The following is a 70,900-nucleotide window of genomic DNA, read 5'->3' on the forward strand; positions in this document are numbered from 1 at the left end:
ATAGCAACTCTGTAAAAATTGGAGCTAAGGACAACTTCCATATCATTGTTTTAGTTCTGGGTTTTGGGTCGGGTTTTAGTTGGGAACCCGACTACTTGGGGATCCGTAGGGTTTTGTGTTCTAGGGTTTCAGTTTCAAGCTCCTCCACAGCAGATGACCAGAATAACAACTGTAAAATTAGGGTTTGAATGATTTATTCTCCAGTTCATCCAAAGCGAATTTATGATTTTGAAACAATTTTCGTTTCAAATCTAAAGCCTCCGATTATCCTAAAACCTAGCCATGGAGATTGCAAATCAGACAAACCAATTGAAGAAAAAGAAGAAAAAACAAACCCCAGAAGTCCAATTCATGTTCGATCTCGGTACCTGTTCGAAGAACAATGATCTCTCTGGTGCTCTCTCCCTCTACGAAACCGCAGTTTCGCAGAATCTCCATTTAAATCACCACCATTTCAATACTCTTATCTACCTTTGCTCGAATTCTCTTACCAATTCTTCCTCAGAAACCTTAGATTCATCTAAAGAATCTGCTATTGAGAAGGGTTTTTTGATTTTCGATCGAATGTTAGCTAGCAAAATCAACCCAACTGAAGCAACTATTACAGCTGTGGCGAGACTTGCTTCGGCTAAAGGTGACGGTGATTTTGCTTTCGAATTGGTGAAAAACATGGAAAAATATAAAATTTTTCCGAGATTGAGATCGTATGACCCGCCATTATTTGCTTTTTGTCGAAAATTAGAAGCTGAGAAGGCTTATTCTGTTGAAGAACACATGATTTCGATGGGTGTTCATCTCGAGGAACCCGAATTGGCTGCGTTATTGAAGGTGAGTGCTGAAGCTGGTATAGAAGAGAAGGTTTATTCATACTTGCAGAAACTTAGAAACTGTGTGAGATGTGTGAGTAACTCAACTGCAGAAATAGTGGAGGGTTGGTTTGGTAGTAGATTTGCTTCAAAGGTCGGTAATTCGAAATGGGATGAAAGTCGAGTTAAAGATGCAATTTTGAAGAATGGGGGAGGTTGGCATGGGGAGGGATGGTTGGGGAGTGGGAAATGGGTTGTTTGCAAGTCGAATATTAGTTCAGAAGGGTGTTGTTGCTCGTGTGGTGAGCATTTGGTTTGCGTCGATATTGATCGGGTGGAGACTGAAAAATTTGCTGAATCGATAGCTTCGTTGGCAATGGAAAGGGAAGTCAAATCAAACTTCAGGGTTTTTCAGGTGAGGATTTCTTATTGTCTTTGTTTAATTTAAGATACCTAATATTTACATTTTAATTATTAGGGCAGCTTTCAAATGTAAATATTCAAACTTTAAAACAATTGAGACTCAGAAAAAAAAAGGTTTGACATTGGCCAATCTCATTTTCTTTTTATTATCTTTTTAATTTTGGTTTAATTCTCTTTTTTGTTTTTTGATCACTAATTCCTGACTGTACAACTCCAAGATTTTCATGAAGTCTTGACCCCACATATAAGGATGAGTAACTAAAATTTGTGATTTTCAGCCCACAGAGTCATTTACTCCCCTTAATACATGGATATAAGGATATCATCCTGTTCTACTTGGTACTATTTTCACTTTTCTTTTTCTAATTCCAATAATTTAAGTTAGGGTTGGGATCCATTGACCCATGAAGAATGACTCGTGGACAAAAGCACATGATCCCAACCATGTCAAAATAAAATGCAATAGTTGAGATTTATCCTCAAAATAAGTATCCTTGAGATTTGTGTTATCTTGCACTCTCACCCACGTGTCATTCTTCACGAGTCACCGGAGCCTGACCCTTTAAGTTAACTCAATAACAGAATTATATATCCGTACAAGGACTCATGGATATAATTTTTCCTCCCGTTAATAGCTTTGGAGTTTTTCTTTCGAGAATCCATTAAGCATTTGGTGCCTTTTCTGACAAGTAACTTCAGACATAAACTTTTACATACTTTTCCCCCCCTTCATTGCTTACTGCAAGGAAATATACGTTCAAGTTTGGGAAACTGTCGATTTGAGTCAGGTTAATACATTTTTCTTTTTTTCCACTTTGACTGAGTGTAGTGAATTGGTACTTGAGCCTACCAACTTTTCTAAAGCTTAGATTTATATTGAGGCAGTTTTTGTAAAGTCTTACCGTGATCTTCTTGGAGCTATAGTTCTCAACTTTGTTATTAGATTCACTGATAGAATTCTCTGAATTTTGCTGATTCAAGTCAAAACTTACGGTGTACATTTTTTATGGGTAATCTGGACTAGAACCCACGACCTCAAAGTTGTTTTGCAATGAGTCAAACCAACTGAACTATGGGTTGAAGCCCAGAAAACTTACTGTGTAGTTGGTATTTGTATTCTTTAATATAACCTAGGACTGGGATACCATGATAAAAAAGTGCCATATAGTGTTTGTTCTCATTCATTCCAGAAAAGGGATTTCCAACAAACACAATGATGTTTCTCTTGACCTTAGGGCATATATGATATTTATCAAAAGAGAGAAAAGAAAAAAAAAAGGGGAGGCATATATGATGTTATGAATGTTGTAAATACTCCTTTTCTAGGAATGGCTTGATAACCATGCCGAATATGAAGCAATGGTGGATGGAGCAAATATTGGACTTTACCAACAGAACTTTGCAGATGGTGGATTTAGCATTTCTCAGGTTGTACATCTGTAGTTGATGGTTTGTTTTCTCTTTTTTCCCATTTAGTCTTTTGATGCTAAAACAGCTGTTTTGTAAAATTTATGGGTTTGTCTCAAAATTGCAATAGAGCAGCTGGATTCTGTTGTGAAAGAACTGTATGAGAGAAGCCAAAAGAAATGGCCACTCGTTATCCTGCACAATAAACGTGTTCGATCACTTATGGATAATCCTTCCAATCGAAAGCTACTTGAGGAGTGGAGAACTCGTGGTGCATTGTACACAACACCAAATGGATCAAATGATGACTGGTATGTATCTCCTTTTCTCATGAGATTCTTTTTTAAGTATTGGGAAATCTTAATTTGTGGTCTCTCTCCTTTTATAGTTCTTTGTTTTATTCTTAGCAATATTTTGATGAATTCCTCTTGTTAAATTTTGGAATCTAATAGTATTTATCTATAATTCAGGTATTGGCTCTATGCTGCTGTCAAACTTAAGTGTTTGCTTGTGACAAATGATGAAATGCGAGATCACATTTTTGAACTCTTAGGCAACAAATTCTTTCTCAAGTGGAAAGAGCGGCATCAAGTATGTACTATTTAAAACCTTACTTCGGTATGTTTATGGTTTAGTAGGAGTTGCACATCCATTCATTTGAATTGTTGCAGTTTTCAGTTCTCTCTCTTAATGTCAGTATGTTGTAATGCTTTAGCCTATGGTTACTATGGTTAATAGGCATGTTGAGTTATGACTTTTTTGCATATCGTGATGAAATCTTTTGGAACTATTCTTGTCATTGAGGAATCGTGGACCATCAATTTTTACCGTTAATTTGTAAACCACTTTTGATGGAGGCGATCAACCTCACAAAAAATCAGCCCCATTCAGAAACTTCTAACCCATATTGGACAAAATGTTGGTATTATTATCTTCTTTATTTTTCTGGTTCTGTAGGAATCCAATTATTTTATCTATTTTATTTTGTCTAATTATGCTCTTGTACAACCTATATTTTATGAATTAATATTGATGTAAAGTGGCAATTATCTTTTCCCAAAAGAAGAGGTGAAAACATAATTTTGATGGGAAGGCTCATTCCCATCAGGATGTCATCAATAACATTCTTGATCTCATTTTCTTTTGGAGCAAATTGTTCAAGGAATTCAAGGGTGTCTTCTTTGAAGATTTTTTGTTTTGATGGGATATGATTTTAAAGAGAGAGCAAGGGCATTTTTTTTTAGTTTCTTGTTCTTGGTAGGTCTGCTCAACTTCTTTTCTCTTCTTTCTTTTTGATAAAATTTGTATGCTTATAATAAAAGCATGACTAGAATGAAAATGCACTAAGTTTTGGACCTGATTTCCTCTCAAGGCTGACAGAAGTTTGGTCTACCATGACTATCGGTTTGAAAATTATTATTATTATAGTTTCAGTTCTTTGCACACAGGCTACTTCTATTTCATTTCAGTTCATGTGATTATGTTTTCACACAACTTAGGATTTTACAGATTAGTATTTATCGAAAGTAATTATCTAATTTCTGTTATCTTGTGATGATATGAACACATTCATTGTGGATTGCCTGCAAACATCGCTTCAAATGATTTCTATTTGTTTCTGACATTGGTTCTGATTTCTTATCTATGTTGCATGGCTTTTCATTTCTCAATGAACTTTTGTTGCCATCTGTTTTACAGGTTCGATTTACTTTCCTGAAATGTAATTTGAGACTTCAGATGCCACCATCATATTCTTTAGTCATTCAGGTAAAATTCTAATTTCGCTCTTTGGATAACATACCTGGTATGATGCTGTTCCCTAAAATGACATTTCTATTTCATTTGGTTAATAAAGCATCTATGCTCTGTGCCTTGTAACAAAGATATGTTACCGTTCCTCGGAAGCACACCTACACTTCATCCATCCATATCTACTCTTATGGACAGCATTTTCCTCTATTTCTCCATCCTATGTATAATACACCCAAGATAATGAAAGTGATCGTTTTGGGGTATTTCTCGATCATCAATTTTTATTGGACATGCCTCTTCCTGGTGTCAATGTTAAATTTACACTCCAAGTATTGGTCTTGGTTCTACTTATTCTAAGCCCTAGTACTCGACACATCTCTCTATAATTCTAGTTTTATGTTGACTTCCCTCTCTATTTTCTTCAACTAATATTACATCGTTTACAAACAACATGCACCAAGGTGCACACTATTGAATATGAAGAGTTACTTCATCTATAACCCGAGCAAATAAATATGGACTCAAAGCAGATCCTTGATTTAAACCAGTCATAACTACGAATTTATTGTCACATGTCTATTTGCTCTCAAATTAGTCACAATCCTTCTCATACATGCCGCTAATTTATGTCAATATCTTCATTCGAAACCCCTTCGTTACAAATACCCACCAAATTAACTCTTTAGGTACCGTCTAAGTAAAAAAATCTCCGTATCTGTCATCAATATTTTTTTTATTTTTTTTTCTTCGTATTTCTTTAGCATAGGTTATCTCCTAATAGTAGGTTGGCTTTATATGGGTATTATCAGATGAGTTCTTGTGGATTGTTTGAAAATACTCTTCAAATCTACTGTGTTTTCAGGAATCAGAAAAAGGATCATGGCATGTACCTATAGAAGGTGAATGCAGTGACGAGGCATCAAGAACTTGGCTTTGCATTTCCAGGTTAAATTCTTCAGAACATTCTGATGCAGTTTCAATGAACTTCAACACTCCCGAGCTTGATCAGCCCCTCAAATCCTGTCAGGTTTCCTCTAATTTGTGTAAAACAGATAATGTTGCGAGAGAGAATGGTTTGCACGACGTCCCAAACTCATCCCATTATACCAATAATAATAAAACCACAGCTGTGACAGGTAAAAGAAAAGACAGATCTCAATCTTCGTCCAAGTGACACCCTTAATGTTGGTCTCATTGGATTTTTTACCTGGTCATGTATGACTTAAGTAATTTGTGTTTTTCATTGTTTGAACAAATATGACTGGTTTTCGATCAAACATTGGTCGATCCCTATATCTATTGAAATTTTAAAGTTAAAATATTTTTGGGTACATATCAATTGGATCATTAACTTATCAATTACTCTCTTTTGATAATGTATGGGTACTATGAGACATTAATGTCTATTTTGATGAATAAAAAAGCAGAATCTGAAGTTTCTCGATGAAACTCAAAATAAATATTTTACATGGAAGAGAAGGAAGTAGATTATTAGTTAGCTTTGCTAGAAAGCTAGTAACAAGGATACTCTTGTTCAAAAGAGCCTCTACAATTTCACTTGAATCTTGGGAAAAAAAAAAAGAAATTGACATTTTTTGGTTGATCAATGGTTGGGTCAGACAAAGCTTGTCGGTTCTGATTGGAGTTAAAAAAAAAAAAAATTATTTTAGATAAGTAATTGGGTTAGTGATTAGGAATTAGTAGGTGAAGGCGGGGTTTATAATCTGGTCGTGGTGCTAACACTCATGGACTTTAACCAACTTAGCAAGATTGAATCTTGGAAGAGCAACAATTTTAAAATAATCTCCACCTATTACTTAACATTTAGATTTAACCTATATCACACTAAAATATTTTATTTTAATTTTTTTTTAATAGTGGGGTGTCTAGACTTACATCCGACTAAGAGGATAGGAAGAGCCAAGGCATATGGGACCCTCCCATGGGTACATGCAACACCCAGATATTACACACAAGGTAAGTGAGAGGATGCCCTCACGGGGGTGGCCTCGAGGAAATATTGCTCATAGTGGGTATCGAATACAACCGACGAACCTTCATCTCTTATTGGATTCGAAATTGCCATTGAGCCACCCCCTCGGGGTTGGTTAAAATTTTACATTTTATATGAATATGAATTACATAGCCTAGAAAAATTGAACCCCATCTTCAATCTTGTGACAAAAACTTTTGATTGAAATGAAACCTCAAAGGAATTAAAAAAAAAAAATTAACTCTAAGAAAACACGTACTAATGGCCATCCTCTGTTTTTTCCTTCCTCATCTAGAAAAGTCCCTAAAATTATCAAAGATAGTTTTAAAAAAAATTAATATATTTGTCTGACTCACTCAAGTCAGATCGTGAGTAGTTAACTGAGTTGACTCAATGGAATTTTTTCAAAAAGAAAACTATTATTGGCACCCCAACTTTTATTTATTACATCACAATTTTTTAAATTATTGGTACCCCAATCAAAGATTAAAACACATTACTCAAACATTCCAAAGGTTTGACTCAAATCATAATCTCAACATTACGATACTCGTTCAAACAATTTCAATACCTGTTTACAATTATGATGAGGCTCATATAAAATCCAAAAATGTAAACGAGAGAACTTATATTGGCACCCCAACTTTTACTCATTCTCCATCATTCACTTATTTACTTTAAAGACTTTTTTGATAGTGTGCGCAATTTATGTTTAAATTCTAGTTTCGATACATTATTTATTTTAATTCTTAAAATATGCTTTTTTAGTGAATTTGTTACATTAATAATCAATAAATTCATTGATAAGGCAAAATCATTGGTATTTTATAAATAAATTCATAGATTATTAAAGTTTCGAAATCACTGTATAAACATATTTTGGGAATTAAAATGAACAGTGTACTATAAGGCATGAGATGGAGATACACCCTTTTCTTTATTTTTAGTTGCAATGTAATAAGTAAAAGTTAGGGTGCCAAGAGCAACTCTTAAAAAGTTACTTAATTTAAAATTTTGGACACGTGTTATTGTTTGAGAGGGTTACTTCGTCCTTTAGAACACAACATCTACATCAAAGTTGTGCTCAATTAAAATATGCCTCATCTCAGTTGAAAAACTTACGGCCTCCTTCACTTGTTTTAGCTTTTTTGAAGTTTTGATTCGATTCTCTCTCTCTACTTTAATCTTCCTCTGTGCGGTCTTTTTGCTTCTACACACAAATCTATCGAAAGATACTCTTCAATGTTTGACCGTTTCATTTGTTTCTAGGGTTTCTTATCTTGAATCCAGAGATGGGGTTTTGCTCGTAAACCGTCCAAATCAAGGGATTTGGTTATGATTTTGGTCTAAATTCATGGATTTACAGACCCTTTCATTGTTTCTTGTTGAAGAACGAGACACATAAGTAGTTTAACATATAGGAACAGTAGCAGAGATGATTGCCGAGAAGCCCAATTGGATTAGGCATGAAGGATTGCAAATTTTCTCTGTTGATATTCAACCAGGCGGGCTTAGGTTTGCAACTGGTGGAGGAGATCACAAGGTTGGATTTTTCTCATCTGGGTGTTCTTCATTTTACTTTAATTTGGTTGGGTTGTCTTGGTTTCTATCTCATCTAAACCTTTTCTTTTTGTGCTCAAATAGGTTTTATATTTTCTTCCATTTTGTCATTTTTATGTGGAATTCACAAGGTTGGATTTTCTCATCTGGCTATTCTTGATTTTACTTTAATTGAGTTGGGTTGTCGTTGTTTCTTGCTCATCAAAAGCTTTTCTTTTCGTGCTCAAATGGGTTTTATATTTTCTTCCCTTTTGTCATTTTTATGATGCTTAGCTTCTTGTAGTTTTCAAATTTGTAGCTTTACTACCCAAAGTTGAAAATGGATAGAAAGTATTTGTTTATGAGATGCTGTTTCATGGTGTTGCATTTTCTAAGTTTGAATTTTTCATCTTGTTTTGTTATTTAGCATTATGAGATGTCATTTAATGGCTATAGTGCTTGAACACTTAAGAAGAATCATTTTAACAAGACTAGCATTTGATGAAGGTGTACTATACTACAGTACCCCAGTAACATGAGATCAAGTCAAGGAGCCAGAATCAAGTGGACCCCATCAGTTTTGCTTAGAATTTATGTTAAAATTAGTATTTATCTTTGTTGTTAAGGTAATGCGGGATGCAATTCAAGCCAACAGTCACGGGTTGCAACAGAAATTTTGTCCTTATTTAGGTTTTCACTTTTTTGAGTCTAGATTTATTTATTTATTTATTTTATTATTGTTCGGATTATTTTAGATTAGTTAATTTTTAGTTTTGAGTTATGTTAGGAGTTTATTTCTAGTTTAGGTACTATTCACGTCAGTTTATTTAGGTCTTGTTTTGAGGGGACAAAACTTGTCATATTGGGTCGATTTTTGTGACATTTGAAAGGTTATTCAGTTACCTATCCAATGAGCCCAGGATAGTAGGTCTATTTTGATAGAGATAAGTTTTGAAGTAACTAGATTGTAACATGAAATTTTCTATGCTTGATTGAAATTAGTATATATAGAGTTAGTGAGTACTATAGAATTGATATAATTCTCTTATATTATTGTAGTTTCGATGAATGGAATATCAATTATTTTATTGAGGGTGATTACTTCATTTGAGTGGTGGATACCATTCACAAATGGGCATATCCTAGTTCTCTCATTTCATCGAAGCCCTACTGTGTTAGAACTAATCTTTTATATTATTATGTTCGTCTACAGATTCGGATATGGAACATGAAATGTGTGGGCAGAGACTCAGAAGAAGACCAGTCAACCCAGAGAGTGCTAGCAACCCTTCGTGATCACTTTGGTTCCGTCAACTGTGTTAGGTGGGCTAAACACGGTCGGTACATTGCATCCGGATCTGATGATATGGTAATTCTTATTCATGAACGGAAACCCGGGTCAGGCACTACTGAGTTTGGTAGCGGAGAGCCTCCAGACGTTGAGAATTGGAAAGTCGCAATAACTTTAAGGGGACACACAGCTGATGTGGTAATCAAACTGCTTTCTCTCACTTTCTTACCCACCTTTTGGTATCCATCCAACTGAGGAGTTGTTTTTTCCATGTTTGAAGTAGGTGGATCTTAATTGGTCTCCGGATGATTCAATATTGGCCAGCGGAAGTTTGGACAACACAGTTCATATTTGGAATATAAGTACTGGCATCTGCACTGCTGTATTGAGGGGTCATTCTAGCCTTGTTAAAGGGGTTGCTTGGGATCCCATTGGGTCCTTTATAGCAAGCCAATCTGACGACAAGACTGTCATTATTTGGCGAACAAGTGATTGGAGTCTTGCCCATAGAACTGAGGGGCATTGGGCAAAATCTGTATGTGTAACTCCTTGTTAAATATTTTTCTCGTTTTTTTTTTTTTGGTATATTACACTTTCACCCCTTGGTTTGGCATAATTCTATACCAACCCCCTAACATTTTGACAATTGCACTTACCTCGCCAATAGTTTTCTAATGGGCTCACTTACTCCATTCCGTCTACTTGCCATCGGTCAAATAGTTAAAAAATGGTTTTTTTACTTTTTATGCAGACCATTTTACCCTTTCCAAAATGTTGTTCTTTTTGATAAACAAAAATATCCCTGTGAAAAAATGGATTCATGCCTAAGAGAGTGAATGCTTAGACAAGAATGTTTTGATAGTTTTAAAAAAACATTTTTTATATAAAATAAAATGGAAGGGTAAAATAGTTAAATAATATCTGAACTTTAACACCATGTGTGAAAGGGGAGGGAAATGCAATTGTCAAAACGTTAGGGGATCAACATGGAATTATGCCAAACCACAGAGGGTCGAAGTGTAATTTACCCTTTTCTTCCCCCTTATTTTCTAATATGAAACTGTTCTTTTCAGCTTGGATCCACCTTTTTTAGGCGGCTTGGATGGTCACCGTGTGGCCATTTTATCACCACCACTCATGGTTTTCAGAAGCCTAGGCATTCTGCTCCTGTGTTGGAAAGAGGGGAGTGGTCTGCCACTTTTGACTTCTTAGGACACAATGCTCCTGTTATTGTTGTGAAGTTCAACCATTCGATGTTTCGAAGGAATTTCTCTAGTGGCCAGGAAGTAAAAGCTGCACCTGTTGGATGGGCTAATGGGGCCTCCAAGACTGCTGCAAAAGAATCTCAGCCATACAATGTCATTGCGATTGGAAGTCAGGATCGTACCATAACTGTATGGACGACTGCAAGTGCTCGTCCTCTCTTTGTTGCCAAACATTTCTTTACTCAAAGTGTCGTCGATCTATCCTGGTAAGGCATACGAAATCGATCACATTTTTTTCTTCTCCAAATATTATAATTCCAATTTGTGAGTTTACTTCTATAATGAGAGAAGGCAGAGTAGAAGTGGTTCGACCCCAAATGTTGGATTCCAAAAATGCCCCCACCTTAACATTTAAACTTAATATAATCAGGGTCATTTTGTTCAAAAACCAAGAAGATTGCAATCCCAAGCTTAAAATCACATTGGTTAGTTTTCAAAATTAAAAAAAATATATCCTTTTTTACTGTGTAATCTTCAAAACCACCCTTTAATTAATATTTTAAATTACAAATAAGCCCTTTAGATACATGCGCTTCTAGTAATTACTAATGTAAATTGCCTTTTTCTGCATTTTCTTAATCAGGAGTCCGGATGGATATGCACTTTTTGCCTGTTCTTTGGATGGGACGGTGGCAACATTCCATTTTGAAGTAAAAGAACTTGGCCACAGACTAACCGATGCCGAGTTGGATGAGTTAAAGAAAAGCCGTTATGGTGATGGAAGAGGACAGCAAGCAAGCTTAGCAGAAAGCCCCGCACAGTTGTTACTAGAGGCAGCATCAGCTAAGCAATCTGCAAGCAAAAAAGCATCTTCCGGAGTTCAGCAGAATCGGACACCTGGACTATCTTCCGGGGATTTGGGGGTATCGAATGTGGGTCAGTCGATTCTAAAGGTTTCTGACTCCCAAGTTGAAGATGTAAAGAAAAATGAAGGAAACAGCAATGATGGATTAAATAAAGTGGTGGCATCTACCCATATTTCTAGTCCCGTGAAGCAAAGAGAATATAGACGGCCCGATGGTAGAAAGAGAATTATCCCCGAAGCAGTTGGGGTGCCTACTAATCATGAAAATACGTCTGGTGGGCCCCCCATTGCCTCGGATAACCAAAAGAATAATGGGTTGATTCTTGTTGATGATGGCATTAGAGAAGGTTCTGTAAAGCAACCATTTGGTGGAAGCTCGAAAACAAATAATATCACAAGCAAAGTTGGTCGTTGTGGGGTTAAGGAAAGTTCAGGGGTCACCGCTAGGACGGCCATTAGTGAGAGCTTGGTTATTGAGAAGGTTCCCATCTCTACGGGTACAGATGGTAGAATCAATGTTGAACATTCGGGAATTGTAAAGGCTTTGGATTCTCGGGTTGCTTCGAGTTCTGTTCTTTCAATTAGAGTCATCGATAAGAAAGAAGGGGAAGATAGCGTGCCTGTCTGCTTGGAAGCTCGTCCTGTGGAACGGGCAGTGAACGATGTTGTTGGAGTGGGGGTTGGAAATACATTAATGACTAAAGAAACCGCAGTCACTTGCATGCGAGGGGCTCAGACTCTTTGGTCTGATAGAATGTCTGGGAAAGTAACCGTCTTGGCTGGAAATGCTAATTTCTGGGCTGTTGGGTGTGAAGATGGCTGCTTGCAGGTAATATTTAATAATCTCTTCCACCAATTGAAGTTTGGTTCTGTTGTTACAGTTTATTTTTGCACTTGACACATAAGCAGTATCTTCTATTTATGTATAACTAGAAGATGGCATATGCAAACACACGTGTATGAAGGGCTTATTTGTAATTCAAAATATTAATTAAAGGGTAGTTTTGAAGATTACATGGTAAAATGAATAATTTTGTAATTTTGAAAACTAACTAACGTGATTTTAGTCGCAGTATTTTTGGTTTTTGACTCAAATGATCCTGATTAGATTAAGTGTAAATATTAAGGTGGGGGCAATTTTGGAACCCAAATTTGGGTGTCAAACCACTTCTATTCTGCCTTTACATCTTATACCTCCCCCCCCCCCCCCCCCCAAAAAAAAAAAAATAAATAAATAAATAATAATAAAAAAAAAAAAAAAAAACAATAAAAACAATAATAAAAAAAAAAAAAAAAATCTGTTTGGTTCAGAAATCTTGGATATATAAATTAATGCTACTCTATCAAAGCAAGAAAAAAGTTTTCTAATCACTTTTAAGACCATAATCTTCTAAAACTTTTTATGAAAGCACCCTAGGCAGTAGGCATGGTTTAGTCTTCTCGGCAACCCAAGGCTATAGTGCCTCCTAAAATGTTTGTTCTGGTGTTGTATGTTAAATGGAATTTTAACAAAACAATGAATGAAATGACTACCAATTCCATTAAGAACAAAGAATGTTCAAAGTTGGAAACAAAAAAACGAAGGGAAAAATGAGATGGGAATATTTACATATGTGATAACCTTGGTTATCAAAAAAGATATGTGATAACCTTAGTTGAGATCATATAAATTACCAGTTGGGGAGAAAATAAAATTTCTTTTTTGTTCCTGAGAAGGTTTACACAAAGTGCGGAAGACGAGCCATGCCAACCATGATGATGGGGTCTGCAGCAATATTTATAGATTGTGATGAGTGCTGGAAGTTGTTACTCGTCACAAGGAAGGGATCCATATATGTATGGGATCTATTCAACAGGACCTGTCTTCTCAATGACTCACTAGCTTCTCTGATTACTTCCGGGAACAGTTCATCGGCCAAAGACTCAGGTACAGCTTTAAAATGTAATTGAATTGGATAAAAAACATCTGGGGTTGTTTTCAATCTAATTGGGTCAGTGGGTTCTGATCTATTTTGGGGTTTAGATTTATTTTGAGAGCTTCCATTGGCACCCCAATGTATACTTATTACACCCCAGTTAAAAATAAAGAAAATAAGTGAATGGTTGAGAATAAGTAAAAGTTGGGGTTCCAATAGCTTGTTTTTTTGCTAGATTTATATCTTTTGGGTTTACAATTTTATACGAGCCTAGTCATAATTGTTAACAACTACTGAAATTGTTTTCAACTAGTGTTGCAATATTGAGATAATAATTTGAGCCAAACCTTTGTAATGTTTGAAGAGTGTGTTTTAATCTTTAATTGGGGTGTGATAAATAATTTAAGAAATTGAGGTGTAATAAGTAAAAGTTGGGGTGCTAGTAGCAGCTCTCTTTTATTTTTCCTGACATCTTGGTCTTTTATTATTCCTGTTACGTTCAGGAACGATAAAAGTTATATCTGCAAGGTTCTCAAAATCGGGTTCACCTCTTGTCGTTCTGGCTACTCGTCATGCGTTCCTATTTGATGTGAGCTTGAAGTGTTGGCTAAGGATTGCGGATGATTGCTTCCCTGCATCTAATTTCGCAAGCTCATGGAATTTGGGTTCAATTCAGAGTGGTGAATTGGCTGCTTTACAGGTGGACGTCGGGAAATTCTTAGCCAGAAGGCCAAGTTGGAACAGGTGCTTATGGTTCATGTCTTAGAAATTTTCCTATATTAGAAATTTTTTATTTGATTCTTGATGTCCTTAGTGGCAATCGGATAAAATGTTATATGAGTCTGAAATTGACTTTGTGAATATTTGTGCGTATAGGGTGACTGATGATGGGGTGCAGACCCGCGCTCATTTGGAGGCCCAATTGGCATCCTCACTTGCATTAATGTCCATTAACGAATATCGTCAATGCCTCCTGTCTTACATACGATTTCTAGCAAGGTTGATGACTTCACTTTGTTATTCTCTTGAGTGTTTTTGTTGGTATTTCTTCTTCTATTTTTCTTTCAAGATTTGCACGTATACTATTTCAAATATATCCACATCGTTATATAATATGTTAATCATAACCTTGAGCTTTTTTGTCCAAATCACAAGGTTTTGCATTGGTTAGTCAAGCAGATATTTTACATGGGTCTCCTAGTATAGTTGCACCTGTAAAAATAGAGAGCTGTTATTGGCACCCCAACTTTTACTTATTACACCCCTACTAAAATCCAGAAACTAAGTTAATGGTTGAGAATAACTAAAAAGTTGGGGTATCTTCAAAAAAAAAAAAAAAAACTAAAAGTTGGGGTGCCAATTGAAGCTCTTTTTTTTGTTTTTGTGTTTGGTTTAGGGTTTTATATCAGCCTAGTTATAATTGTAAACAACTACTGAAATTGTTTCAATGAGTGTTATAATGTTTTGTAATGTATGAAGAGTGTGTTTTAATCTTTAATTGGGGTGTGATAAATAATTTAAGACAATTGGGGTGTAATAAGTAAAAGTTAGGGTGCCAATAGCAGCTCTCTAAAAATATTTAATCACCATTTTGATCATATTTTGTGAGTTCCTGCACTGTGTTTTATATGCTTTGACTTCTAGCACAATCAAAGTGAATGAACAAAGAAACTGAAAAAAAAAAGGCAGTTAAAACATATTGATCTCCTGAAATAGGCGTACTGATCTTTCTATTATCTTTTTTTCAGAGAAGCGGATGAGTCCCGTTTACGAGAAGTCTGCGAGAGCTTTCTTGGGCCGCCAACAGGGATGGCCGAGTCAACTTCTTCAGATCCCAAGAACCCATCATGGGATCCATGTGTTCTTGTGAGTCTTTCTATACATTTTCATTTTAGTTCCTGTTATCGCCTTTTACATTCCTCAAATATGGAAACCATGTTTGCATTTCTATAATCTTTATACACAAACTTACATCCTAAGATCTATAAATTTCAAAGACATGATAAAATCTCCATAATTCACTTATTGCACCCCCCCCCCCCCCTCCTTTTTATTTTAGTATTTTTGATGCTTTTGTTTGAATCTCGAGGTTTCTAGTTAACAATCTGAACAAGATCGAATCTGGGTTTTTCTTTTTTTTTTTCTATATAGGGAATGAAAAAGCACAAACTCCTTAAGGAAGATATCCTTCCAGCTATGGCATCAAATAGAAAAGTCCAGCGGTTGTTAAACGAGTTCATGGATCTCCTTTCAGAATACGAAACTAATGAAACCAATGTAGATCGAGTCGAACCCATCCCTCCAACAACAGATCAAGTCGATCCTGACCCACCTACGACAGATAAAGTGGATCCAATACAACCAGCGATGGAACAGGTGGATCAAGCTCCACAAGTGAAGGACTCTGAATCTTGAAGTTAGGTTCTATCCAACAATCAGAAACAAAGTTGCGAGCGGTATTTGCTCACCCTTTTATACTATTTATTTGAGTAATTCAACTTCCTTCTCTCCCGAAGGCTTCATTTCGGCAAATTTGTGTATGATGTAGTTCAAAGCTTTCGGCACACTACTTATTTCTGGTTTTTGTATTTTTTTTTTCCTTAATCCATTTAACACCTTTCGAGCAATTCTCCAACTAAACAAGAATGTTAAATTCTCTACTATAAATAGGAACAATAATAACAAGTTCACAAGCATATTTCAGAAACACTGAAACAAAGGAATTCCACTGTTGTGGTATTACCAAGATAGTCTAGAAATTGAAGTCCTAAGTGATTGATTTTGGATTGAAAAGCCAAGACTTCATGGTTCTTATTGATCTGATTTATTGAAACTCCATCCAGTAAAATTGTTTTTTTATTTTTTATTTTTATTTTTGTGTATTTGTAAATGGTTGGTTACTCCTTTGATTTGGATCTAAAAAGAATCTAATAATATTGAGGATCCCCTATAAATGAAGAAAGAAGTGGAGGGATCTTGGCTTTTTTCCTTAAAACTTTGATAAGTATTTTTCATATATATATAAATCTCTGATCAACTATATAATAAGAGCCATTTTGTATTACATCCAAGGGATTCCTTCGAGATTAGTATCAAGGAAAATCATATATAGGTTTGGGTTTATGGTTTGTCGAATCAAATCTATGTTGCTGGTTTGCTCAATGCTGTTTTGTAATTTGGTCGAGGGAGTTAAAACCACATGTCATGTCTTCGACCATTGTAACTGCTTACTCCTTACAATGTAATCTAAAACAAAGTTCGGGGCTGATAATTGTTCGATGGGACCTCAAATAGATTAATTCAAGAAAAAATTTACGATCTTTTTGAAAAACTAGGTGATGAATTTTATGACTATGATTGCAATGTGGTAGAATTGAATGGCACATGATCAATAAGCCAAACATTTATTTCAATGCAAAATCAAAGAATTAAGGCACACAACCAACCCAAAATTCCAAGGAAACGTACATTTCTGTTCCAAAATGCTACCTTTTCTGATTCTCCTTTGAGGTTCCAAACAAAGAGAGATATATATGACTTCGTTAATATTTATTCAAGAATTAATAAAGTTACCTTCTCAAGAAGATTTCTTCACGTATAAGTGTGACTGTATTTTACATTTATGTACACTTTTAACATCCAAACCTCAAACAAATCTCAAGTGATGATTGAGCTCTGAACTTCACATGCAGCAACCCAATAAAAATTTCGTAATTAGCTCATGGCACTTTACGTGCCTTGGGAGAGCCTTTTGAATTATCGATCTGCCAAGACAAATGAACAATAATGCATCAATAATTAAATAAAGCACTCAAGTATATGTGTTTATGTGACAAGTTACACTTGCTCCACAGACCTGAGAACAAAATCACACCCATGGTTTTAAATCTTGTCCGATACGTGTGACATCCACCAACGGGACGGATAGACAAGTCAAACATATCAGGCGAGATTTAAAACCACGGTTCATTTTTTTCATTGTTGAATGAGACAACTCAAATGTATCGGAAAACTCGTCCGAGATGACTTGGTTTCAGTCATGGACTAGATGAGACGTCAAAATGAATTTTGAAACCATGACCACACCTTCACTCTTAACCCATCACAAATAAAAATAAAAAGGGTAAGTCTATGTATGGTAATGCACCCAAGGTTTAAAATCTTGTTTCGAGTCAATGTTTCAGTTAGGAACAAATCCGAAACAGTCTTGACCAAAAAATCTGAGGCCATCCAAAACATTAAATGTTTCGGGGTTATATTATTACCATAAGTTGTTTGAAATGTATAAACTTGAAAATTAAAAAAATAATGTAACTTACAATACCTACTTTCTCAAATAAATACAAGTAGGCAACACAAGAAGGCTGGACCGCAAGAGCATAAGAAGGGTGGGGACAACAACTCATATGCAAAGGGGACCCATAATATATATATAGTACTTCTTTTGTAGAGAAACCAGAAATATTCATTCCAATCACACACAATGCTTACCTCAGAGACTACTTCATGGATCTTTCTCTTGCCGAGAATCTGATTACTGGATTCACCAGCATTCATACTAGTCGTAGTGTTGTGTGGGCTTGATTGTACAAGACTAGGTTGTGCTGCCACAAGTGTGGGAGATTTCTGCTTCTCTGATTCCGAAGCTTGTGTAATCTGTTGTTGATGTGGGACAAATTGTTGGACCCCTGGTGCATAGCCACTGGTATATGGTGTTGATGAGGATGGTGTGATTTCTGTTGCCCATGTGAAGGGGTTGGCATCCATGGCTGTGTACGAGGTTGAAATAAATAAAATGCACGGATTGTTAAAATTATAGATATCATAATTCAAATATGTTACAATCCTTAGATTAAGACTTAATCTTTGCACTCCGTTAACGTCTGGGGGGGGGGGGGGGGCTCATCATAGTATGAGATATGAAAGGGGTCCGCTGTAGTAGGCCACCGTGATTAGTCTGGAAAGGGGCCAAGTGAGGGGGCTTGTTACGATCCCTAGGTTAGGACTTAAACAGAACGGGGGTCAAGAACCATTAGAGGCTACAACTCCTAGTTGTAAGAAGAATACACAAATACCAGATATGTATATATATATATATTATACAATTTGTGCAACACTTACAGTTAAATTACAATAATCTCTACTTTGATCCATTTCTTAGATACAAAAAGAACAGTATATCAAAGAAAAGCCATAAAGCCATTTTCATATATAAGGGAAACTCTTGGGGTCGCAGAGCCAAAAAGATACCAAAAGAGAAGTTGTAAATATCAATAATAGAATAGCTTACAACTGACTTGGTTGGGTAGCTAGAGACTGATTATTGGGTCTAAGAATCGCCCTCTGTTGCATCTGAGAACCTGAACCAAACAACTTCTGAGAACCCGAACCAAGCGAACCAAACAACCTAATAGTCGGAACTCCTCGAATGGGTTGTTTCCCCTGATAATAACCATTAGGGAAACGTGATTTTAAGAACAATGCACAAAATCTAATTCCACAAAAATCACATACTTGAGAGTATATATATAACACTTACAGTTAAATTACAAATAATCTCTACTTTGATCCATTTCTTAGATACAAAAGAACAGTATCTCAAAGAAAAGCCGTAAAGCCGTTTTCATATTAATGAAAAATCATGGTGTTGAAGAGCCAAAATGAATTAAAAAAGATATCCAAAATAAATGTATAGTAAATGAATTAAATGCATAGCTTACAACTGACTTGGGTAACTAGAGACTGATTATTGGGTCTAAGAATCGCCCGTTGTTGCATCTGAGAACCCGAACCAAGCGAACTAAACAACCCAATAGTCGGATCTCCTCGAATGGGCTGTTTCGCCTAATAATAACCATTAAAGAAACCATCAGAGGCTACAACTCATGATTTTAAGAACAATGCACAAAATCTAATTCCACAAATGCCACATACATACATACATAATTTGTGCTACACTTGCAATTAAATTACAAACAATCTCTACTTTGATACATTTCATATTGGATGGAAATTCTTTGGGTTAAAGAATTAAAACTGATTATTGAGATTACAACTGACTTGGCTCACTAGAGAATGATTATTGGGTCTAAGAACCGCCCTTTGTTGCATCTGAGAACCCGAACTAAGCGAATGAAAAAACACAGTAGTCGGAAATCCTTGAATGGGTTGTTTCTCCTGAAAATAACCAATCAAGAAAACCAAAATTTTCAAAGAAGCCCACAAATTTACACAATTACACTACCCCAAATTAAATTTCCTATATAAAAAAAAAAAATGCCCAAGAAACAGAAATCCCACCTGGGTACTCGGATTAGGAATTAATGCAGACACATTGGTCGAATTTCGATCCAACCCATCATAATTCTTAAAAGACAACAACCCGAAATAAGAAGACGAGGTGGGATGCATTGGCTGTGTTGCTCTGTGTGCTGGGAACCCAATTGAGATTCCACCACTCTGCATGGGAGATGAAGAGAATTGAGCTTGGTTGGGATGAAGCCCAATCTGGAAGAGTTGGTGTTGATGTTTCTGGAGTGCAGTTGAGGGCTGTGGGTTTGGGTCAGGGTCTGGGATCGGGTTAGGGTTTAGTTTTGAGGTTACTGAAGATGTTGAAGATGAAGGAGAAGGCGGTGGTGTGGACATGGAAGAAGATGATGTTGAAGATGAAGGAGAAGACGGTGGTGTGGACATGGAAGAAGATGATGTTGAAGATGAAAGAGAAGACGGTGAAGAAGATGATGTTGAAGCCATGGAAATTGGAGGGAATTTTTTATTATTTAAATATTTCTTTTCTTGGTTTGAAATAAAGTATTAATTTTTCTGTTCTGGGTATTTGGGAGTTTATGTTATATAAAGAGGGCTGGGCATCTAATGGGCTACAAAGAGAAAAAAAAAAAAAAAGGACCTTGTTTAAGGCCCATATAAGAGTTACTAGGATGCTAATGGGTACCCATTTAACCGAAATCGAACTAGAATAGGAACCAAAAACCCCAATTCTGATTCCTTTTTATTGGAATCAATTAAAGTCGGGTCTACCATGAAACAAGAACCATTAGGTTCTATCCAATGGGTACCCGGAAATGATTTATGATGTCATTTCTTTTTTATATTATAGATGATTTAATGTATTTTTTACTTTAAAATAAATGCATGTTCTATAAAATTATTCAATTTTTCATTAAAAAAATGGATTAGAGCCTAAAATGAACCATCTCTTCTAAAATTTATCACTTTTAATAAGATAATTTTTTTTTTTTTTATAAAAACCATTAACTTATATATTTAGTATAACTAAGTTAATATTTTTTGTTGACAAAATGCTAATTTTTTTATATAATGATTTAAAATATTTTTTTTTTCTCATTGGATTCTTGAGAGTTGGAATTGATGGGTACCCATGTTTTTTAGTGGTTGCGACTCCATTTATTTTGTAATCAGACCCAGAATCGACAAGAACTGGAACTGATATAAATATAATGGTTATGATTCTAAGTTCCCTAGCAAACAAACCAGAATCGACCCATTGACACTCGTAAATTGTACAATATATTATGGACAAAGCGAAGGTATTGTTTGGTGTTGTCTTTTGGAGTTACGGTGGGTAAAAGAGGAAAAAAAATAAAATAGAAGTTTATTAGTGCATAAGTGGAGAAGAGGAAAAAATAATAAAGTTGTAAGTATTATTGAAAAGAGTTGCGCCGGAGTGACCTCAAGATTGTATCTCCTATCACACATTTTGACATGAAATTGTGTAGGAACCATAAATGCTTTTGACTCACATCTATGGTTCCTACACACTTTCACATCAAGTTGTGCGATGTGATAGATTATCTTTTCATTCTACCCTTTTTCAATAAAATAATGTTGAAAGAAAAATAGTAATTAAGTTGATATTTGTGTAAATTATATGTTAAATTTTTTAAAGGAAAAAATATTTTAAAATGATTTGAAATATTTTTTTTTTTCTAATTTTTTTTCAATTCAAAACTTGGAATCAGAATTTGAATTGACAAAAATTAGAAACAAAAACATAAAATGGTTTCGATTAAAAAAATATCTTAGGAACCAAACTAAGACCGACCCATTCACATTTTTCTTATCCTTTGAGATGTGGGTTTCGAACAAGTGGGTCTATGTGTGCATGTGTTCTTTTTCACTTTTAGAATCCAATGAGCACACTTGTATTCTTCTCTTTTCCCTTTTTATGTGAATGATTATTGTGATTATTCACCCATATCTCAAGGTAATATATGGTAAGAAAAAAAAAGGGAAAATTACTTAAAAGACCTCAATGGAGGGATTTTTTTTTCTTCCAAACAGTCTCCAAGTTTTGGGCGGTTTCTGAATAATTCATTAGTAGCATTTTTTTTCTTAATGGTCCCTTGTTATTGGCGAGCTCACCACTTTTTTATTTATTGTCGAAGTCAATAGTTTTTTTATTGTCGAACTCAACATTTTTATTGTTGAAGTCACAACTTTTTATTGTCAAGCTCACCAATTTTTATTGTTGAATTTGATAATTAAAAAAAAAAAAAATGTCGAACTCGACAATAAAAAGTGATGAACTTGATGTTTTCCATACATTTTCCTTTTTCAACTTTTTCCGACTAAAATACATGGAAAAATTGACTAAAAACTTGAGATAACGATTTGTCTAAATGATTTCAAACCAAAAGATCCATTTTTCATCGATTTTCATACAAAAACGAAGAATCTTTTTTTGAAAAATCCTAGTTTTTTACATACGTCTTCAAAAAGTTTGAAAATGATTTTTTATTCATTTTTAAATCTTTTCCAAAGGAATGGAGTCTCCGAAACTCAATTGGGATGTCGAAAATCCAAGTTTTTTTTAACGAAAACGATGAAATTGAATGGTTAAGGTATTCAATCTTGAGAAATGTGGTTGTAGAAGATAAAATCGATAACTCATCGAGACCTTACACATGTCTCATTGAGAACATGAATTAGAAAATAGATTGGATTTCGAAGACTAAGTGATACATAGGATGAGCCAATAATCCAACTCTGGTTATCAGAAAAGCAGGGCATGGATCGAAGTCTGCCATTACTAGCAGAACAAATTGAATATGAGTTTCTGTACAATTCTTTACCTCACCCACTAAGATTTGAAATTCTAGGAAGAATCTTCTTGAAATACATTAAGGAAGGTTTCATTTACAAAGGAAGATCTCCATGATCATGGGATCTTACAAGATCAAATCTCGAATAAAAGGAAAACCCTAATCTTGAGGGTGGGATATATAATAGAGGTAGGATTGAGGGGTAGGGGATCTTTTTTTTTTTTTTTTTTGAATCTCTAGAGATTAAGAAACAAAGATGAACAATATCTTTTCGGAGAATCATTGACAAGTATCACACCGGTGCTAGTAAGAACAAAGAGCATCATTGAAACATGAGCAAAGTAGATCGAGTTAAGCTCGAATCAATATCTATAATGGTGAATGGGGTTTAGGGATTGATTAGAAAAAGAAAATTTTACTCAATGAACTATTAAGAAAAACCCTAAAATTTAGGGACTAATTAGAAATGAATCCCTCCGCTAAGGTCTTTTCAAGTGATTTTTCCAAAAAAATATCAAAGTTGTTTTTATCCCACACAAGTCGACACAACCACCTTCGTCTATTTTATTCCTTTCTTAATCATAGCCTCCACCCAAATCCAAATAGTATAGTTTTTGAAGTTTTTTACTTCAATTGTCCACATTATATTATTAGAGAAATTCTATTGCCACACCAACTTTTATTTAAAACACTTCATGTTAATTTTGTTGTTCTGACATCGTGGTCGAAATGAAATTTTTTTAAGAAAGCAAGGGCATTTAGAGAATAGAACTTTATTAAGAGAAATTATGGTCGAAATGAAAATATTTTTAGAAAGTAAGGGCATTTGAAGAGTAGAACTTTAATGAGGGAGAATGAGAAAGAGATGCTTATCTGGAATCTTCGGAAAATCAGGAATAATATAAAAAGTCGATGTCTCGTTTCTATAAATAGGAACAGTGTCTACGTGGCACAATTTGATTAGGAAATAAATACCTTGGGCTACGTAACCGGCTTGTTTAGGAGCAAAGTGTTGTAAACACCAAGTAAAGTGTGCCACGTGGATATCAAGTCTAATATATAAAAAAATAAAAATAAAACCGCGTTCTATTTGGTGGGGAGGGATTCCATGGTTTTGCTTGGAGGAGAAGACAAGAAGATTGGGACTTGAGAGGTTCAAACTTCAACCCCCTTTACCTTTCCCTTCTCATCTCTTTTTAAATCGCTCTCTCTCTCTCTTGGACTCTCGTTCGTATTTTTTTTTTTTTTCGAAGCTTTTATTTATTTATTTATTTTTATAAAATATCTAGAAAAATTATATACAGAGAAGAGAGAGAGAGAGGAGGAAAGGATTTTCTCCTTCAAACTTGGCGTGTTCATCGCTTCATCTATAACGAATTAGGGAGAAATTCAAAGCTTGTGAAAGGTTCGATCTTTCTCTGTTTCTTGATTCTTGATTTGAATATTTAGATCTCGTTTGGTTGATGTTTGAGCGATCTAAATCGTTTTTTTTTTTTTGTTGTCTTCTAGATTTTCGCCTTTTGATTCTTCGATGTTTGAGCGATCTAAAACTAAATTCTTGATTTTTGTGTGTGTTTTTATTCGATTAATTCGGTGTCCGATCTTGTATTATATGTAAGAGATAGAAAGAAAAAAGGAAAATCAAATTTTCAGGGTTTGTAGATTTATTCGGTCCAATTTTATTGACCGATCTGACTATTAAAGGCTTTCTTGAATCTCTTTGTGTCTTTTGCTATTTATGTCTATAGATTTTTATCTGATTCCCGTTTTATTTAGACAAATAGGAAGAATCAATCATCCAGGCTTTGTAGGCTAATTTGCTATAATTTTATTCACCGATTTGGCCATTAAAGTCTTCTTGGAATCATCCTTGGAGGAGTTCTTGGATCTTTTTTTTTTTTCCTCTCTTTCTATTTATGCTTCTGTTGATTTTTATGATTTTTTTAAAGAAAATTTTCTAATTTAAAAACAAAAAAAATCTGTTTTTGCAGATTGTGATTCTGGTTAGAAAATCGTTTCTTTAAGGATCAATTTCGAAAAAGAATTGAAGATCAGATTTGTGAACAAATGGCGGAAGAACAAAGATGCGAAGCTCCTGAAGGCCATCATCTCTGCGCCAACAATTGCGGATTCTTTGGGAGTCCTGCAACCCTAAATCTCTGCTCCAAATGTTACAGAGATCTCTGTCTCAAAGAAGAACAAGCTTCATCCGCCAAATACGCAGTCGAGAAATCTCTCGCAAGTTCTTCTTCTTCATCTCTCTCTCCTCCCTCTGTAACTCTCCTGGATCCACCGATGATTTCCGGTTACCGGTCCCTCTTGTTGCCAACGCATCACCATCGGAGATACCACCTCCGGCACCTTCGTCACAGCCGAACCGGTGCTCTACTTGCAAAAAACGTGTCGGACTTACTGGATTCCGGTGCCGGTGTGGTACTACTTTCTGTTCGACTCACCGGTATCCGGAACAGCACGGATGCACGTTCGATTTCAAGGCGGTTGGTAGGGACGCTATTGCTAAGGCCAACCCTGTCGTTATGGCTGAGAAGCTCGACAAGATCTGATCTGAATCTGACACACTATGGTTGGGTTACAGTATATGTATCTGACATTCTGATCGGACTGGCGGTGAAACATCATCGCCACCGGTTAGTGATGATGGTCTTTGGCTTATTTGATGATGTGGTTGATGAACTTTTTTATTTTTTATTTTTATTTCTGAGTATTTCATGTGGTGGTTTGTGGAAACTTTTGCTTGGAGTGAAGAAATTTCATCTTGTTTCCATTAAAATATAATTACGATTCTGCATTTATTTTGGTGAATATTTGAGATGAAAATATTTTTACCTATGGCGTTTATTCATAATGTCAACCCCAATCATGGTTTCAAAACTTGTTTTGACATCTCAACAATGGTCGATTTTAATATAATAAGGTAAATTAGAAGATGTTTAGTCATCAAATTATGTTTAATTTATATAATAAATTTTAAATTCTAAAAAATTAATTATTTTAATCAAAATCTATAAAATTTTGGAGACTTGGTCGTTTTATTGTTTCGTTTGAGATTTTTAAAATATTGTCTAAAAGTTGAGACACGGTGCATGTCTATCTCGTAACAACGATATCGAGTCAAGACAAGATTTAAAATCTTGAGCCTAATTTGAATATGGATCTAGTCAATTTATAAGTTCGATGGTGGGTTAGGGTTGGCTTAAGTTGGAACTCGTCTATTTAGGATTAGGTTAGGATTTGTGCTTAATTATAACCTATTCATGATAGCTACACATATGCCAATGGCACACATAGGCATTGTCAACAAAATTATTTGTTTCAATCTTTATATCTCACAAATAAAATATCTCGAAAAATATTTTATTATTTATCTTCTGCACCCACTTTTCAAGAATGTCCCTTTAGTTTCATAGATTATTTTTCATTTTCTTTCTCTTTTCAGTAATATCCCTCCATTTTATTATCTTACATCATTTCACGTGTCTTTCCTCGTTTACCCTCTTAATAACAAAGGATATGTAACTTCCACACGTTTATCATAGTAATCTCATGGGCAACTAATAGTATCAAATGCATCATGTAACTTGAAAGTCGATCCCTTTCAATGATTTGTGATGGGGAATGATGAACGGATAATGATATATTCACAATTTTCAATATTTAGATGTAACTTTTGATTTGTTTTGACGATTCATTGTAATAAATGACACATTGAGAATGGCATACTCATAATTTTGAAGATTTGGATGTCAATTTTAATTTGAATATCCATTTTACTATTACTAAGCATTTATTTTAGATATTTTGAAAGATGTATCTAGTAGTAAGCTCGTTGCTAAGAAAAAAAAAACATGAAGCTTAAAACTCGGTAAAGAATTGAGCTCAACACGATAGATATTCATGAAGCACTTGAAATGTTTATATAATAATGTCAAAACTAACCCTTGGATAAGCTGCACACACTTTAATAAATATTGGCTTCAATATCTAAATTTGATTGGTTTATACGTATTTCTTGACACAAAACGTTTGATGCCATCTTATGCAATATTTTTGGTCTATATTTCGTATAGAGAAATTAATTTTAGATACTTTTGCGTGGGTTTAATATTTTTTTATCAACTCTTAGTATTTATTCATTTCCTTGAGATGAATGATATTATTGTGTTCATTACAATGCACCCCAACGATTAAGTCAATAAAAAATAATCAAAATATCTCTAAATTAATAATCAAAATGACTCTAAATTTCAACTTCTAAGTGTCCTTAATTTCTTGAACACTTTTGTTTGTCAAGATCTAATAACCCAAGGTTGGTCAAAGACTAATCTCATCAAGGTACAAATCAATACAAGTCTAACAACAATCTTATCGAGTTGGGATCTGATCCAATCCTTACGAATCACTTGAAAGTTCATAGGGATAGACTAAAATGAGGGCATTTGAAGGTTGAAGTGATGAATAGGGTAGAGTAAAAAAGGCCAAGGTATTTAATCATTTTTCATCAGTTTATTAATAAAGACATTTAAAATTTTAGGGGATATCTTAATATATCAACATGTGGAGGGGGTGTGAAGAAATTAAGTCAAAATAAAATAATTTGCTTGGGCAACACTGGTCCAACCCGATCCATTAACAGCCTTGGTTTCTTTTTGTGTCTTTTCTCTCGGCCTTTGAAAACAACCAACAAAAAGTGGTTTGTACACAATGGAATCATGAGCTGTTTTGTTGACAACGAAATGTCCTTTGGACGGCATCTTATCATCAAAATTATTAGTACTTTAATATCAAATAACTGGTGATTTAGACATACCCCCCTTATGTTTATGTAAATATTTGAGATACCCCAATGTTGCCAACTTAATTATATGCCCCTTGACTTCAGCTTTCTTTCGTATACTAATGCAAAATAACCTAAATGCCCTCGTCTTTTAAGGCGTAAAATTAGTTGGATTTTATCTGAAATCTAAGATATCTGAATAGGAATTTAGCCTGTTTGGTTCCTTCAAGTATATCAAAATTAAAAAATGAGTTGGATATGAGTTGATGTCTCTTGACCTAAGTTGGATCTAGATTGAATACAAATCCATCCCTATGTTAGTCTAAATCTGAATGATGCATTACTTTGTAAATTATATTTTTTAATGTATCTTTCTTCAATCAATAAGTGTTAGGCATATTAACTAAGGTCTTGTTCAAAAAAGTAAGAGATTTTAAGTTTACGTCATCTTTTGATTATATTTTAGTTATTTTCCTTAAAATAACTTGGAATAGTTTGAATTATTCGATCGAGATCAATTAATTCGATTGTGTCGGATACGAGTTTAGTGAAAGCAAAAAAAATCGAATATGATTTTTATTAGTAGGATTCGATTTGAATTCAAATAAAATATTCAGATATGGATAGCTCATATCCAATCCAAACCTGACCCATTTGAAGCCCTATATTTTCTGACAAAAAAAAAATTCCTTTAAAAATGAATTATTTTCAAGGACTTCATCTTCTATAGTAAATTTATTTTAATCTTCTCAATCTTATCTTAGACCTATCATTTTCAACCTTGCCTTATCCCGTCATAGAAAATCTTTCATTTTTTCTATTCAAAATTCAATTATTTATTACTTTATCTAGATGTTTGAAGGAATCATTTTTGGGTTTGAGTTTGACAATGAGGGGTATTAATGTCATTTTCTATTAGTCTATCAGAAAAGACTGAATTCAAATTTCGATGGGGCGCATTGTCATCAGTTTGAAAACATAGGGGCCTATCTCAAATATCCAAAAGGTCAATTAATGAATATTTTAGTACTAAATAACTAATTTAACCGGCGAAGACTCCTCGTTTACTCCACCACCGACTTCCCGTCAATTAAAGAAAATTAAATCGAACATTGTATTTCACTTCAATCGGACAGTCCAACATAGGTGTAGCACTATAATATATTGCCTCGTTAAGCACAATAGCCATTTGTGTTTATTTGCAGAAGGTTTGCTCGTCCGTGCCTTTGCGCTTTCTGTAAAAAAAATCAAACAATCTCCAAGAGTTTTTGCAGATTTTTAGGGATTTAGGTTTAACTGCTTGAAGGTTTCGAAGCGAAATCTTCTTCGATTGCTGCTTGGATCGTGTTGGATTTCTCTCCACAATCTTCCGTAATCGTTCTGTTTCTCTTACTTGAGCTGGAGTTTTCAATCTCTGATTCTCTTTTGCGTTTTTTAATCGTGAAATAATGGAGAAATCTTCACTTTCTGATATATTTTCTGTTCTTCATGTTGAGATTCTTATGTTTCTGTAGGCATTTGTCGATTATCTGATTTGATTTCGTGGTTCTTTGACTTCGTTATCTGCAATTTGATTTGAGTTCTAAAGAAATGGCGAGATTTCCTCATCAAGATCTGTGGTTTATTCTTCGATTTGGAGTTATTTTAGTTTGTTCTAGGATCTACGTCTGTTAGTAAACGAAGTTTAGATTTTTAGTTCCTCTTTTTTCTTTTCTGATGCGAGCATTTGTTAAAAATGGTGAAGTTTCCAATTCGAGACAACTGGTTAAGATCTGTTGTTTTTTCTTACCAAATTTAGAAAATTTATTTGATCGATCTGGAGATTCATCGATGAAAAGGTCTCTTCGTCTGTTGTTCTTTCTGGTTCTCCTGATTGCGACCGCCACCACACTGAGCTGCCGAATTGCGATTCGTGGGAGTTTCGTTTCTCTTCGTTCAGAAGATGAATTATCAGTGCGACGAATGGTGGCACCGGTGTTCAAGTTCAACTCAACATTGCTTAAATTTGCAGAAATTGATCTTGGAGAAGTGAAAGTAAAGCAAGAGATTGAACAGTTACTCGAAGGGAATTTTGGTAAGCAGAGTAGATATCGTTCAATTTCGTCGTGGCGACGTGAGAATCACCACGATATTCGATTGAGAACCTCTACTGGAGGAATCCCCATCCATCTTCGCTCACCAAAATTCTACGGAAATTGGATAGAATTCCGTAGAATTCTTCGTGATTGGTTCAGGAACAAAAGGTTCCAACCTGAGATCATGTTGAAGTTAATTAACCTTGTGAAACGTCCTCTCGATCAACACTACGGTTTCCCTGATTCCAACCGCCCATATGGTTCTTGTGCAGTTGTTGGAAACAGTGGGATTCTGCTTAAAACGGAGTATGGAGAGTTGATTGATAGTCACGAGATTGTGATCCGTTTGAACAATGCTCGAACCAAAGGGTTTGAACAAAGTGTAGGATCGAAAACCAATATCTCGTTTGTTAACAGTAATATCTTGCACTTATGTGCTCGGAGGGAACGTTGCTTTTGCCATCCATATGGTGAAAATGTTGCAATTGTGATGTACATTTGTCAGGCAGTCCATCTAGTGGATTACTCGATTTGCAATTCTTCTCATAAGGCCCCATTGATCATAACTGATGCTCGGTTCGATGTCTTGTGTGCTCGGATAGTGAAATACTATTCCTTGAAACAGTTTGTAGAGGAGACAGGGAAGCCTCCCGAACAATGGGGTCCTACCCATGATGGAAGTATGTTTCATTATTCTTCGGGTATGCAAGCAGTGATGCTCGCATTGGGAATTTGTGATAAAGTTAGTCTCTTTGGGTTCGGGAAATCAAAACTAGCAAAGCATCATTATCATACCAATCAGAAGGCAGAGCTGCATTTGCATGATTATGAGGCAGAGTATGCTTTTTACCACGATTTGGTCGAGACACCTCAGGTAATACCGTTCCTTGTTGACAAGTTCAAGATTCCTCCAGTGGTCCTATATCATTGAATTTCTATCAAATTGAGACCTTTTAGAGTTTTGTGGATTCAATTAATTGTTCATCAAAATTCAATTTAGATTGCAATTGGGAATGCTTCAAATTGTGGACATATAACTCATCTCCTCATGTATATGAAATACTTTTTTTTTTTTTTTTTGCTTCATCAATCTAGCATTAACCTAGGCACTTTTGACATTGATTCATCATGGAACCTTAAGTTTGGGGTGTCATCAATAGCATTAACCATGGTTTTAAATCTCATCCGAGACCGAGACGAATTGTCCGAGTTGTCTCATTATCATCCATCAACGAGATGAGTTGACAAGTCGTCTCAAAGACCTGGTTTGTTCTAATTTTAAGGTTTTGTTTCTTTAAATCTCATCCGAGACGACTCGGTCTCGTTCATGGACGAGACGAGACGTCAAAACGAGTTTTAAAACGTGCTTCACCTTCTTTCCTACTTAAAAACATCTGTATCGGGCCTAGAATTGAATTCTAAATAAGAGGAACCCAAGTACTTTCAAGTTTCAACTCATTTATTAGCACCCAGCAACTTGTGGGCATCTGTTTCTCAAGATTTAATGAAAAATTTAAAACTAATCTCTTATCTTAATTAATTGTCTAGCTTACTTTCTTTTTATGATAAAATTTGTTTAGCTCATTGGCATTTAATACATGTTCAACATGTAGTGTTCAGATACGAAAGCGAGTACTGATTGACTTATGTATTAATCATCAGTGGCATGATCAAATTCTATAGGTATTTAGTTCTTTAATCTGTTTTCGAGAATAGTTGATAAACTAATAGAAAAGTTGATTGAGATTGTTTAGTCATGTGCAATGAAAGCAGATGACAGCCCTAGTTGGAAGCAATGTGCAAGTTGAAGTTCTAAAAGAGAGAGAGGACAACAAGGAATATGGATTGTGATAGTCAAGGAAAATATTTTTTTAATAAATAAAATGATAATGAGGGAAAATATGAATACACTTAAATTAATAGAAGACATGGCTTCAGATATAATTGAATGAAAGAACACGATTCGTTCCGTGGATCTCAAATTTTTGGGGATATGGCTTTGATGATTAAGTTTTGAGTATTAAAGGATGCTTGCTTATCTAGAATTTTCTATTTATTTTGTAGAAAATATGATCAAATTCTAAAGGTATTGTGTGTGTGTGTGTGTGGTGTGTGTGTGTGTGTGTGCGTGTGTGTTTCCTTGTCCTCAATACATCTTCAATCTTTCCATAATTTTTTTGCTTCTCTTTGGCACAAGTCACTTTCCTAATCTACTCATCACCCATAAACGATGTTTACTTTTTTGCATGCTTTTTGGATTATGAATACTAATGGTTATAGTTGGATTAATATGACGTTTAAACTTGACGATGAAATGGTTTTTAGATGTGATACTTCTTTGGAATTATGTATTTTTAGTTTCATTTTATTATTTCACTATGATATTATTTTTTTTTTTTTAATGATCATTTGTATAGTATATGTTTAGAATTTGGATCATTAGGAAGGTTCCAGCTTGCTAAGTTGGTAAGGTTTTTGAGTGTTGAAACCATTTTCATGGTTTCAACACTTTCACCCACTAATCACTGACTTGCCTGCCTATGAGAAAAAGATAATTTGGATTATTGTAGGCATCACCGACTTGTTTGCTTATTCTTTGAATTGATATTTTTTGGTATTCAATTCTAAGTTTCTAACTACGGTGCATTACTAATCGGACTATATATTTTTTATAGGTCTAACAAGATATGTTATGATATCGCATATGCGGTGGCATATGCTGCATGAAAAAAAAAAAAGCAGAAAAATATGCCAACGCACACTTCGCACATGTCATCACACACACAAAAATATACCATCACATATTGACGGATAGCATAATTTGGGGATATGTGATTGTAGCATATGCGACCACATTTGACAACACTGTTAGTGAGCCTGTGCTTCAATGCATAGAATCATAGGCATGTATAATTATGTGTGGAAACTTGTTATCTTGTATAAATATTCGATAATGTGTTTCTTTAGGCAAAAATATGTTGAAAACTTATAATAATATATATGATTAATTAATTTTTAATATCTTTTTGATTAGTATAAGCTTTATCGAGCAAAAGAGTTGGTTTTTTTAAATAAATAAATAAATTTAATACATATCTTCTTAAAATATACTGTTTAATTTTTTCTTGTTTTTTCCAAAATTTATTATTTCATTGTTTTTTATAATATTTATGTATTTTAACATTTTATTAATAGACAAAATAAAGTTGCTTTCCATATGTGTTTTGGTTCAAGTACTATGTTCAAGAGTCTGCTCAAGTTTGCCTGTTTGTTGCCATCAAAACAAAATATAAAAATATGGGTCAGGATCCCTTGACTCCTAAGAATGACTACACATGATCCCAACCCTTTAAATGCAAAGTCCAATGGTTGAGATTTATCCTCGGGATAAGTATCTCCAAGATATGCCTTAATCTCAGCCATTGAATTTTGTATTTAAAGGGTTGGGATCATGTGTTTTTTTCATGAGTCGTTCTTAGGAGTCAACAGATCCTAACCCTAAAAATATATGTAGCTTCTTGAAATAAGTAAGGAGGCCGACTCAGCTAATTGATAAGACCATGTGGAGGTTGTTCCCAAGGTCTTAGGTTCAAACCCCTTGAAACCTTTCTTATACTAATATGCTAACTGTTGACCACTAACCCCACTAAGCAAAAAAAAAAAAAAATGTTCTTGAAATAATAGCAATTGTTAATAACATGGTTTTAAATCTTGTCTGAGACATAGATGACTCGGCCGATATGTCTTGATATTATCCACCAACAAGGCGGATAGACAAGTTAAATGTATCAAAAAAGATTTAAAACCATGGTTCATTTGTCTCATTGTTGAACGAGATGACTCAAACGATCGGAAAACTTGTGCGAGACAACTAGGTTTTGTTCATGGACAACATGAGACGGCAAAACAAGTTTTAAAACCATGGTTGATAAGCACTTTTAGTAACCTAAAGGAAATTCCCATGAGTGGAAGGAACCTAAAAAAAGAAAATATGACTTGATCAGACTAAAAGTGTGTAGTACTTAGGAGGTTTGGGTATTTCAGATTTGATTAAACTTTGATAATTTTGGGAAAATGGTTATTGAGTTTTGTCAAAAAGAAGAAATTTCATTTAGAGTGTAAATGAGTAAAAGTGGGGGTTGTCCAATTGAGTTGGACTTCGGAAAGAATTATGTTTTGCTTCAATTGCACAAGTTGAGTTTTCAATGTGATTTTTAAGAGTAAAGGATGTTGTGAAAAACTCTCTTAAATCGACCAAGATTGATAAACTATGAAGATTCGAAGCAGAGAAAACAAAACACGAGATTTATGTGGCTCAACAAGATTGTCTACGTCCACAGGCGACGATAATAATTCTTTATTGATGACAATTGCGAAAATACAATACAAATTTTAGGATTTTTTAATTTGAAATACGCATTTTCTAAAGATGAAACCCTGGCTCAAGATACACCCAAAAAATAACTCAAGTTCGTGGATGTTGTCCCTAATGGTAAACCACTCAAGTTTTTCTGTAGACTCGCACTCGTTGCCCCCACATGTTCGCAAAATTTATTCGACTTAAGCTAACATATATCGAAATGGACCATTTGATGGCCTCTTATCGAACCCATTCAAAACCACCTGTTATCAATTGGGTGCATTTTGAGAAGAGTGGGGTACAAGTATCAATCTTTCCATTACGAGGGTGATTATTTTCTCAATTTCTCTTTATTCCATTTTTTTCTTGTGTTATTTGTGGTTTCCCAATATTTTTCTATTGATATTGAGTTGGGCACTCTGTTCTCAAAAATGAGTTCTCTAGATGGAGGAGGATTATATTTACCATTTTTCAAATTTCACTATAAATTGTTCGTAAAATCGGAATAAAGGCTAATAACATATACGACATCATAATTGGTCTCACATGGAGTGAATCAACATCATCATTGTTGGAGTCTTATATTGAAGATTTGGGGTTGAAGGTTCCAGCTTACTAAGTTGGTTAAAGTCTCTATAAAATATGTTGATCTTTTGTACGAGGCAAGTGGAAATGATTGAAACATCGTAATCTTCAAACTCTCTACAAAAATCCTTGATTTTTTCTCCTAAAAATTCATCCTCTTAGACTCTACTTTTTGGGTAACAACTCCAATTATTTGATAACTCATTAATTTTTTTTTTCTCCAAACTGTGGTGAGTTAATCATTGCTCGAATCTCAACACTAGTAATTTTTAACGTAAGATTTGGTTCTAAACATAGTGGATCAGGAGAACGGGAATCCTTTATTCCACTCCAAATCTTTGGGATAAGGCTTTGTTGTTAGAGTCGTGTTGGAGTGACCTCAGGATTGTACCTCATATCACACATCCTGACCTGAAAGTGTGTAGGAACCATATATGTTTTGACTCATATTACGATGAAAAGCATTTATGATTCCTACAAGCTTTCATGTTGGGATGTGCAATATGAGGTACAATATTGGTTGAGCAATGAGCATCTATAAATAGAGCCTAAAGGGTAAAAAAGTAATTATAACTCCTAAACATATTCCCAATACCAAACACCACCTAAAATAGTTGTGGAAATGGGTTAGATTGACCCAGTAACCCAAACCAGTTAAAACTGGGTATTAATCATTTTTAGTTGGGTCACAAATTTTTCTATTGAAACCAGAATCAATTTTCTATTGTACCCGACTCACTCGACTTGGATTTAATTTAGCCCTGGACTGTGATCCACTCTGGGACGATCCAAGTAGGGTGTCAATGGGTACCCATTTAATCGGAACTAAATTGAAACAGGAAACAAAGACTCAGATACTAGATCCCATTTTATTAGAACCGATTAGAATCAGGTATCTTAAAACCGAAATCACTTGAACAATTTTAAAGAGAAAATTAATTTGAGAATCGAAAATTGGAATGGATAGGATGAACCCACATATAGACATCCCTAGATCCAAGTACATGCAAAACTATTGGGAAGTGGGTCAGGCAATGAAGAGAGAAATTGCAAAACTACTAGATCCATAACCCAACCCATTTACCCAAAATGAAGAACCGGAACCCATAAATGGGGGGTAAATACTCTACCCAATCGATACTAGTTAGTAGTACGTAACCAATCAGCAATCAAAAACCCACGTGCGACTTTTAGAGAAAATAGGGTTTAGGTTATTAAGGCATTTGACCATAATGATGTAAATCCATCATTCACCATGCAGGGGTATCATGTGATATGATTTAATGGCCCCTGAAGTTGGGCTTTAAGTGTTACATTGTTGATGTGGTCACAGGGTTCACCACAAAGTTAAAAAAAATTAAATAAAAAATAATAAAAATTGAGGCATTTTAGGTCTACACCCCCCTTAAAATTGATAAAATTTGAATTACTCCCACGAAAGTGGAAAATTTGGTCTTACTCCCTGGAAAAAAAAAGTTGGTGTTGTTGACTAGGGTTTGATTAATCATTTTAAGAGCATCTCCAATGCAGATGGGCATGATCGGTAGGCATTTTATTGTAGAGAGTCAGGTTGCCTACCCAAGGGTTTTGTATTCCAATTGTACTAGTCAAAATAATTTTTTACAAATTCAGTTATGGTAAAATGTTTCACAACTGCCATCGTTTTTTTATTGCCAATAGGTAGAGAAAGAATTTCACTTTCTTCTTTTACCTCTCTCACTTTCTCTATTTTCAAAATATTTCAAACTAGAGAGTCCCAACCCTAGTGTGCTGGAGTGCTTTTGGAGAGTTCTGACTTTATAAAATGACAATAGGGAGAGGATACAAAGTTCAAGTGCGTTGGAGTTGCTCTAATGGGTCGGGTGAAAACAAAAAATAATCCTTTTATCTCATTTTTTTAACAAAAAAATAAATTTTTTTGCATGTAAAAAAACATAGGAACTCTACTTAGAATGTTTTTCTCAATTAAATTACATGAAGAGGATGATTTTAAATTCGATTTACAATAGGCTTCCTTGAAAATAGGGTATGTAGATCGTTAATCGAGAAAAAGAGGAAGAAGAATAACAAGAACAAAGGATGTGAAGAGTGAATAAAGAAGATCGAAGGATATAAAAATCTAGTTCGATGAAGAATAAACTTGAGAGAAATCTTGATTAAGATGAAAATATGAAATCTACTCAAACCATGTTAATTTTTTGTAATTTATTTAAGGGTTGAGATCCTTAAACTCATGAAAAATGACATATATATAAAAAAAAACCCAAATCCAATTGTCAAAATTCATCTCAAGCACTTTGTATTTACACGGTTGAGATTTCGTATTTCTCTCTGAATCCATAAGTATATCATTTCAATTATTTAAAAAAAAAATTAAAATAACATTAATTTACAGTCTCACTCAATGGTTTTGAATTTTTATCAAGGACCAAGACCACATTATATATTTTATAGGGATTTTTTCTAATTTTAGCCATTTTATGAGGGAAGAACTAAATTAAAGATTAAAATTGAAAACAGAACCACCTCTCTCTCTCTCCCTCTCTCTCTCTCTCTCTCTCTATATATATATATATATATCGTCAGCCATGCAAATGTCATGAACACGGCAAACATTTATGAAAAACCTAACCCTAGATATGGATCATAATAAACCTTTAAGGGAGGACACACACACGTTGCTCCATTAAATATTAAAGGGTTGAAAGATTAAAGATGGCCACAGAGAGAGAGAGAGAGGTATTATTAGAGAGTTTGCCATCATTATTAGTTCAGCCAAATTTACATCATAGATTGGCAAAAACCATCATCAGTTACACCTGGCTCACGTTAGAGCTGACCCTTTTTCACATTTGACTGTAATAAACACATAGATTTGATCCAGGTTGTCTCCTTTGTTCAGTCATGTCTTTGATTGGTTGTGGGCCTAACCATCACACCAAAAGGGTTAAGGGAATGATCATAAAGATCAGTTGATTTTGTGGCTTGGATCATCTCTCATGCTAGTCACATTCCACTCCATAAAGATAAAATCCAAAATCACTAAATTAAAAGAGATGTTAAATATTTTTATATTTACAAAAATAAAATTATTTACAAAAAAAAAAAAAAAAATCACCAAAAACGAATTAAGTCCTCGGATAATCCAACGTTTTAAGGTGTTAAAATACATTAATTTATCAAAAATGCCCTCTGAATGATTAAAATGCTGGACAATCCATCGATTTACTAAAACACTGGGCTATCTGGTGACTTAATTCGTTTTTGATAATTTTTTAAAAGATAGATTTTTTTTTTGTTGAAAATATTAAAATATTTAACCCCATTTTAGTAATTTTTCCAAGATAAAATTATAAATGAACTGTAAGAATATTTCCTTCTAAGATAAGAATATCGAGAATAACTATATTTGGGATAACCAATTCCATTTGAAATCAGATCTCACTTAATACTGTACCCATTGACATCCAAATGTGTGTAACGGATCGGGTCATGAGATTATTCAAGGTGCCCACTCCATCAACCCAAAAGTTGCTCTTATAGAATACCATCTTGAGACCAAAAGCCCTAGAATTATGTGTAACCTATCTTGGTTCCAATATTTTGTGTAATGGTTCGGGTCGGGTCATGAGATTATTAAATGTATCCGCCCACATCAACACTATAGTTGCCCTTTGGGCCACCCATCTGGACTGGACCCATTTATCAGACTTTGATGCCAGAACCAGTCTGACTGGGATGACTGGAAGGGATGTTGACGTCCCTAGGGTGTATCCAACAAATACCTTTGTTATCTAAATTTTTTTTTAGAAGATTTAAAACGTGAGCTAGTAACAGAGTCTCAGAGAGGCCTTAAAATAAAAACTGAAATTCAAAATTATAAATTGAGGAAAATAGCCGTTAGGGACAAAATGGGCATTTTATTTAAATGCAGCCCACATGAAACTATATACCTAATCAAGACTCCAAAAACGAGCCCCACGATGTATAGAATAATTTGACCATTTTACCCCTCAACAACATCTTCCAACCGTCAGAAAACACCACATGAGGTTCACGCTAAGCACTCATAACCCACGAGACTCAACTGAGCAAGTTTGGAAACTATGTGGGGCAAATCTGTCTTTTCATCTGCATGCAGCCCATCGAATAACAAAATACTAGTCTCACGAGGTGCATGAGAGGTCTCTAAATTTATCCAATTTTACCCCCATCTTTAGCTCTCCTTTAACAAGCTTACATGGGCAAAATCGTCAAACAACATGGAAACTCCATATTTATAAAATTTAAGTAGAAAAATAAAAAATAAAATACTTAAAATGACAGATTATGTTGAAGTATAATTATATTACAAATATAGTACATATATTATTTAAAAATATTATAAATAAAAATTATTAATTTTAACCACTATCATCATCATCATCTCTGACGATCGTTAATGTTACCATTGTTAGGCCTTAATATTCAGGTTGGCAACGTGAATCCTATTTTGTTAGTTAAAATTAACGAGGCTTGAACATGTGAAGAGAATGAACGCAATTATTACCCCAACTTCGAACAAACAATCAAGCCCAGGGTTTTAAAAAACAATTTTGATATAAAAAACAAACGATATAATGGTTCGATCGCTTTTTACAATAAAATCAATTTTGATTTGATTAAATTAGAAAATTTGAAAGAATTTTCAAATTTTAAATAAATATAGAATTTTGAAATAATTCCCTTTTAGGATAAGTATTTTGAGGATAATTATAATTTTTATTAGATTGGATTCCACTTATTCAAGATACGACACAACATCTTGACCATGCAAAAAAAAAAAAAAAATCCAACAATTGAAATTATCTTTGAGATAAGTTTAATCATCAGGATATGCATTATGTGTTTACATGGTCAAGATGTTGTATTAGATTTTGAATCAACTTTAATTTTTTTTTTAATTAAGATAAAATAATTTAAATAATCAAATATAATTGTCAAATTTACCCTCCAAACAATTATTCAATACCCATAAAAGCAAATTAAAAATAAGAATTTTAGTAATATAATGGAGGAATCTAACATAATATTCTAAAATTTGCGAAAAAACTAAATAAATAAAAATGATATTATTAACATAAAACAAAAAACAATCGATGATGGGGTATAGGTGATGATGGGAGTTCAACATCATTGCGAATCTTCGGACGGCCCAGCCCACCATCATTATTTGCAAAAATAAATATAAAATACCGAAAATACCCTTGACTGCAAATCCATAATCATCACATGACGCCATCCTAGCCCTCCATCATCATACAACATTAAATCCTTGCCCCTACCGGCCGCCATCCGTGCTTACACATGCATGATTATTGTGGCAGGAAACAGGCATGTCCCCCTCCTCTCTTTCTCTTTCTCTTTCTCTCTCTCACTCACTATATATATATATATAAATAACTTCTCCTCTTCTTCACCTTACATTGTCTCTCTCTCTCTCTCTCTTCACTTCTACTACAACCAAAGAGCTTCAAGCCTCTCTCTCTCTCTCTCCCTTAGACCATCTTGAAAAGGTGGTTCTCTCTCTTATATATATTTTTAAGTATTGAAGGTTAACTAGTCAGGTTGGATATTAAGGAAAGGTCTATAGACATGGATATATCTTGAAATTTTGAAAGTGAATATGGGTTTGTGAGGGAAAACTCTCTCCCTTATACATATATATTATTTATTAGTATTTAAAGGTTAACTAGTCATGTTTGGATACAAGGAAAGGTCTATGGAGATGGGTATTTCTTGAAAATTTGAAGTGAATATGGGTTTGTGAGGGAAAAGTACTCTCTTATCTCTTTTATATATATATTAGTATTTGAGGTTAACTAGTCATGTTTGGATATAAGGAAAGGTCTATAGAGATGGGTATTTCTTGAAAACTTGCATGTGACTATGGGTTTGTGATGGTTGGTCTTTAAGTATAATGTTTTATATATTCTACTACAAAATATAAACTCCACAAAGGTTTTTTTTATTTATTTATTTACTTATGTTGTGGAGTGAACTTTGATATCGGTAAGTTTTTCTTTCTTGATGGGTTGTCCACATTGCTTCTTCTCTGTGAGAGGATGCTCTTTTTCTTCTACCAGTTATTTTGGCTGTATTTTTTTATTATTTGAAATCCTTAATTTCTCTATGCAAGACAAGAATTATTCTCTCCATATGTTTATCAATATATTTGGAGTTCTACTACTCTGTCTTGTTTGAACCTTTATATTATTTCATAAAAGGCTAAAACTCTGGAAATTGTTAATTTTCATGTTTTTTTCTTTTTCAGAAACAACACTCTTGGCCTCTTGCTTTGTTTACTAGCTTATCTACTTATTCTTGCTCTCTTTGCTCTGCTTTCCTTCTACTAACTTCTGTCTTGAGTTATTGTAATTTATTCATATATTTAAGTGGGTTTGGATTAGGTAGTATTATATTCTTGTCTATTTTTATTTTTTTAATTTCTATAAGTTCCATTTTTTTTAATTAATTTTATTTTCTCAATATTTTTTAGAGAGATTCTACTGCCACTCCAATTCATATATGTAAATCACCAAAGAATTAACACACATCTTGGGTGGCATTAGCAAAGTTGGTGTGGCAATAAAAGTTTTTTTGTTTTTTTGTTTTTTTAATATGATTTATTAGAGTTTTGTCTTCTCTGTCTTTTTTAAATGGTTATTTCTCCAAGAACTAGTACTTGTTCAATCTTCTAAGATATTCTTCTTTGGTACCTTTCTTTTTTTCTTTTTTCTTTTTTTGTTTTCAGGGTCATAACAAGCACTTAAGTTATCATGGACATGGATAGGCTGAACTCAAAGCTGTACTTGCAGAACTGTTACATGATCCAAGAAAATGAGAGGCTTAGGAAGAAAGCCCAACTTCTTAACCAAGAGAACCAAGCCTTGTTATCTGAACTAAAGCAGAAACTCTCCAACAAAGCAAACCCTAAACCAAATCCAAACCCAAACCCAAACCCAAACCCAAACCCTAAGAATGACCCAAACTTCAGCTCCACCTCAAACCCAAATCCCTCTAGTTCTAGCAAACCATGATCAACTGATGCATCACAAAGCCCTTACAATCCCTTCCTTTGGGGTAAAAAAACTATAGTTATCATCCAGTTTTAGTTTATATAGGACAGCAGTAGCATCTCTTCTTACCACCAGAGCACTTGTATCACCTACCCATATATCCATCTCTCCTTTTATTTTCTTTTTTAATTTCTTTTTAGGGTTTAGGTATGAGATCATGTAGTTCTCTATAACGTTGTATCAGATAGGAGAATGGAATATAATCTTTCTTTATAGTTCTTAATTCTGTTCTTGTGGAGTTCTCTACTTACCTTGCTCTAGAAAGCGTAAAAGACCAATAAATATCAAATGGGTTAGTTAAAAAAATGGCATTTAATCTACACTTAGCTTCTTATCTATGCTTGAGAATGTTTGGTAGAATGCCTTGAAATGCTTGTAAGCAATATCAACATCTTCCTTCCCACATATCTCTCTCACACTGCAATTAAGAGAAAAAAAAAAAAAACATTACATCAATATCAGGATGTTTAACCCTTAAAACTCAATTTCAAATAATACAAGAAATTTCAAAATATATTGTTGTGATCTAGACAGCAATATAGATTGATGATGATGGGCAAGATTTTAAGTTCAACGGGTTCAGATCATGGTTTTAAAACTCATTTTGACCGTGAACGAGACCGAGTCATCTCGGATGAGTTTTCTGATACGTTTGAGAGACATCTCATTCAACAATGAGCATGGATTTTAAATCTCATCCGTCCGATATATTGACTTGTTTGTCCGTTTCATTGTTGGGCTTGAAACCCTGGTTCAGATTCATGCAGAGTGGACCATTTCTAAGATATGGTGAAAGGCACAATTACATTGAGATCCATCTATTGAGGAGAATAGATTTCTTTTAAGAAAGATTTTATTGCCACACCAACTTTTTACTAATGCCACCCCAATACATATGTAAATCACCAAAGAATTAGTACACATCTTGAGGTGGTGTTAGCAATAGTTGGTGTAGCAATAGAAGCTCTGTTCTTTTAATATATAGTTTTGGTAAAGAATGGGTTCTGTACGGAAAGGGACTTTTCATTCAGATTTTGTCTGGGAAGTAAGGATATAATTAGAGTTAATGTCATAGATTTGGAAGAGAGGTCAATATGGGTTTTAGTGAATTGAGACTGTAAAAGAAAGAAAGAACACATAATATCACATCAACCCATGAACATGACATGGTGTTTTCTTGACCCTGATCCAATGAACTTCTCAGTTCAAAGATCTAATAAGGACCCAAAAGTCTTTTCAGCTAAGTTCACAAAATCCTTAATGATGTATTGTGGTTACAGTACATATCACCTCTCCACTCTCTTTAAGTCAAAGGAAGAAATTACTGAAAACAAGACCTTAGATGACTGAAATGTCCTTTAACATGACATGGTGTTTTCTTGACCCTGATCCAATGAACTTCTCAGTTCAAAGATCTAATAAGGACCCAAAAGTCTTTTCAGCTAAGTTCACAAGATCCTTAATGATGTATTGTTGTTACATTACATATCACCTCTCCCCTCTCTACAAGTCAAAGGAAGAAATTACTGAAAACAAGACCTTAGATGACTGAAATGTCCTTTAAGATCTAACCCAGTTCAACAAAGACAAGATTTAGAGAAAATGACCAATTAGCCCCTAGGATTAAAGATGGTTTCCATGGGGTTTAGTATAAAACAAAAGGTCTCATCAACAAACAGAAGTATTCCTCCATGATATAATTGCCCTTTTTTTTTTGAAAAGAGTTACAAAATTTAAAGCCATTGTTTGAGATCTAGAAAAATAATTTGAAGAAATTCAAATATGTACTGAGAATCTGAAGGCCAAACAAGACAAAATCCATGTGATAGTCTGCCATTCCCAAGGTCTATTGGTTGGGCTACTAAAGGTGTAGAAAATGATAATGTCAGCTCGAAGTGTAATTTCAAGTTCTAGACCATTAGGTGGCCCTTAGGATTCATGTTGTGAATCTCATGGACCAAACAATGGTCTGGAAATTGGGATTACGGCCCTACGGAGTGTCATTTTCAATACTCCCGTCTTTTAAAATCTCATTTGCCTCAAGTGTCCCTTGTGATGCCATATTCGTTTCTATCTTATGTGGGGGAATCATCCAAATTGGCTATTTATATATTCTCTTTGATGTACTTATTCCTGATTTTTGCCTTTACCAAGTCATTCCATCCATCCATATTATCCACACCCTTTGATACATCTATTGGGTTTTGATTGTCCAATTTATTGTGTTGTGTTATCCACCTTCGCTCTCGGGTGTCATGTGCTCACGTATCATATCCCAATTTGACCCGTGACCCTCTTATATTCATAATTCTCTCCTTCAACAAATCGGTCATTTGAAGTAAATGGTTGTCAACATGGTATCAAAACGCTAGGTTCGTTTAGGTCATGGGTTTGAGTCTCCTCGAAGAAATTTTCCACCCCTTATGAATGAAGGGGAGTGTTGAGTGTTGTGTTATCCGCCTCTGCTCCTGGGTGTCACGTGCTCACTTATCGTACCCCAGTTAACCCTCTTATATTCATAGTTGTGCCTTCCCTATCAAATCAGTATTTTGGGGTAAATGGTTGTCAACACAACTTTTGGCTCTGCAAAGCAAAGCCAGTCTCCTTGTCTTCTAAAATTTTTCTCAGTCCAACATTTTTCATAGTCACCCAATATTAATTCTGCGGTTCACATTCAAACAAATGTCTCCGCCCTTGAGGAAAGGTAAACCTATATAATGAATGTGAACCACTTTAAGCACCTCTAGTCAAAAAAATTTAAACATTGACCCATCCTAATGAGTTCCCTTACTGAAGTTGCACTCTATATATTCTTTCTTCATTCTACTTACCTTAAAATCCATTGTTTCTATGTATCCCTCAATTCTTGTGTAAGTTTACCATCTCTAATTAAATCAATCTGTTAAGCATTCAAAGGCAGTGAATGGTGGATCATCTACAAAAATTACTCCACACGTACATATATTATGCTTATAGACAGACTAACTCAGGCCTCAACCTTGGTGTAGAAAATATGTAAATAATCATTGACAAGGTAAGAGGAATCAATACCTGTGCATAGAAAGCTGAGCAATGCCACAATCCACAGTACGGATTCCGACCCCTGAAGCTAGTATGGGACCAATGGTGGAACCGCATCCCATATCATTTCTCACTGCAAATTCCTGCATAGAAGCCAAATTCATGTTCAGTTTTTCTATCCATGGGAACGAAATTCAAACCCATAAACAATCCATCATCCCAAAACACCATACAATTCTTCCTCAGAACGAAGGGTTGTGGAGAACGTTGCCCCATTAGTGCTCAAGAGAAAAAAAGATTCATGAGGCTCTCCAATTTTCATAACTGGCTCTGCGTCACTTAGTAGCTTTTTTTTACTCCTGCATATACATTTTTATAAAACCCGAAGTGGCATTCTTACCACACACACACACAGGCATGCATGCAAGCACACACACGCATAGTGCGCGCGCACGAATGTATACATACACATACATACACACAAAATTTAATAAAGAAAAAATAACTGTTACATCTGCTGTTATGATTTCATTATTCCATTACCTGAGTTGGAAGATTATGGATCTTTGCTACTTCTTTGAAAAGAAAAGCTGTTAGTCCACTAGTAGCATATCGTTGGTTTGCATTGTGCTTAATGACAAGCCCCTTTTGTAATTCTGGCCGGTGGTGTTCTTCGTGTTTATCCATAAAATTTGGGTGAACTCCATGAGCCATGTCAGCAGACACTGTAGAGAAAGAAACCCAAAAGCGATTTTTAAAATGTCACTCTTATCTTTGAAAAAACAAATCTCTAGATATGAATTGAACATTTATGTGTGTAAAGAGATAATTTTTCTATACTTACACCCTATTTGTACTCCTTCTAATGTGGCCTACAACTACAGGGATATTAAGTTGAACAATCCATCAATATTGGGACTAAAACAGTTTAGAGTTTAGACCACCGTCCTAAAAAATCAGTCTATTTTGATATTACTTACCTCATGAAAAGTTGAGTTGAAATTGGCAAAGTCTGTTCAATCAGACAATTCTTTCACATCACTTTTCAATCTGGATGGTAATGTGTTAGTGGACTCGTTTTGGGTAGAAATAATCATTATAGTGTAAAAATCTTGAAATACAGTTGGACCTTCAAATATGATATCCACTTGTACAAAAAAAATCAGTCCATTATGACAAACCCAGCCTCATGAAAAGTTGGTAAAACAATATGTCCAATTAGACTATTATCAAGGGAAACCATTCGTATGGTTAGTAACCTTGAAATGAACTTATTTTTGGTATTTGGTACAAATGATCATCACAGAGAGAAAATTTCATATATGGTGGGATCGTCAAATATGATACACATGTGTGCGTGTCTGTGTGCGTGTGTGTGTGTGTCTGTGTGTGTGTGTGTGTGAATGAGAGAGAGAACTCAACAAAGTTAACTTGAAATTATTTAGTGGATTACATGTAAAGGTCATAATTTTGCTAAAAGAATTCTCCATGGGGTGAAGTAAGTCAATACAGAGTTTCTAAGTAAAATAGAGGGCAAGAACAAAGTAACTAGCAGTTTATTTATGATAACCTACTAGAAAATTTACCAGGAAAGTAAAGTGAAAAAAGAAATCTATGTAAAAATAATTACAGGATCAAAAGAAATCACTAAAAACTACTCATATTGATCTACAAATAAATTGTTCACGCTGCCGATATTTTGTAACTGAATACAGTGATTCTTCCCTTATTTGAAATTATCTTTTATTTTTTATTTTTTATTTTTTTTGATAACGAAGGGTATCCGGGCCAGCTTGCGCGCACCAGACTAGTCCCTACGCCCCGCACTCAGGCTATACCCCACTACGTGGAGCGGTGCGTGGCCACCAAGGTTTTTTATGGGTAGTGGGATTTGAGCTTGAGACCATAGAAAGAGCAGATTCCTTGGCCCCAAATTTTAGTCATTTTGGATTAATTTATTACTTGTAGATTCCCTTCATAAAAATAACTTTATCTTATATATACTACAGAATGTAACTTTCATTAATTGCATGTCTTGGAATGACAAAAAATAAGGGAAAGTCGCAAAAATGCATATATTCTCCATACTCTAGGACTTTTACTGCTTAATGAAAATTGCAAACAGCCCATGATTTATGCTACAATGAAACTAGATATTTAGCCAAATATACATTTTTTTTTTTTTTATAATTAAAAATTCATTAAAGAAGGATAAAAAGTACAACGATCGGTCAAGATGACCAATCCACAAACAAGAGCTCAGCTATTACACAAGGAATCCCATCAAAAGACAAATTCCTCGAAGAAAACCCTTTGAAATTGGGATAAACAAACAACAAAATAATGAAATTAGAACTGAGGTAGCAAAAATGACTGAGAGACATCCAGCTAAGTAAAATTAAAATAGGTGGTAACATAATCATACCAAGAAAGGATTGGCGGATTGTACGCTCAAAACCACCCTCACCCATGTACTTGTGAGCTAAGCAATCAAATATGCGCTTCATAGCCTGAAACATGGTAGGTGCACCTGCTCCCTGTACTGAATTTGACCCCACCTTTGCAAAAGGACATAGAATTAACAATAGTTTAATAGCCTAACCCAGGTTGACCGAATATATATAAGAAATATCTGCATTCTTTCATATATTCACACAACATTTAACATATGATATCACTAACAAAATATATAAGAAAATACTTTCCTGACTTAGTAAGATTTCACTAACGGTCGTTGCTCCCACATTGAAACTCTAACACCACAGCCTTCTATATTTCATGGAAAAACTCAGATTCAAAACAAACAAAAAAAGAAATCCGTTTTGAGCTTCATCCAAGGTGTTGAAAATGGAAGGCTACCGAACTCCCAAATTTAAAATTAAAATTCAACAGTGAAAAATAAGATTTTTTGAATATTTTTCCCAAGTCATTAAATTTTGTCCTCTACATCCCTGTGGCTTCGGAACATGTTTTTGGATGCCACAATGTGAACTCACGACCCTTAGTAAGATTTGAAATCTTACTAAGTTAGTTAGGTTAGTCTGACTCAGGATAAAATGTTCACATCACCATCATCATGGTCTACATCTCATCACAATTACTGGGACTGATAACAAGAATCCTAGTTTGGCAATTAACTCTATCATGAACCATATCTTCGGTCTTTTTCTTGCTCTTTTAGAATCCTCTATTTGCACCAAATCATTCCACAGTGATGTTGTCATTGGCCTTCTTTGCACACGCCCAAACCATTTCAAATGATTTCCCCTTATGTTATCTCTTATTGGAGCTATTCCTAAAGTTCTTCCCAAAAGAAAAGAAAAATTGCCATTACTTCCAAGGTATTTGCCCCAGGAGTCTTTCATCAAGTGAACACAATCCAACTGTTATCTAGTACCATTTTGGGGTGGATATTTTTTCAACCCCCAAAAGGAATGAATATTTTTTTAAGCCAAAAAAAACTTCTCAATGGAGATGGATCCACAAAGATGAAGGATCTTGAAATTATTAAAATTCTAATATCCCCCATATCTCATGCACGAGGTCTGCAAATCAAGATGGGCCCTAGGGACCTCCTCAAGCATGAATGGTTTAAGAATTCACACGAATCCATCAACTACTACAACATTTTAACTTGCTAAATGTTTAGAACAATAAGTGTCGGATGACAGAAGTAGGCGGCCGTAAGAATAACTACATAGATGTTGAAAATTATGTAGAAACTTACCTCTTCATTATCAAATAAAGCAACCATCCGAATAGCATGCTCACTTGATAAATCACCAGGTGACTCACATGAATCAACAAGAGCTCTCAAAGCACAATAACTTGAAGCAAGATTGTCTAGCCTTCCAGAAAATATAAATTCATCATTAGCCCCTCCAAGGCAGCTAGGTTGGGTATCACAAACATTCAACTCAATACTAAGAATTTCATCAATGCCACAACCCAGCTCGTCAGACAAAACCTGAGAATCACATTGACTAAATTAAGAAATTGCAAGCACCGTCCTAAGCCTTAGAAAATAACTCAAAAAGGTCAGTGAAGTTGACAACATAGTATAAGGACCTCAAATTTAGTTATGTGAACGTCTAAGGCACAAAACTAGTAGGCTATAAAGTTGGTCTACCAACTGTATAGGAGTATGTGTAACCACATGCATAATTGAATGTAATACCCAAAAAATAACAATAATAATAATAATAAAAATAATGATAATACCTTATATTTTTAAACAAATACTATATTTTTTTTTTATGAATGAAAATATTTTATTAAACAAGTACCTTATATTTTTAGCTGATCAATTGAACGAAAGGAGATACCTGAAAAAGCAGTGGATGATGAACAACTTTTGAAGATGAAGGGCCACATTTCTCTTTGGTTTCTAGAGATGTCTCCTCATGTTTTGTTGCAAAAAGTGGAACGAGGTGTGTCTCTAGATTTGGTTTAAACCCATCCTTGTTCACTGTACTAAACACGGAAAAGACAACAAACAACATCACTCGGCATAAGGATTTGTCACCAAAAGCTATTACTAAAAAATATAAACAGTTTACCAAACAACATTGCGTCCTTGAATCAAGAAATTGCTCATATTTAACATTCTTTTTGTATATTTTGGTGGCTAAGCAATGACCTCAAGGCTGAAAAAATGTCACCAACTAAGGTACATTGCAATTTCAAATGGCTAGTCAGTGAAAAAAGTCAAAAAACCAAAAGGAATCTCCATGTTGGACTTGCCATCGGACCTGTTTACCAACATCACTACAATTAGGGGTTTCAATGGGTACCCATTTTATTGGAACCAATTAGAGTTAAGTTTAAAATGGAACTGAACTGATAGGAATCAAAACCGTTAGGTTGAATCCGATGGGTACCCGGAACAGATTTGCCCGCGCCTATTGCACGGGCATCCTCTTTGGGGTGGGTTAAGGAGGTAAAAAAAGAAAAATTAATAAAATTAGAGAGGTATTATTAAAAAATTCTTAGGATTAATGGGATAAATGTGGAAAATTAGTAGTTAGAAGGGTATTATTGAAAAAATGGAGTGAGGGAGGGAGGGTTGGGGAGAAAAGGAAAGACGATGAAGTTGAAGGGACGAATAGGGAACCAATAAAGTGGGACCTACACAAAAGGGAGGATGGGACATTTGTCCCCACAAAATTGTAGGAGTGTTATTAAAAATTTGAGATTAAGGGAGTAAAAGATGAAAAATAATAAAATGGGTTAAAGAGGGAATATATTAAAGTTAGAGGAGGTGAAGAAGACAGTCAATTAAATAGGCTCCACAAAACTTGTAGTTGGATGGGACACTTATCACCCACAAAACTTTAGCAAAGTGGTCCTACATTTGTGTTTTATTACATAGATTTAAAGTTTTTTAATATTTTAAAATTAATACATGTTAAATGTATTAATTTAGGAAGTGTCACTTAGCTAAGTGGTAAAACGGGTAGAGGGTTGTTCTCACGTCCTAGGTTCAAACCCCCTTGAACTCATACTTCTTATGTTAACCACTAACCATATTACCTGTCCTAACCAAGCATTTACCTATCAAAAAAATAAAAATAAACAATACATTTTACATTTTACATAAAAGTAAAACCTGTCTACAATAGCTACTATGGCGATTCGGCCAATTACTTGATATTCACAATTCTCTCGTGTCTTGATCTTAGAATTGTAAAGTGATCAAATAGGAAGATAGGTAGTAATGAAATTTAACATAAAAGCAACAATAGAGCTATTGATAACCTATCAAGATGAATGGCAAGTGTTGGTACTCGTAACAGAGGTCTCTTCACTTTGACAAGCTTGTGCACGAAGGACCCATCACCAGCCCTAATGATAACCCTTCCTGCCACACTTAAATCTCTATCAAACCATGTATGCCATAAACCACCTCCATAAGTCTGTACATTGACCATAAGATACCCGGACTTTGTTGATGCAGATTTGGGTTTTAGTTTTAGACATGGGCTATCTGTGTGGGCAGCGATAACATGAAAACCATTACCCACGCTATACCTGCAAAACAAATAGAAGCAGTTTTCACCCAAATAAGACCAGCGTGACTTTGCAACATAAGAGAAGTAACCAAGATAGTAACAAAGATGCAGACCATAAAAATGACGAGAACAATAAAAGTTTTGTAATTTATTGCTTGTTAGTCTGTTTATTTCGTAATTAGATTGTATTCATGCACTGAGCTTTCTAAATTCTAATCATTAAGTCCAAATTCCTGGCGGTAAAGGATTGGCCACAATCCTCAGAAACCTTCTGAAGTATGCAATGATTGAGTTTTTAAAATATGGGAAAGTGTCTCACTCACTTTTCTCCAACGGCAAAGGCGACCAAACAAGACATATTCCGCGTAAAGAAGTAGCGCCCACCAGGCTTTAAGTCCCATTCATCATTCTCATTTAGCAAATGAAACCCAGCAGCTATTAGCTGTCGTTTGGCTTCAGCTGAAAAGATAAAGTAACAATAAGATCAAAATCTTTTCTTTTATCACCAAAAACTATGTTCAACTCAAATTGATGACAATGCCAGAGAAAAGCACAACACAAGTTGAAGCTTTGACAAGGGTAGGGGAAGGATAAAAAGGAAATGAGATGAGGTCCTGACTATTGAGAGAAAATTTGGAGAGATCATCCCTAAAAGGAAAACATGAGTTTAGATTGGGTTGAATAGAGAAACAGGATTCATGCAGCCAACTCCATGAAGTTGGGGTAAGGCTTATGATGATGACAATGACGTGTCCATGATAGGACTCACTACTCAAGTACGCAGATATTGTTATTAACTAACACATTACTCAACAAAGAGAATCATCAAAAGAACTAATGACCAATAAACAAACAAAATCAAAACATTACACAAGCTGGTATTGCCATTCAACAATGTTCACCATATACTTTTGATCCTAATTGAAGAAGTTGAAATTAACATAATGGGGCAAGGTTTGTTATAACAAGTGGAGTAGGAACTTAGAGCTTGGTCAGATGATCAATTGCTAGAATCATAATCTAATCGTCCTTGTTTTATAATTAAAGATTCTAATATTAATCCTTATCTTAGATATCAAAGATGATCTTAATCCTAGTCTTCGTTAAGATAATCTTAATCTCAGTGAGAATATGATTAGTATATCAAAATACACCTTATTGCATCGTAAGCTACGCATAATACTCTATTAATGTGTAAATCTTATGATCCAAAACTTACTTGCTTAATACACATTCATCCACTTACCAAGTAAAAAAAACACTTTGTGAATGTGTATAAAATAGCACATTCAAAGAACATCACTAATTTATTATTACTCGTTCAATATACTAGGGAGGTCAGTGGAAAGAAAACTCAACATTATGAACTAGGCTAACCAACAAGTGTTGGGCGTAGTGGCCAAGGCATCCCTACAAAAAGGGAGAGGTCTTGAGTTCAATCCCCCTCTCTGGCCACCCACGAGGATTTATCCCTACATACCGGGTATGTGTGGTTTGTGGGGTATTGCATGTACCCGGGGGGATTTAGGTGATATATGGTGCACCAACATGCTAGTTGCCTCGCCCTCTACTAGTTGGGCTTTCAAGTCCGAAAACCCCACATCAAAAAAATAAAAACAAAGGTTTGGATTGAACAATCATATTTTTGTAGGAAGATCATCCATGTTAATTATGGGAATAAGAACATTTTCCTACTGAAGAAAGTACGTAGGAACTAATTTGGTGGGTATTGGGAAATAATGATGAAGTCCTCAATGGATACATTAACATAATTAAGGACATGTAAGCGGAAGCTGTGACTAGTGTGAGGGCAAATGGAGATGTGACCGAACAAAGTTCCTACCTACAATTGGTCTGCATCTGTTACAAAGATACACTAGATGCATTTAAAACTATCATATCAACCAAGATATATGGAAACTAGCCTAATATAATATTCTAGAATTGAGTCTTGCAGGAGTGACCTCAAGATTGGACCTCATATCACACATCTTGACGTGAAAGTGGATATAAGCCATAGATGCTTTTCACTAGAGGAAAAGCATCTTTGGCTCCCGTACACTTTCAAGTCACGGTGTGCGCAATGTGATGTCCAATCTTGAGGTCACTTCAGCACTAATACGGGTCAGTTAAAATTGATGGTCTTGTGTTCATAAAATAATACATAATTATAATCATTTTTTATTCTAAGAAACAAAAAATTATAACTCGCAATTTGATTGATATTTTAATCCGAATCAGTGAGTTTCCGAGTCAACTATGAGTTTTGTACTAAGTAGAGAAATGTTTACGTACCGGTAGCATGAAATTGGGTCCAAGATTCGTTGAGATAATCGAGGAGATCACCAACTATAGACTTAGTTTCAGAGATAATTTTTGGGCTCTGTTTTACAAGACCAAGGTGGTGCACGTTAGATTCCAGTAACTGCGTAAGTTAGCTGAAATACAAAGGCGTAAGATAGCGAACCTGGGTAACTTGGTCTGATTTGGAGCAGAGGAGATGAGAAGCACCACCATTAGAGATAAGGCGAAGACGTTTCGCGTAGAAACTATTGGGGAGGATAGATGGGGAGGACAAGTTGTAGGGGTATTTTGGTAATAACGATGATGTAATTGGGGATGAAGGTCTGAGGAGTTGTAGACGATGCATCGTTGCGATTTCGGTGTGAGGCTACGGTTTCTCTTGGACTTGAATTGGGAGTTTGGAACGGAATCGAACAGATTAGAGTGAAGTCCTTGATGTAGTTTTACATTTACGAAACTACCCCTGCTACGATAATGAACAGATTCGACAACTTCTATTGACACACCGAATAAAAAGAATTTATATCCACACACCAATACTTTCTTATAAAGCGCAATAATAAAACCGATTAAATTTCAAAAATGGGAAAGTACAGTTTCTTTTTCTTTTTATCTTTTGAGAGATTCTATTGCCACACCAACTGTTGCTTACGCCATACCAATTCATATGAAAATACCAAAGAAATGGCACACATAGCTCTTTGTTGTTTTTTCCTTCTAAAATTTTCATAAAATTTAGAAAAGTTGGATTAAAATTTCATTTTGTTTCGTAATATTTCTTACAAAATGTTTTGAAATTTTAGCTTGTCAAGACGAAACAACATCCAAATTGAAAAAATCAAGGTTTCAATCATTTTTTTTTTTTCTCTTGCTCTACTCGTAACCTCATTCTTTTCTCTCTCGGGCAATCCAACATATTTAGTCGATCGAACCTGAAACTTGAGAACTTTTTTTTTATTCATTCGAGCGATCAAGATTGTTCAGTCGACCAAACTTGAAAGTCTCAAAGCTCTTGATTTTGGTCGTTCGGTCTGCCTAGACTTGTTCAGTCGACCAAACACTAAGAGGTAGTCTTGCAACATCTTCTAATTCTGTTTCAAACGACCATATTTTTTTAGATAGATTTGGTCTTTTGATTTTTTCAAACTTGTTGACTCTTTTAGAGTTTATCCTAGTTTGTTAGGGTTTCTCATTCAAACCCTATCCCTTTTTCTCTTCTATAAATAGGAGAGACCTCTCAGAGATTTATCATCAAGAAAGACACAAAGTAAAATATATTAAGATTTGAGAAAAAACTTCCAAGTTTTTCATATCTTCTTTATTTTTCACTGATCTTTCTCTTAGTAATATTTTGAGTTAGAGAAAGAGAGAGAATTACTTTATTTGTTATACTCCAATAAGATTTCTCGTTGTGAAGTCTTAGAACAGCTTGGGTGAAAGTCCCTAGAATAATATTGTGGTGGTGTGCTCACTTTTCTATGTAAGCAGTTGTAATCCAATATTAAATAAAAAGACATTAGCTCAAGATTTTGAGCATTTCCTCTTTGTATTGGGTGGGTCATCTCGACCCTCCTTGTTCTTTTCTCAATAAATTATCTTTATCGATCCAAAAAAAAAAAAAAAGATTTTGAGCATTCCAAGAGTAAAGTAGGGATCGAGTTCACCGAACTACTATAAATTTGTACATCTTGTGTGGTTTGAATTTTTCTGAACTCTACTACTGTTTATTGTTTTGCAAATCTGATTGTCTAATTTTACTATTGTATGGTTAAAATTTAAAAATAGACTTAATTTGGCAGAATACCTATTCACCTCCTTCTATGTGTTCCTAATTGTAATTTCATTAACAATATTTTTTTTTCTTATAGAAAAGTCAATTCAGGATTTCACAAAATTTTGGATCTACCAATCACGCAAACCCGCATATATTGAGGGCATCATCGGTTTATGAAATTACCCTATTTAGGCTTGGTTTGATTGATCATGTGAGATTCTTTGAAAACATGAATTGACTTTTTTTATAAGTAAAAAATCTTTGGAACAATTTGAAGATGACTAGTTTTAAAAAAAAAATCAAACCATTTTTTTTCCCATGGGTTTTAGATTGGGACATTTATATTATGAGAAATTTTATTGACACTTCAAAATATTCTAAAGGCCTCGAATTTTTTAGGGCATCTTTAAAAGTAAAAAAATTTATTAGGACACTTACTTTCTAAGGGCACCTCTCTTTACTTTTAAAATTATAACTTTGAATTACTATCGTCTTCTCATTGTAAATAGTTCTGGTAATTCTTGCAACTCCGACTCCATTGAATTCGACAATTTCAATCAAAATTAGATTTGTTATGTTCTAATCCCAAGTGGTTGGCCTAGTGGCATGCTGAGCCTTGATAAGCTCCTCAGGAAGGGTAGGTCAAGTGTTCGAAACCCCATGAAGTTATGAATTCCTTGGGGCTACTTTCCAAGGTCCTAGTGACCCTCAACTCAACTAGAAGTACGTAGGACTTTTCGAGGGAGCAGTGTGTATGACAGTGAGATTAGTCTTACCCGAAGGGTGGGATACCCATGATAAGAAAAAGAAAAAAAGATTTGTATACGTTCTTAGTGATTTTCAAAACCTTCATCATGATCTAGAATCAACCATCTATTATTTTTTCACAAAGATATTTACACATTTGGTTAAGCAAGTTTTAAAAATGTGTAAGAATCGTAAAAATCTTGGTTTTTCTACTTACATATTATTCATTTGGGCTTAAAGATTTTTGGAGAAAATGTATCGTAGATGGAGAAGAAAGAATGTAAAAAGGTTAGTTCATGGAGTCTCATTAAAATCAAAACTTTTAATTTTTTTTTTTGGTTCACTTTGGAGGGCCCTTAGAATATTGTGGCGTGTCGATATAACTTACCTTATATTACTATGGGTTTTGTTTACTTGTGCCCTTGAGGCACACATTAATGTGCAATAAATACACTAGGGAGCTTGAATTTTGTATCGAAAATACCCCTCAAATTCTAATTTCTCAGTTGTATTATTTTTACTAAAATACCCCTCAAATCAAAATTTTTAATTTTTTTTGTTCACTTTGGAGGGCCCTTAGAATATTGTGACGTGTCGATATAACTTCCCTTATATTACTTTGGATTTTGTTAACTTGTGCCTTGGGGGATCACATTAATGTGCAGTAAATACACTTGGGAAGTTGAATTTTGTACCGAAAATACCCTTAAAAATTATTTCTTATCAAAATAGCGCTTAGAATCCAATTTCCCAGGTGTATTTATTGCGCTTTAACGTGTGCCATTAGGGCACATGTTTGTTCTCTAATTATAACAGAAACAGCGGTGGATATTAAGACGAGATTTTCAGGTTTTCATTTACAAAATAACAAACGTCACGCCCTATGTTTTCTTCAGGTAGAAGGCTTTGTTCTCAGAGAGAAAGAGAGAGAGAGAGAGAGAGACAGAGAGGGCACACTCCATACAAAGAGAAGCGATTCCGCTAAGGGCTTCGACTTTCGATCTCAATTATAAATCTGCCTTCATTTCAAAGTATCGATTCTACTTCTGATTCTCGAACCCTAACTTCCATCTCATTTCCACTAAAACCCCTATTATTTCTCTCCAGTTTCAATATCTACCTTTGCAGATATCTTGCCTGCAACGCCTACACAAATACTTGGATACTAATTCGAAACCCTAATTTCCCCCTAAATTCGATCCGGAGCTCTGTGCGATTCTTCAATGGCGAAAGAATTTAATGTTCCTCCTATAGTGTTTCCTTCTGTAGGAAACCCTGGAATTGGTCTACAGCAGCGCAGACTACCAACTGCGCCATTTCAATCACCACGCCCTGCAAACCCTAATCTTCCTTTCATGTCTTTCGACATCGGATCCGCCGCCGCATCGACATCCTTCTCTGCTCCTGTTTTTGGTGGAAACGGTTCGGGCATTGATGGTGGTGGTGGTGTTGGATTCGAAGACGAGCTTCCTTTACTCGAAGAGCTTGGAATCAACACTAGACAAATCTGGCTAAAAACCGTCTCAATCTTGAATCCTTTCAGAGTACACATCGATCTTCACGAAGATGCTGATTTATCAGGTCCATTTATCTTTCTAATGACTTTTGGTCTATTTCAATTGCTAGCTGGAAAGCTACATTTTGGAATTATTTTGGGTTGGGTTACTGTTGCCGCGCTTTTCTTGTACGTTGTTTTTAATATGTTGGCGGGTCAAAATGGAAATTTGGATTTTTATCGTTGTTTGAGTCTTCTTGGCTACTGTATGCTGCCCATGGTGATCTTTTCGGCATTTTCGTTGTTTGTTCCGCAAGGTGGGATGATTATTCTCATATTGGCAGCATTTTTTGTGATTTGGTCTACAAGGGTTTGTACTCGATTTTTGATTGAACTTGCTTCTTGTGGGGACGAGCATCGAGGGTTGATAGCGTATGCTTGCTTTTTGATTTACGTGTTGTTTTCTCTGTTAGTGATATTTTGATTGGGATTGCTACTGGGGAAGGAGGTTGGAGGTTGAAATCTCTTTTTGGAGAAAGTCATATAGTGTAGATGTAATTTTCTTATAGTTTTTTTTTTTCCCTTACATTCTATTTTGGGCTTCATGTGGAAATGCTGCTTTTTTTCATTATATTTTTTGATGGAGTAGGCATTGTTGTCTAACTGGCTGTTGTTACATTTGAAATCTTTCTTTATTGAATTAAATGATTTGTCTCCATTTGTTGTGTTTAAGACTGACTTCTTATTAGTATATTTCTATTGCGAGGTTCATGCATTGAATGTATGTGACTTGACCATGAATCAATGTTATGATTGCTAGAGTCTTACAATGTTATTAACTGGAAAAAGGGTTCCCAAACATTGGGACTTAGCCATCATATAGAAGGATGTAAAAGTCAAGGTTTGAAATTGGTGAAAAGTAGAATTATTTAATTACATATTGGCAAGATTGACTAACTATGCTAGTTTAACTGGCTTGTTTAGTTAGTTTCTTTTCAAAGCTATTTCATTGAATTCTTGCATATGTGGTTGTTTGTAGCTCATGTGATTTTAATTTTCTCTTTGTTTCTTGTTTGATGATTGAACACGAGAATGAAGCCCAACAAACAAGCAAGTAGGAATCAAGCAAAAAAGGAAAATACAATTGCTACTTTGTGGTACTTTGAAAGTGAGATTTAGAAGAATCGATGGTTGATTATATAAATAGACATGTATGAATAGGCAAACCATCAATGTTGTTAAAAAGCATATGCGATCATGTGCGACCAAGACATATTCACATTTGCGATTTCGCACATCACATATGTGGTGGCATATGCTGCAAGAAAAAAAAAATGCAGAAAAATATGCTATCCCATAATTTGGGGTATGTGTTCGCATTTGACAACACTGCAAACCATAGATTTATAGAGTGTTGGTCCTTCTATTGAGTAATTGGTTCCATGGAGGTGGTCTTCCCAAATGAGATTAAGAGCACTAAGAAAATGAATGATATTCTATAGTTAATTTGGCTTGGAAATGGAAGTTTTGAGGAGGATTTGTAGTACGTGAGGTGTTTTTGATTCATATAGAACCTAAATTAAGCAAAGTGTTTGGGTCCATGATCTTGCCATAAAAAAGAAGGAGAACGTCTAAGTTGATTAAAGAGGTGGAAGTTTGAAAGAAAATTGGGGAAATTATAAAAAAAAATTATCAATTTTACGGAATTTGTCAAAAGGAACCAAAATTGATCCTTTAAGGGTCGATTTTTTTAAAATTTAAAAATAGAAAAGTTTGGCCTTTTAAGGGTCAAATTTTTATTTATTTATTTATTTTTAAAAGTCAATGATTGCGGTTGGTAAATATTTTTTTAAATACAAATTTTCACCAAAAATTTCGGCCTTTAAAGGGCTTAAATTTCTTTCTCTTTAATTCTCGCACCGTCGCCTCTTCTTCCTCTTCTTCTCTTTTCTTTCTTCTCTCTGTAATCGACTTTCTTCCTTTTTGGCTCATTTTTTTTCTTCCTTCTTCTTCCTCAAGATCAAGTTTTCTTGTTTTCTTACCATTTGATCCTAAAGTAAACGCTTTTGTTTACGAGGTTTGTTGTATAATCTAGAAACTACTTACCTGGGCTCTTACGAACTAATCCACTATTTTCATACGTATATATTACATCTCAACTTACAAACTGATATACAAAATTAAATACAAACATTTAAAAAAATTACAATTATTTTCAAATTGAATTTCTATATGTGGATCGATTGTGTCCAATATTTCCGTAATGACTACAATGTAATGGTCGCACATCTTGAACGTCAGTCTTCCTTTTGTTTACCTTTGGACGACCAAGTCGGCGTCGAGTCATAGGCCGTAAAATTTGTTCAAGACTTGATCATGACGAAGGAGAAAAAAGAAAAAAATAAGCCAGAGAGGAAGAGAGTCAATTATAGAGATAAGAGAGAAGAAGAGGCGGCGATGCGAGAATCAAGGAGAGAAATTTCGGTCCTTTAAGGGTCGAGATTTTTGGTTAATTTTTATTTAAAAAATTTTTGCCGTCTGCAATCGTTGACTTTTATTTTTTATTTTTAATTAAAAAAATCAGCCCTTAAAGGGCCGATTTTGGTTCATTTTGATAAATTTCGTAAAATTGTTATTTTTTTTGAAAATAATTTTTTAATTGATTTTTTTTTTTGATAATTTCCCCAAGAAAATTTAAGTAAATATAGGCTGGGTGCGTAGGTAGGTGCATAGGGTGACGAAGTTAATTTCCCCAATGAAGTTAAGGGTCATGTCTTGGAATGTCAAGGCCTTTGAAATAGGGATAGGCAATATGATTTCAATAGAGGTGTTTCAGGAGACCAAATTAGTTCATGTGGATGAGAACGCAATAAGAGAGCTATGGAGAAAAATAAAATATGGTAGAGAGACCTTCCCGTGATGGCTAAGTTGAGGCAATTTAAATTATGTGGGATGAACTATGCATTTTTGTGGGGCATTTTAGTATCTATTTTGTGCCATTTCTTAATTGAAAACACTCCTTGAATGTTTAATGCAGTGTATGGGCCATCACATTGTTCTCATAGAGGGCAATTTTGAGAAGAGCTTGACAAAATTGCAGGTTGTTGGGATGCCCCTTGGTGTTTAGGCAAATAATTTAACACTATAGGATTTTCTTTCTGAAAAAAGTAAATCGGGTTTGATAAGCATGATAGATTTTGGAAAGTCCATTGATGGGAATGCACTTGGTTGAATAATCAAGACGATCTTGTTCTAAATAACTCATATTTCCTCATCTTCAAAAGTTGGGGAGAATATCCCATCAATTAGACAAAGAGCCATCTTGAGATCAACCTCGGATCATGTTCCAATTGCTCCCGTGGTTGAGCAAGCCAGAGGCAATAATCACTTGATTATATTTTGGTTTGAGAATATGTGGTTAAACATCCCGAGTTCTTGAATGGTATCAATATTCTTGTTATGGGGATAATTCTAAAAATAATTGAAAAGACTAAAGGAGTAGATCAAGATGTGGAATAAAGAGGAGTTTGGAAGAGTGGATTGAAAAAAGAAGAGGCTGTCAAGTAATACAAGAATTGTATAGAAAAGAGGAATTGGTTGGGTTCTTACAAAGGAAAATACTATAATAGTGAATTAATAGGAGTTCCTAAAGTCTCTTTGGGGCAACTGTGCGTCTAGTGAAAGTGATACTACATAAGCAATTCTATTGGATGCACTTCCTTAAGAATTATCATTATGTAATTTATTGTTTGGTAATCATGCTTAAGAAGGGTTTTTTATTTTTGGGGGTGGGTGGGGGTCTAGAAGTGGGAGTGATTGTTTGAAAGGGATTTCATACATTAAATTATTTATGAATGTCATTAGTGCCCCTTAAGAGTGATGAGGTTGCTGTCACATGCTGAGAGACAAGACTACCATCACACAAGGGGGAGGGAGAGACAAGCCTGTTATAAGTGGTAAAAGTACAAAGATAGTAAAATTAGAGGGGTACTATTAAGAAAGGAGGAGGAGGAGGAGGAGGAGGAAGGGGGGGGGGGGAGAGGAAAGACAATAAAGTTGAAGGGGAGAGAAGATGAAAGACAATAAAGTGGGCTTGTGTGGATCCCACTCCTTTGTCTCAATCTTTGTATCCCACAAAACTGTAGTTCAAGTGGGTTTCACTGTTGTGTTTTATTATATATATATAGGGGAATACTAATGTCCAAGATCTCATGTGGGCTTTAACATCGTTCAATATCTTTTTTTTTTTCAATAATAGTCTTAGTATTTTTTCTTTAAGTGAACAAGGTAAGGACATTTTGATATTAGAGTAATGACACTTTTGTAAATATCAAAAAGCTTATAACATTTATTATATTAAATTAAAATATCAAATAACCATACATTTTAATTTAATATAATAAATGTTATAATTAATTAAATAAATATTAATGAAAATTTTGATATTTACAAAAATGTCATTGCACAAGTACCAAAGTACCCTTATCTTTTTTATTTAAAGACAAAATAGCTTAAAGTATTATTGGAAAAAAAAAATACTAATCGATGTTAATGTCCTTACGAGGTCTTGGACGTTAGTATTCCCATATATATATAATAAAACACAACGGTGGACCCCACTCAGCTACAGTTTTGTGGGATATGAAGGTTGAGGCAAATGATTGGGGTTCACATAACTCCATTTTATTTCGTTTCCTCTTCTCCCCACTTCAACTCTATTGTTTTTCCTCTCCCCCTTCCCTTTTTCAATAATATCCCTCTAATTTTACTATCTTTCCTCACTCTCTATATATATATTTCATTTGATGGTCAGAGGCGGATTGAAAGCTATGCAGTGGTAACTCTACCCCCCAGGGAAAAATAAAGATGTTTCCTACATTACCCATAACATGTGGAAGTATCACCACTCCCTTTGGTAGTATCCACTAATTCAGAACTTAATTTGAAAGCCATATTTTGACTCATACATTTTCGGGATGCCCCTAATAACCAACGAATGGCAAGTGCTTATTTAGAATTCTTAATTCTATAGGGTTCAATAACAATTCGATTGAGCTTTTCTTTTGTATAATTGCTATGCTTATTGTGTGACTTGTTTTATATTATATAAAACGAGACTACTGTTATCATACATGCATATCACGAAAATATGTGAGAAGAATTGTCGATTTGTGAAGGTAATTTTGACATTTTATATAATGGAAAACAAGAAAGTGAAGTTCGGCGCACTGTCCACAAGCACATGAAGCCAAAAGCAAATTTGAGTCACTTCTTGCTTTTGAGAGAAACCAGAATCAGGAATGATACCAAATAATCATTTCCGAGGCAATCTTGCTTTTGAGTTCTAAGAAGGGGCTCTAACTAGCGGTTATAATTACTTCTAAGAGTTTCAAAGACGGGGAAAATTAATTGAAAGCATAAGCCAAGGTAAGACTTCTGAGAGAGGGAATAATAACACTGCCACCGAGGCATATCTACAATGATGCATGCTATGTAACTCTAAACAATGATGCAGTTGCAACCAACTAATCCATCAAAATAAAAGGAAAGATGGGATAACAACGCCAAGTTTTTCCACAATGTGGGCAACACCCTTAAAAAATTTATATCGAGTTTAGGATAAATGGCCTTAGTTTAATTTTCTGTAGTTTCTTGTGTTTGAACTCTACTTGGTGTGCTTTAAGTTTTTCCACCTTGTTCGGAACACTCATGGGTTGTATCAAAATATCTTGCGACTTAATGAAATCCAATTCAGGTGTGCCCTAACCCATCTTTTTCTCACTCTCCTATTCTTTATTTTATTGAGGAAAATGTTTTGTTTAGGTTTGGGGGTATGGGTTAGCACATTTAAATTTTTGGTTATCTGTACATTTTTAGAATACCTTCATCAAAATTGTTATATGTACTGTCATCTTATGAATTTTTAAAATCAGGCTTATGTCCAATTTGTGTTTACAAGTTCTTATCCCTCAACGAAACATAATGTTTTGAAAACAAAATTCACATCACCTCTAATTGTAGTGAAAAATTCATTTTGGAATAAGAGTTGTCTTCTTCATTGTCTAGAATGATAGGGAAAGCTTAAAAATATTGAACTTTGACCTCCTTGTCCTTTGGTTAGCTGGTTAAAAGAAAAATAGAATTGTGGATAACACGACTTGAATAGCAACCAGAGGATTAGACTGGGTATCTTGAAAATGGCTACTTGCTTTTTGAAAAAGAACACCAAAAAATGGTGAAACGTGAGAAAATTAAAAAATAAGTAGAAAAATGTAGAAAGATGTCAAAGATGACTAGAACTGCAAAAATGAAAAAAAGAGTCCAATGAAGTCAAATAATGCAGTTGGGTGAAAGCCGTCAATGGTAAAAACGTGAATACATTGGAATATCACAGATAAAGCCCTTTAAAGGTATTAAAGAGAACATCTATACCTTTCACAATCCCAGACAGGAGGCATAGTTTTAAGTTAAAATTTAGGCAGATCCAACCATCTTAATAGTTAAGAAGGAAAACCTTGTTCCAAAAAATTATTTTACAATCAGAAAAATTTGTGCACACTCAAGATATTTTTAAAAGTGAGGAATAAAAGAACTTTGCTCAAATAGACCTTTAACTGGATTTTAAAAATTGGTGTGATGGCATTATGTACAATGATTTTGAAGTTGATATCTTAAAAATATTTTGAATTTTGTGGGTATATTATTTGTAAACCTTCATGAGTCAAACTCGTCTATTAGGGGTAACCTAGGTGTTTAAGGGCTTGCTGCATATGCTAAATGCAAGTCGGGAACCTCACGAAAGAGGAGTTGTGTAAATATTAATTTTTGCTCGAGATTAGCAAAATTGAGGTTTGGGGGGGTGATAAGGTCCCGTAAAATCACTTTTTGTGATCGTAATTACACAAAGATGATTAACACCTAATTGCTAATTGTCTCAAATAAGCATAAATTGCATTAATTTGTCAAAATATTGAAATTAATAGTTTTTCTAACTATTTGTAGGGTTAAAGAGAAAATTCGAACACAGAATTTTGTAACAATTTTTGTTACAATATACGAGTCAAATGGGAGCAGTCAATCAAAACTCGGAGTTAAAGAGTGCCACATCATTGCGTGGCGATAGACTTCTACCGTGTTGCGGTAATCTCGAAGAATTGGCCTCGAGATTTGAGTTGCAAATTCCAAACTCTTTGACCGTTGTAATTGAAGGCCATTCTCGAAATAAATCAAGCAAAAATCCGACCCAATAACCCGATTAAAAAAATTATAAATTGAGGGGTTGTCCCAAAGGAAAGGGTCCCTCTTCTTTCAAATTTTCTGTAATTTTTTAATTTTTCTTTGAGAGAAAGAATTTTTGTAAGAGTGAGATCTCAAGAGTGTTGTAATTTCATCGTTCTTCTTTAAATTCTCTTTGTAACTCCATTGAAAGATCATCAAAAGGGAATCAAATTGCAATATAGACTTATCTCAGTCTCTTCTCTACCATGTTTTATTTTCTTTACTATTGCTGCAACTTGCTCCTCGCGATGATCGCCTAGATTCTACTTAGAGAGGTCAATGACGCCGGAACGAGTTCGTCTTAACATTACTGTTTCAATTCCATTATTTCTACTTTAATTGTGTTCTTGTGAAGCCTCTTAAGGTGAGATCATTCATTTTGTATTTCCAATTCTAACTTTGATGATTATTACTTAGATGAGTTCAAGCTTAATCATGCTTTGTGATGAATTTGAGATATAAGTTGGATAATCTCCTCTAAGTTTAGGATTCACAATTGTTATTTTTTAGTTATCTTCAAGTGTTAATCAATTTATCTTCCAATCCACGAATAACGATTTGTTACGTGGATTGAGTTAAAATGAGAATTATTCAGTAATAGGATGACTTGCAAATGTTAATTTGATCTCTTTAAGCCTTTTTTACATTGTTTTCAATTTCTATTCTTGTTCTCATTTCAATTTTAATTCACTTCTTAGTTGTAATTTTTCTAATTTGTTTTTAAAAATCTGTTTTGGTTTCAATTCGAAGGAAAGTTTGAATCACGATTGTCCCTGTGGAACGAATCTTACTTACCAAAGTTTTATCTCTTTATTTATTCAATCTTATGTTTCTGCAATCTACAAAGCATCGATCAAATTGAATAAGAAAATAGACAGTCTCTCTTGGCACATGAGTTTTGCGTTTTACAGTGGTAAGATCTTTGAGAAATTTGACATATGAGGGAATCTGACGGATTGCATCAAGGAAGGGAATATTGATCTGAACATTTTTGAAAACTTATAAAATTCCTTACAATTATTTCCCTTGTTGTCTATAAGTCTATGCAGAAATGGGGCTTTGGGAATGCTCATCTAAGAAAACATGGTAGAGAAGAGATTGAGATAAGTCTATTGCAATTCGATTATCTTTTGATGATTTTTCAATGGAATTACAAAGAGAATTTAAAGAAGAAAGATGAAAGACAACACTCTTGAGATCTCACTCCTACAAGAATTCTTTCTCTCAAAGAAAAACTAGAAAATTATAGAAAATTTGGAAGAAGAAGAGGGACCCCTTATTTTGGGACAATCCCTTCAATTTATAGTTTTTCTAATCGGGTTATTAGGTCGGGTTTTTGCTTGATTCGTTTCGAGACGGACCTTCAATTACAACGGCCGAAGAGTTTGGAATTGACAACTCGAATCTCGAGGCCAAATTCCTCGAGATTACTGCGACGTGGTAGAGGTCTACAGCTGCGTGGTGATGTGGCACTCTTTGGCTTCGAGTTTTGGTTGGTTGCTCCCATTTGACTTAAAAGTCTAATAAGCATTCCCAAAGCCCCATTTCTGCATAGACTCATAGACAACAAGAAAGGAAAATAATTGTAAGGAATTTTATAAATTTTCCAAAACATTCAGATCAATATTCCCTTTCTTGACGCAATCCGTCAGATTCCCTCGTACGCCAAATTTCTCAAAGATCTTACCATTGTTAAACGCAAAACTCATGTGCCAAGAGAGACTGTCTATTTTCTTATTCAATTTGATCGATGCTTTGTAGATTGCAAAAACGTAAGATTGAACAAATAAAGAGATAAAACTTTGGTAAGTAAGATTCGTTCCACAGGGACAATCGTGATGTAAATTTTCCTTCGAATTGAAACCAAAACAAATTAGAAAAATTACAACTAAGAAGTGAATTAAAATTGAAATGAGAGCAATAATAGAGATTGAAAACAATGTAAAAAAGGCTAAGAGAGATCAAATTAAAGATAACTAGAAAATATTAATTGTGAATCCTAAACTTAGAGGAGATTATGCAACTTATATCTCAAATTCATCACAAAGCACGATTAAGTTTGAACTCATCTAAGCAATAATCATCAAAGTTAGAATTGGAAATACAAAATGAATGATCTCACCTTGAGAGGTTTCACAATAACAAATTAAAGTAGAAATAATGGAATTGAAACAGTAATGTTAAGATGAACTCGCTCCGGCGTCATTGACTTTTTTAAGGAGAGTTTAGCCGATCATCGCGAGGAGCAAGTTGCAGCAATAGTAAAAAAAAGAAAACATGGTAGAGAAGAGGTTGAGATAAGACTATATTGCAATTTGATTCCCTTTTGATGGTCTTTCAATGGAGTTATAAAGAGAATTTAAAGAAAAAATATGAAATTACAACACTTTTGAGATTTCACTCCTACAAAAATTCTTTCTCAAAGAAAAACTAAAAAATTACAGAAAATTTGGAAGAAGAAGAGGGATCCCTTCCTTTGAGATAATCTCTCAATTTATAATTTTTCTAATCGGGTTATTGGGTCGAATTTTTGCTTGATTCGTTTCGAGAAGGGCCTTCAATTACAACAGCCGAAGAATCTGGAATTTGCAGTTTGAATCTCGAGGCCAAATTCCTCAAGATTATTGCGGCACGGTAAAGGTCTAATGCTGAGCAGTGATGTGACACTCTTTGGCTCCGAGTTTTGGTTGACTACTCCCATTTGATTCGTATATTGTTACAAAATTCTTTGTGTTCAAATTTGCTCTTTAACCCTGTAAATAGTTAGAAAAATTATTAATTTTAATATTTTGGTAAATTAATGTAATTTATGGTTATTTGAAACAGTTTGCAATTAAGTGTTAATTATCTTTGTGTAATTATGGTCCCAAAAAGTGATTTTACGGGACCTTATCATGGTTAAAGGAAATGAGTGTTTAGGGAAGCAGTACTTTGAGAAAGGTGACAGTTTTTTCTGAGAAGGCATTCAATTTGAGGTTTTTAATCTTGATAAAGCAAGGTGGCTAGAAAGGCCTTTTGAGTAAGATGAGGCGTGGGAGACAATTTGAGATAAGGATGGAGAGAGCTCTAGAATTTGATTGTTTTTTTAAGGAAAAATATAAGGTCTGTTGGGAGGTGATAGACAATGATTTCATGAAGTTGTTTAATGAATTTCAGGAAAAGGCCTTCCTTGATTATGGATCAAACTTCACTTTCACGGTCCTTATTTCTAAGAAAGAAGGGATGGAGGACATTTTGTCTATGAGAACCAAATGTCTAGTGCAAAGTAACTACAAAATCATTGTGAAGCCAGACTTTGTCTGGTTCTACCACATATCATTGCTAGGGAGCAACGAGCCTTTGTGGAAGTTAGGAAAATCTTCAATGATGTCTTACTAGCAAACAAATACATCGACTCTAGGATTAATGGAGGAAATTCAGGGCTTAGTGTGCAAGATAAATATGAAGAAGTTCGAACAATCATGTGAATTGCAGTTTTTTGGACTTTATGATTCGTAAAATGGGGTTTGCCAATATGTTGAGGAGATAGATTATGAATGTGTGATCTCTTCTTCTCAATCCTTGTTAATAGTAGTCTAATGGAGTTCTTTAGGAGCTCAAATTATTTGAAGCAAGGAGATTTGTCGTCTACCTTTCTTTTTTTTATTGGTGGTGAAAACATTTGGGCAGATACTTTCAAAAGAAAGTAGTAGTAGTAGTGAGGGATCATATGTTGTTAAGTGTCCTGGGTTTATGATAGATAAACATTGAGAAGAACAAAATGTATGGAATGGGATGTATTAAGGTCCATGGGCCTAAAAATCATGGTCATGAGGTGAGGGTTGCCTTCTCCTTATATGCCGTAGGGATGGGGCACCCATAGGTGATGTGAGACTATCATTCTAACTCCCTCCCTCACGTGGGGCACCATGTGCAGAGGCAAGGGAAACGCTTCCACACATCCAGAAATAGACGGGCCCAACTCTGATACCATATTGAGGTCCACGGGTCTAACTCAATTGCAAAACCATGGTCATAAGGTGAGGGTTGTCTTCTTATATGCTGCATGAATTGGGCTCCCACAGGCGATGTGAGACTATCATTCTAACAAGATGTAATGGAGAAATGAATGGTTTTACTCAAGTGTTAGGTTACAAAGTGGGGGCACTTCCCCAGTTTCTTACTTTCCTTTTTCTTTGGGAACTCGGTATATATAGTGTAAAATCAGTATGGATCTTGTTTTTGAAAGGGCTGATTGAAGTCTAGCTTCATGGAAAAGCCAATTTTTCTCAAAATGTGGGCGGCTGACTCTAATTGAAAGTGTCTTCGTGTATTATATGTATTTGTTCCCGATTCCGTTTAAGGTGGCTAATGATCTTGCAAAGAGAATAAAAGATTTGATGGGATAATAGTGCAAAAACTCCTAAATACTTAGTTAAGAGATTAGTGGGTTTTTTGGGTCCATTGGAGTTGAATGCATTGAAGCCGAAAGTTGCTCTTTTGTAGCACATTAGGGATGTTTGAGGCATAGTTCTTAATAATTTTGTAGGTTGGGATGGGGAAATGTTGTAGTTTTTTTTTTACATAAATTGATTACAAATCATGGTAAAACATGATACTCTCATCTTTTTTTTTCCTCCTTTAGTGAGAATGGTAAAAATATGAATCAAATTTACTGATTAGTATTCATGAATCAAATATATAGTCATATTTTATTTAAGTATTATAATTAATATCTATATTTCAAGATTTATTCAAGGATGATGTGGTGATTTTTTTACACCAGCTGTCGCACACCCTCATTTATCCCAACTTGGGCGATATAGCGTAAATGAAACAATACATTGGTGGAGTTTATACAAAATTTAATCACTGAACTACAACATTTTGGAATACAACGTTGGTGATGATCTATATAATTTTAGATATTTCATTTAGGGTTGGGATCAGTATACTCATGAAGGTGGACTCATATGTTCACACAAAATCTCTGCCATGTATATGTAAGATCCAACGGTTAAGACTAATCTTAGAGATTCGTAAAATATTCTCAGGATTCTACTTGATGGCAATATTCTTGTTATGGGGATAATTCTAAAAAGAATTGAAAAGACTAAAGAAGATCAAGATATGGTATAAAGATAAGTTTGGAAGAGTGGATAGAAAAAAGAAGAGGTTTTCGAAGTAATACAAGAATTGTATAGAAAAGAGGAATTGGTTGGGTTCTTACAAAGGGAAATATTATAATAGTGAATTAATAAGAAGAGTTCCTAAAGTCTCTTTGGGGTAACTGTGTGTCTGGTGAAAGTGATACTACATAAGCAATTCTGTTGGATGCGTTTCCTTAAGAATTATGATTATGTAATTTATCATTTGGTAATCATGCTTAAGAAGTGCTTTTTATTTTTGGGAGTGGGTGGGGGTCTAGAAGTGGGAGTAATTGTTTGAAAATGGATTACATACATTAAATTATTTATAAATGGCATTAGTGCCCCTTAAAAGAGTGATGAAGTTGCTATCACATGGTGAGAGACATGACTATTATCATCACATGAGGGGGAGGGGGGGACAAGCCTTTTATAAGGGTTTAAAGGGGTAAGCATAGAAAGATAGTAAACGTAGAGGGGTACTATTAAGAAAGGAGGAGGGGAGAGAGAGGAAAGACAATAAAGTTGAAGGGGGGAGAAGATGAAAAATAATAAAGTGGGTTTGTGTGGATCCCACTCATTTCTCTCAATCTTTGTATCCCATAAAGTTATAGTTCAAGTGGGTTCCACTGTTGCGTTTTATTATATATATAGGGAAATACTAATGTCCAATACCTCATGTGGGTTTTAGCATCGTCCAATATCTTTTTTTTTTCCAGTAATGGTCTTGGTATTTTTTCTTTTAGTGAAAGAGGTAAGGGTGCTTTGATATTTAAGTAATGACACTTTTGTAAATATCAAAAATCTTTTTGGTATTTATGTAAGTGTTTATAATATTTATTGCACGACTATTTCTTATATTAAATTAAAATATCAAATAATCATATCTTTTTAAGAAGGTATGAATACTTTGGTACTTGTGCATTAATTATTATATGTTTGTTTTTTCTTAGAACTGTAAGCGCATTTTGATTTTTTAATTTAATATAATAAATGCTTGTGTATTAAATGTTATAAATGCTTGAATAAATATCAATGAAAATTTTGATATTTACAAAAATGTCATTGCACAAGTACCAGAGTGCCTTTACCTCTTTTACTTAAAGACAATAACTAAGAGTATTATTGGAAAAGAAAAATACTGGTTGATATTAATGTCTTCTTAAGGTCTTGGACGTTAGTATTCCCATATATATATATATATATATATATAATAAAACACAACGGTGGACCCCACTCTGCTACAGTTTTGTGAGGTATAAAGATTGAGACAAATGATTGGGGTCCGCACAACCCCACTTTATTTTGTTTCCTCTTCTTCCCACTTCAATTTTATTGTCTTTCCTCTCCTCCTTCCCTTTTTCGATAATATCCCTCTAATTTTACTATCTTTCCTTGCTCTATATATATATATATATATATATATAAAACGAGATTACTATTATCATATATGCATATCACGAAAATATGTGAGAAGAATTGTTGATTTGTGAAGGTAATTTTGACATTTTATATAATGGAAAACAAGAAAATGAAGTTCGGCACACGTTTGACGGGTATAAGCATTGTTTGCAAGCACATGAAGCCAAAAGCAGGTTTGAGTCACTTCTCGCTTTTGTGAGAGACCAGAATCAGGAATGATACCAAATAATCGTTTCTGTGCCAATCTTGCTTTTGAGTTCTAAGAAGCGGGCTCTAACTAGCAGTTCTAATTACCATTGAGAGTTTCAAAGATGGGAAAAATTAATTGAAAGTATAAAGCCTTGGTAAGAATTCTGAGAGGGGATAACAACACTGCCACCGAGGCATATTTGCAATGATGCATGCTATGCACCTTTCTACAATGATGCAGTTGCAGCCAACTAATCCATAAAAAAAAGGAAAGAGGGGTTAACAACACCCAAGTTTTTCCACAGGCCAACGCCTTAAAA

At 34.6% G+C, this 70,900-nt stretch overlaps 7 protein-coding genes and 1 pseudogene across 11 annotated transcripts in view; 6 read left to right on the forward strand and 2 right to left on the reverse strand.

Annotated features, from left to right (window-relative positions):
* The first annotated feature begins 103 nt into the window (after positions 1-103).
* On the forward strand, positions 104-5,709 carry PRORP2 (proteinaceous RNase P 2). The gene is made up of 6 exons (XM_086425268.1): positions 104-1,221; positions 2,556-2,657; positions 2,772-2,947; positions 3,107-3,227; positions 4,335-4,403; positions 5,251-5,709. The coding sequence occupies exons 1-6, from the start codon at positions 283-285 to the stop codon at positions 5,560-5,562; spliced, it is 1,719 nt and encodes a 572-aa protein (XP_086281394.1). The 5' UTR covers positions 104-282; the 3' UTR covers positions 5,563-5,709.
* Positions 5,710-7,496: 1,787 nt separating this feature from the next.
* Positions 7,497-15,893, forward strand: HIRA (histone chaperone HIRA-like protein). The gene is made up of 10 exons (XM_086425453.1): positions 7,497-7,924; positions 9,134-9,409; positions 9,495-9,746; positions 10,285-10,682; positions 11,060-12,110; positions 12,998-13,208; positions 13,701-13,941; positions 14,074-14,196; positions 14,946-15,063; positions 15,349-15,893. The coding sequence occupies exons 1-10, from the start codon at positions 7,817-7,819 to the stop codon at positions 15,610-15,612; spliced, it is 3,042 nt and encodes a 1,013-aa protein (XP_086281579.1). The 5' UTR covers positions 7,497-7,816; the 3' UTR covers positions 15,613-15,893.
* Positions 15,894-16,599: 706 nt separating this feature from the next.
* LOC147384925 (uncharacterized) lies at positions 16,600-20,014 on the reverse strand. 2 transcript variants are annotated; one of them, XR_015172561.1, is made up of 6 exons: positions 19,498-20,014; positions 19,258-19,374; positions 18,925-19,041; positions 18,488-18,639; positions 17,689-17,966; positions 16,600-16,961 (listed from the first exon to the last, which is right to left on the reverse strand). XR_015172561.1 is itself a non-coding variant. In XM_086425454.1 (6 exons), exons 1-6 carry the CDS (start codon positions 19,948-19,950, stop codon positions 16,917-16,919), a joined length of 1,155 nt encoding a protein of 384 aa, XP_086281580.1. In that variant the 5' UTR covers positions 19,951-20,014; the 3' UTR covers positions 16,601-16,916. The 2 variants fall into 2 exon arrangements, 1 of the variants encoding a protein (XP_086281580.1); XM_086425454.1 differs by having other exon boundaries at positions 16,601-16,961; positions 18,495-18,639.
* Positions 20,015-23,447: 3,433 nt separating this feature from the next.
* Positions 23,448-25,076, forward strand: LOC147384926 (zinc finger A20 and AN1 domain-containing stress-associated protein 4-like). Its single transcript, XM_086426348.1, is given in 3 exon segments — positions 23,448-23,685; positions 24,272-24,594; positions 24,597-25,076. Coding segments are annotated over 2 exon segments (495 nt in total). The 5' UTR covers positions 23,448-23,685; positions 24,272-24,347; the 3' UTR covers positions 24,845-25,076.
* A 3,139-nt stretch (positions 25,077-28,215) lies between these two features.
* LOC147384927 (beta-1,6-galactosyltransferase GALT29A-like) lies at positions 28,216-30,157 on the forward strand. Its single transcript, XM_086426629.1, has one exon. It carries the CDS (start codon positions 28,792-28,794, stop codon positions 30,079-30,081), a length of 1,290 nt encoding a protein of 429 aa, XP_086282755.1. The 5' UTR covers positions 28,216-28,791; the 3' UTR covers positions 30,082-30,157.
* Positions 30,158-39,539: 9,382 nt separating this feature from the next.
* Positions 39,540-41,436, forward strand: LOC147384928 (protein LITTLE ZIPPER 4 pseudogene; annotated as a pseudogene). Of its 2 annotated transcripts, none has more exons than XR_015172554.1 (2): positions 39,540-39,650; positions 40,889-41,436. The product of XR_015172554.1 is annotated as a protein LITTLE ZIPPER 4 pseudogene, transcript variant X1 (transcript). The 2 variants fall into 2 exon arrangements; XR_015172555.1 differs by lacking the exon at positions 39,540-39,650 and adding an exon at positions 39,740-39,764.
* LOC147384929 (putative aspartyl aminopeptidase) lies at positions 41,401-52,951 on the reverse strand. The gene is made up of 10 exons (XM_086425418.1): positions 52,713-52,951; positions 52,541-52,628; positions 50,569-50,704; positions 49,992-50,264; positions 48,560-48,707; positions 47,962-48,201; positions 46,660-46,792; positions 44,778-44,959; positions 44,265-44,377; positions 41,401-41,631 (listed from the first exon to the last, which is right to left on the reverse strand). The coding sequence occupies exons 1-10, from the start codon at positions 52,893-52,895 to the stop codon at positions 41,526-41,528; spliced, it is 1,602 nt and encodes a 533-aa protein (XP_086281544.1). The 5' UTR covers positions 52,896-52,951; the 3' UTR covers positions 41,401-41,525.
* Positions 52,952-55,901: 2,950 nt separating this feature from the next.
* LOC147384930 (uncharacterized) overlaps positions 55,902-70,900 on the forward strand; it is a 17,797-nt gene continuing 2,798 nt past the window's right edge. The window contains exons 1-2 of one of the 2 annotated variants that reach the window (XM_086424833.1): positions 55,903-56,651; positions 63,568-64,035. In XM_086424833.1, the coding sequence (XP_086280959.1) occupies positions 56,294-56,651; positions 63,568-63,602 (393 nt within the window). In that variant the 5' untranslated portion in view covers positions 55,903-56,293 and the 3' untranslated portion in view covers positions 63,603-64,035. Of the gene's footprint in view, positions 56,652-63,567; positions 64,036-70,900 lie in introns of those variants that run through there. The other variant, XM_086424832.1, reaches the window with a different exon arrangement.

The sequence above is a fragment of the Akebia trifoliata genome, chromosome 15 (assembly GCF_017979445.1).
Source record: "Akebia trifoliata isolate Shusen 1 chromosome 15, ASM1797944v1, whole genome shotgun sequence".
Classification (NCBI taxonomy): Eukaryota; Viridiplantae; Streptophyta; class Magnoliopsida; order Ranunculales; family Lardizabalaceae; genus Akebia; species Akebia trifoliata.

Excerpts from the sequence above, each read along its gene's own strand:
- PRORP2 (XM_086425268.1), top strand. The coding sequence starts at position 283 with ATGGAGATTGCAAATCAGACAAACCAATTGAAGAAAAAGAAGAAAAAA. Across the intron at positions 2,658-2,771 it reads GTGGATTTAGCATTTCTCAG|CTGGATTCTGTTGTGAAAGA; the intron begins GTTGTACATCTG and ends GCAATAGAGCAG. Across the intron at positions 3,228-4,334 it reads AGTGGAAAGAGCGGCATCAA|GTTCGATTTACTTTCCTGAA; the intron begins GTATGTACTATT and ends TCTGTTTTACAG.
- HIRA (XM_086425453.1), top strand. The coding sequence starts at position 7,817 with ATGATTGCCGAGAAGCCCAATTGGATTAGGCATGAAGGATTGCAAATT. Across the intron at positions 9,410-9,494 it reads GGGGACACACAGCTGATGTG|GTGGATCTTAATTGGTCTCC; the intron begins GTAATCAAACTG and ends TGTTTGAAGTAG. Across the intron at positions 14,197-14,945 it reads TACATACGATTTCTAGCAAG|AGAAGCGGATGAGTCCCGTT; the intron begins GTTGATGACTTC and ends TCTTTTTTTCAG.
- LOC147384925 (XM_086425454.1), bottom strand. The coding sequence starts at position 19,950 with ATGGCTTCAACATCATCTTCTTCACCGTCTTCTCTTTCATCTTCAACA. Across the intron at positions 18,640-18,924 it reads ATCAGTCTCTAGTTACCCAA|GGGAAACAACCCATTCGAGG; the intron begins GTCAGTTGTAAG and ends GGTTATTATCAG. Across the intron at positions 17,967-18,494 it reads GTCTCTAGCTACCCAACCAA|CCATGGATGCCAACCCCTTC; the intron begins GTCAGTTGTAAG and ends CCTCGTACACAG.
- LOC147384927 (XM_086426629.1), top strand. The coding sequence starts at position 28,792 with ATGCGAGCATTTGTTAAAAATGGTGAAGTTTCCAATTCGAGACAACTG.
- LOC147384929 (XM_086425418.1), bottom strand. The coding sequence starts at position 52,895 with ATGCATCGTCTACAACTCCTCAGACCTTCATCCCCAATTACATCATCG. Across the intron at positions 52,629-52,712 it reads AATCAGACCAAGTTACCCAG|AGCCCAAAAATTATCTCTGA; the intron begins GTTCGCTATCTT and ends CTTGTAAAACAG. Across the intron at positions 48,202-48,559 it reads ATCATCCACTGCTTTTTCAG|GTTTTGTCTGACGAGCTGGG; the intron begins GTATCTCCTTTC and ends TGTGATTCTCAG.